Source organism: Malania oleifera, chromosome 7 (genome assembly GCF_029873635.1).
Source record: "Malania oleifera isolate guangnan ecotype guangnan chromosome 7, ASM2987363v1, whole genome shotgun sequence".
NCBI lineage: Eukaryota > Viridiplantae > Streptophyta > Magnoliopsida > Santalales > Ximeniaceae > Malania > Malania oleifera.
Genome location: NC_080423.1, coordinates 2938356 through 3010444, shown reverse-complemented (window position 1 = coordinate 3010444; position 72089 = coordinate 2938356). Strand labels below are relative to the sequence as shown.

The 72089-nt window shown below is 36.3% G+C and overlaps 2 protein-coding genes across 2 annotated transcripts; both read left to right on the top strand.

The window, feature by feature from the left end:
• Positions 1-29140: 29140 nt before the first annotated feature.
• Positions 29141-58696, top strand: LOC131160211 (protein EARLY FLOWERING 5). The gene is made up of 9 exons (XM_058115629.1): positions 29141-29557; positions 30009-30102; positions 46382-46467; positions 55376-55425; positions 55973-56042; positions 56134-56215; positions 56305-56723; positions 57076-57603; positions 58170-58696. Exons 1-9 carry the CDS (start codon positions 29477-29479, stop codon positions 58383-58385), a joined length of 1626 nt encoding a protein of 541 aa, XP_057971612.1. The 5' UTR covers positions 29141-29476; the 3' UTR covers positions 58386-58696.
• Positions 58697-65106: 6410 nt separating this feature from the next.
• On the top strand, positions 65107-67386 carry LOC131160210 (dynamin-related protein 4C-like). Its single transcript, XM_058115628.1, has one exon. The coding sequence runs from the start codon at positions 65226-65228 to the stop codon at positions 67227-67229; it is 2004 nt and encodes a 667-aa protein (XP_057971611.1). The 5' UTR covers positions 65107-65225; the 3' UTR covers positions 67230-67386.
• The last annotated feature ends 4703 nt before the right edge of the window (positions 67387-72089 follow it).

Sequence of the window (72089 nt, the reverse complement as noted above, 5' to 3'; positions counted from 1 at the left end):
GAAGAGGTTAAAAGAAATATAGATCAACAATCCCATATTTCCACAAAAGCAACACCAGAAGTGGTTCTAGTACCAAAAAATTATAAGATCTCATTAAAATTTAGAAATATGCAGAGAAGAAATGAAGTTGTTGTTGTTTACAATGTGTTTGCATATGCGATTGCTTTAGAAATTATTAATGATAATGAGCCTGAACCTCAAACTATAGAAGAATGTCGATATCGAAATAATTAGCCAAAATGGAAAGAAGCAATACAGGTTGAACTAGACTCATTAGCCAAACGTAAGGTATTTGGACCAGTAGTCCAAACACCTGAGAATGTCAAACCTGTTGGGTATAAATGAGTTTTTGTACGTAAAAGAAATGAAATGAATGAAATTGTGAGATACAAGGCGCGTCTTGTAGCACAAGGTTTCTCCCAAAGACTTGGTATAGATTATAATGAGACCTATTCTCCTGTTATGGATGCAGTTACTTTCAAATTTTTTATTAGTTTAATGGCTTCTGAAGGACTCAACATACGCCTCGTGGACATAGTAACAACTTACTTATATGGCTCATTGGATAATGACATATATATGAAAATCCCTGAAGGATTTAAAATGTTTGAAACATATAATCCAAAACAATGACAAATGTATTCTATTAAATTACAAACATCCTTGTATGGATTGAACCAATCTGGACGAATGTGGTACAATCGTCTAAGTGAATATTTGTTCAAAATTGGGTATGAAAATAATCTTATCTGTTCTTGTGTTTTCATTAAGAGGATAAATTTTGGATTTGTTAGAGTTGCAGTTTATGTTGATGACATAAACATAGTGGGAACTCCAGAAGATATCTTAACGACTGCTGACTACTTAATGAAAGAATTTGAAATGAAAGATCTTGGGAAGACAAAATTTTGTCTTGGTTTTCAAGTTGAACATTTAACAAGTGGAATTACTATTCATCAATCATCTCATATAGAAAAAATCTTGAAACAATTTTATATGGATAAATCTTATCCATTAAGCTCCCTGATGGTTGTTCATTCACTTGATGTGAAAAAGGATCTTTTTAGTCCTCGAGAAGATGATGAAGAAATCCTTGGTCCTGAAGTACCCTATCTTAGTGCAATAGGAGCACTCTTGTATCTTGCAAATTGCATTAGACTAGATATAACTTTTGCGGTAAATTTGCTAGCAATGTTAATTTAGTTCTACATCAACTCAAGAGATATTGGAATGGAGTAAAACATGTTCTTCGTTATCTTCGCGACACATCTGATATGAGTTTGTTTTACCCGAAGGGAGTAAAGTATGTGTTGAAAGGATATGCTCATGTAGGATATCTTTATGATCCTCATAAAGCTCAATCACAAACAAACTATATTTTTACATGTGGTGATACTGCTATCTCATGACCATTTGTAAAGAAAACGATCACTACCACCTCTTCAAACCATTCACAAAATTGGCAATTCACGAAGCAAGTCGTGAATGTGTATGATTAAGAACTATAATCCAACACATTAAAGGGACAAGTGGATTATCACTAGAGAATGACACGCCAACAATATTGTACGAGGACAATGCAACATGTATTGCACAAATCACAAGGTAGATACATAAAAGGAGCTAAAACAAAACATATTTCTGAAAGCATAATTTCAAAAACTACAAACAAACAATTGTTTACAAGCGGAAGAAAACAGTGATTTTGTAGTAACCGGGAAAAAAAATAAAATTAAAAAAAATAAAAATATAATAAAAGAATAATGATAATAATTTTTTTAAAAAAAATAATAATAATAAAATGAAATAAATTAATTAAATTAACAAGTAAAATGAATAGTATGATAAGGAAATATATATATATATATATATATATATATATAAGTAAGTTATTATGATATAATATTAATATATATATAAAGTTGTACAAGCTTCTCTAAGAAGTTTTGTTTTAATTAGTAAATTATTATAATATTAATATATATATATATATATATATAAAGTTGTACAAACTTCTCCAAGAAGTTTTGCTTCAATTAGTAAATTATTATAATATTAGTATATATAATTGTACAAGCCTCCCTAAGAAGCCTCATTGTTCTCTCTCTCTCTCTCCTACGACTCTCTCTCTTTTCTATTTCGGGCCAGTTTTACGCCGGATCGACAATCCGAAGTCACCACGACGCTCCTAGCGAGATTCTCTACAAGTCTGCCGGAACGGATCGTTAGGGAAACGAAGTTAGATTTCATCCCAAATCCAGGATAAGACTTTTTACTCAATATTTGGATTTATGACAATTGAGAAAAGTGTTATACGCTTAGAAATACTGAACTTTAATACTAGAAATTTCCATTTCCAGGGGTGTTGAATTTATAACGTTGGGAATCATCCATAAATTGAGGTAAGACTTTTTAAACCGAATTTGACTTAATGGTAGTTATAAGAAATGTTATGCACGTAGAAATATTGAAGTTTAATACTGGAGGTTTTTATTTTCAGGGTGTTGAGTTAGGAACCCTGCGGGTGCGGCGAAGATTTTCTTAGGAGCTTTGCAATAGTCAGGTAAGGGGACAAACTAAGCTAGTTCTTTTTGATAATATATATATATATATATATATATATATATATATATATATTTGATTCTTAGAAAATAAATATATTTATATATATATGATATATGATTTATATTTGGGAAATATTGTTGAATATGATCGTATGTTGAATATAGAAAACTTGTTCAGTGTGGCATGAGTATAAAATGTTGTGAAATACTGTTTTCTGGAATGAGATTCTGATATGGGTTTTACAATGGGTAAACCGGCGTACGGGCCGAGATTTTTACATATGTGGTGTGTCGGCGTACCAGCCGTGCTATATTGTGATTTGCCAGCGTACGGGCTGTGCTATGATATGATTTTTCGGCATACGGGCCGTGCTATGTTGTGATTTGCCAGCGTACGAGCTGTGCTATGATGTGATTGCCAGCGTACGGGCCGATGATTTTCATGATATATGTATATATATAAAATGATATGATTAATCTGTTAATTAACGATATAAGATATCCCTGTATCATAGTTTTAACATATGTTATATAGTTTCAGAACCTGGTTGGCTTGGTCTAGGCTAGCACTTGCACGGTACCGTTGCTATATGTCCATGGTCTTCGTGATCATGATATTTGTGTTAACGCCGTTGTACGGAGTGGTGTGAGATTGGATGGTCGATGTGGTTTATAAGAAGTGTGCTGATCGCCCCTGGTGTATGGACTAGGTCTGGCAGACCCATCGGACCTACAGACTACTGTTTGACTTGGCAGTGGTCGGCCAACCATTGTCAGGTCCCGCTTTCAGGCCACACAACCTAGTCATATGGGGGTAATACATGATAACAGCCAGCTAACCTACCAGGAATGTTTTATATTATTATTATTATTATTATGAGATGAAATATGATTATGAAAAATGCAGTATGTTCTGTCATGTTTTAATGGTATATGTATGTTTTCCCAAATTTGATAAACAGTACTGAATATGTTATGTATGATATATGTTGAACATAGAATACTCATGTTGCCCCATACTAGTATTAGTTTATTTCCCTTATTGAGAGGTGTCTCACCCATAAATCTTATAAACTTTTCAGGAGCCCCTGATAGGAGAGCGGGAAAAGCCCCGCTGATCTAGAGTGGTTTATCTGTCCTTTTTGAAGGGTAAGTTTTTGGTAAGGATAGTATGATTTTGTGGGAATTGTCCCTAGATTTCATTTTTTGGGATGTATATATGGAAGTACAGTGATTTTAGTAACTCTGATACATTGTGATGTATGATATGATGGAATGAATATAATTGTACATTTTCTGCTGCATAGGCTTCTGCTGTATGTTCTAATGTATCCCTGGTACCCACGGGTCCAGGAGGATTGTGACTTGCTGAGTTGGAATGTGAGATGTGTGGTATTGATTTTATGATGATATTATTAAAAAAAATGTGAAAAATGAGCAGGTCGTGACAGATTTGACCTCCAACTATAACTGCTTAAGTCTTCAAGAAAGGGATATGAAATAAGAAAGAGAACTATGAGAAATAGAGAAAGAGATTTGGGAATTCTCTTTACCCTCATTGTGTTTCAGAAGAGTAGAAAGAGTAGGGTTTTTGGCAAATTCTATATCACCATAAGCTAATGTGGGACTTAATGGTTAATCACAGACCTTATTTATAAACTAGTCAAGACCCCATCCACTGAGAGATTTCCCCTCACATTTCCTACCATCAATGGATTGTGAGTTTTCAAAATCTCTTATTTGAATTTCAAATCAGATTCAAAATCTTCCATTTGAAATTCAAACCAACAACTTAGTCTTAGGAGACTTAGTCTTAGTATATCAAGTAGTTACTATAAAATCTCATCTCCCATATTTGATTTTTGAATAAAATAATAATTATATAATTTAGATAATAGTATTTTCAAATAAAACAAGATGTGTTATGTGTGCCACTTTAAAAGGAAACCTGCGCACTAACATTCTCCCACTTGGCTCACATGATACATCTTCAAAGACTTTATGGGATGAGAAGTTCAAAATTGAATATGACTACAAAACTACTTTAACTTTTATAGAAAGATAATACAGGAATCATAACGGTTTTGTTTTGTTTTGTTTTTGTTTTTTATGCAGTAAACAATTCCTTCCATGTATCACAATGTACGACCTTACTTAATAAAACTTTATGTGGTAACTCTTTACGCATGACTTCTTATAAGTCATTACAGGTCTAATGTCCCAATGGACAATTTTAGGAACGGATACTATATATGCACAAATAAATTGATTTTATCGACAATTAAATAAGAGATTAGGAACAAAGTGTATTGACCAATCCCATGATTTCCACGTGTTTTTTAAACACTTTGATTGAGAGCCCTTTCGTCAAAGGGTCTGCCACCATTAAATCAGTACTTAAATGTTCAATGGTCACTACTTGTTTTTTAATTCTTTCTCTGATAGCAAGGTACTTTATGTCAATGTGTTTACTTCTGCTCCCACTCTTGTTGTTCTTTGAAAAGAACACTACTGCCGAGTTATCATAGTAAATCCTTAATGGCTTTGATATTGAATCCACAATTTGAAGTCATGTGATAAAATTCTTTAACCATTTGGCTTGTGAAGTTACTTCAACGCATGCTATAAACCCTACCTCCATAGTAGACGATGCAACTATTGTTTGTTTGGTGCTCTTCCAAGATATAGCACCACCTACTAGCATAAAGACATATCCTGAAGTGGATTTCTTTGAATCTTGACATCCGGCAAAATCCGAATCTGTATATCCAACCACTTCTAGATTGTCTACATGCTTATAAGTAAGCATGTAATCCTTGGTTCCTTGAAAATATCTCATAACCTTTTTGGTAGCTTTCCAATGATCCATTCTAGGATTACTTTGATATCTTCCAAGCATTCCTACTACAAATGCTATGTCTGGTCTTAAACAAACCTGTGCATACATTAAACTGCCAATTGCAAACGCATAAGGAATGTTTTCCATTTCTTCCTTTTCCAATATATTTTTCGGACACTGACTTAAGCTGAATTTGTCACCCTTCAAAATGGGTGCTGCTTCAACTTACATTCATTCATCCTAAATTTCTCAATAACTTTTTCAATGTAGGCCTTATGAGATAGTCCTAATGTCCTTTGAGACCTATCTCTATGAATTTCTATGCCAATGACATAAAAGGCTTCACCCAAATCCTTCATTTCAAAATTCTTAGAGAGAAATTGTTTCGTGTCATATAGCAATCTCAAATCATTGGTTGCAAGTAGGATGTCATCCACATATAGGAATAAGAAAATAATTTTTCTCTCACTGATCTTGAGGCATATGCAATTATCCACAATGTTCTTTGTAAACCCAAATGAAGTAATAACATCATGAAACCAAATATTGACTTGGTTTAGTCCATATATTGACTTTTTTAATTTGAAAACCAAATTATTGCCTTGATCAGAACAAAATCCTTCAGGTTCTTTCATGTATACATCTTCTTCAAGATCCCCATTTAAAAATGTTGTTTTCACATCCATCTGATATAGCTCTAAATCAAAATGAGCTATAAGAGCCATGATTATTCTAAATGAGTTTTTCTTAGAAACTGGAGAAAAAGTGTTATGGTAATCAATGCCTTCCACTTGAGTGAATCCCTTGGCTACCAGTCTAGCCTTATATCTCTCAATGTTACCATTTGAGTCTCTTTTAGTCTTGTAGACCCATTTACAACTTACAACTTTGACTCCCTTAGGTAACTCAACGATATTCGAGAATTGGTTTTTAGCCATAGAATCCATTTCTTCCTTCATGGCATCATACCAAACACTTGAATTTTCCCCACTCATGGCTTGTGAAAACGAGGTGGGGTCATCTTTAAGTCCAACATCAAAATCACACTCTATCAAGTATACATGATAGTCGCTAGGAATAGCAAATCTTCTTACCCTTGAAGACCTCCTTAAAACTTGAGTTTGAGTGTCACCCATATCAGGGGAGTGTTGTACTTCAGCCTCAATATTGACTTGTTTCTTTTGAGGTGGAGGTGGTATTTCTTGATTTGATTGTTCTTCCAAGACATCATGTTGATTTTCTTGAGAGATAATCATTTTACCTTTATTCACAGATTCATTTTCTTTATTTTGTGTTTCCTCCTACTTTATCTTTCGAGAAACAGTGCTCTCACTAATGTCAAGATCCTTAAGAAATTTTGCATTCCTAGCTTCAACAATTCTAGGTGCGTGTGAGTGACAGTAAAATTTATAACCCTTAGAATTTTCTGCATAACCAATGAAGTATCCACTGATTGTTCTTGTAACGACCTGCTCCTTTTTCACATATATATTTTTTTTTTATAAATAAATTATCATCACATCATACATTCCAGCTCAGCAGGTCACAATCCACCTAAGCCCGTGGGCATCAGGGATATAACAAAACATACAGCAGAAGCCTACGCAGCAGAAAGTATAAAATCATATACATCTCATCATAATGTGCATAACACATACCAGAGTCACTACAATTACTATCTCACAGTATATACATCTCAATAATGAAATCTAGGGACAATCCCCACAAAATCTAACTGTCCCTACCAAAAACTTACCCTTCCAAAGAGGACAAACAACTGATCGAGATCAGCGGGGCTTTTCCTGCTCTCCTATCAAGGGCTCCTGAAAAATGTATAAGATTTAGGGGTGAGACATCTCTCAGTAAGGGAAATAAACTAATACCAGTGTGTGGCAACATGAGTATTCTGTGTTCTACATATACCATACATAACATATTCAATACTGTTTATCAAATCTGGGAAAACATAAGCATATCAAAACATGGCAGAACATACTGCATTTTCATAAACATTTCTCATCTCATATCATAATAATAATAACATAAAAACAATTCTAGTAGGTTAGCTGGCTGTTGTCATGTATTACCCCCACATGACTGGGTTGTGTGGCGTGAAGGCGGGACCTGACAATGGTTGGCCGACCATTGTCAAGTCAAACAGTAGTCTGTAGGTCCGATGGGTCTATCCAGACTGGTCCGTACACCAGGGGCGATAACAGCACACTTCTTGAACATAACCACATCGACCATCCAATCTCACACCACTCCGTATAGCGGCGTTAACACAGATATCATGATCACGAGGACCATGGACACATAGCAACGGTACCGTGCAAGTGCTAGCCTAGACCAAGACAACCAGGTTCTGATATCATATACATATACTAAAATCGTGATACATGGATATCTCATATCAATAATTATCAAATCAATCATATCATTTTTCACATATACATATTTCATGAAAATCATCGGCTCGTACGCCGGAATTACACATTTTATCATAGTTCGGCCCATACGCCGGCAAATCACATAGCACAGCTCGTACGCTGGCAAATCTCATCCACATAGCACGGCCCGCACACCGGCAAATCACACACACACACACATATATATATATATATATATAAATATCTCGGCCCGTATGCCGGTTTTCCATAATAGAAATCCATATCGTCAACATTCCCAAAAAACAGTATTTCACAACATTTTTATACTCATGCCACACTAAACAAATTTTCTACATATTCAACATATCATCATTTAAACAGTATTTTCTAAATATAAATCATATATATAAATATATTTATTTTTTCATGAAACCATACGCTACATATATATACATGCATTTTCTCAAAACAAAACTAGCTTAGTTTATCCCCTTACCTGATTCCTGAAAAGCTCCTAAGAAAATCTTCCCCGTACCCACAAGGTTCTCAACTCAATACCCTGAAAATGAAAACTCGCAGAATTAAAGTTTAGTATTTTCGTACGTACAACATTTTCTATAACTACCACTAAGTCAAATTTGACTTAAAAGTCTTACCTCAACTTAGGGATGATTCCCAACGTTCCCAATCAACACCCCTGGAACTGAAAATTTTTAGCATTAAAGTTGAGTATTTTTACGCGTATATCACTTTCTTCAATTGTCAAAAATCCAAATATTGAATATAAAGTCTTACCTTGGATTTGGGATGAAATCCAACTTCGTTTCCCTGACGATCCGCTCCCGTAGACTTGTAGAGAACTTCACTAGGAGCGTCGTGGTGGCTTCGGTTTGTCGATCCGGCGTAAAACTAACCCGAAATCGAAGAGAGAGAGAGTCATAGGAGAGAGAGAGACGAGAGAGAGAGAGAGAGCACTTCCAAAAAATCTAAGTAAGCTTCTTGAAGAAGTTTGAGTTATATTTTATATATAGTAATCATTAATTAAAGTAAAACTTCTTGAAGAAGCTTTCACACTTTCTATATATATATATACCTTTAACCTTTATATTAAATGCATATCATAATAACTTATTTATATATATATATATATACACACACACACACACACACACAAATATATATATATATATATATATATATACATGCTTAAATATTTATATATATATATATATATATATATACATATATATATTTTCCTTATTAAACTATTCATTTTACTTGTTAATTTAATTAATTAATTTTATTTTATTATTTTATTTTTATTATTATTTTTTAAATTTTATTTTTTCCTGGTTACTACAGTTCTAGGGTCTAATTTCTATAATTATGGATCATAGATTTTGACCTCAACTGGACAACCCCATATGTGTAAGTGTCTTATGTAACGACCTGCTTAATTAACTTTTTTTTTTTTTTTTTTGGCAAATAACATACTCTGATACCATGATATTAACTTAAGCAGCAGGAAGCAAAATCATACAAACATAATCATTATATATAATACAAAACCAATACCAGAGTACTACTGTGTTTCCCAAAATATACACATATAACTGTTTTTCAAAAATTCCCTCAACTATATTGGGATATACAAAAATGCTCCAAAAAATGATACTCACTCTCTGACAGGGCACTACAGACGCCCCTCTATTTGCGAGCCTGATCTGCTCGCCTACCTAGATCACCTGAAAAATATTTCAACACTGGGATGAGCCAACGCTCAGTAAGAAGAAATATGCTATTACTAGTGCGTGGCAAATGAGCTACTATATATCATGAAATCTATTTCATATAAACATGAATAATTAAGTACAAAAGTATAGCACAAATAATAAAGTACACCACCCCTTTTCCCTATTGTTTGACATATCAGTATTATGGTTATAATTCAAAATACTTCTAGTGTATATAGTAGGATCTCTGTTTCTGTAAATCAATACGTAAGTAATAGTAACTGAAACTATTCCCTGTGGCTATCTGTGTCATGACATGCCCCTCATGACGAGGTTGTGCAGTCCGTAGGCTGGATTTACCCTGGCTGGCCAATCAGGAATAAATCACTGAACTCCGTCAGTCGACCTGCCCACCTCAACCCATATCTGGATGGGGAGCCTAACCTCTTCAAGGGCCTAGGTGGTCGACCATACCACGTATTATCTGATTAGGTAGTTGCACTCATAAAGTAATACAGTATCTGTAGCAACGGTACCGTGCTCTGTAGCTGCAAGTCCAACAGGGTCTGATATCGTATAATATATTTCTATATACATGTCTATCTGATTTACCATGATTCTAAAGTACTGAAATAACCATGATACTGCATAACGTACTGAAATCTAAATAATCATAACGTGGAACTGCATATTCGTAATACTGGAATTCGTATAATCATGGTACTGAGATTCGTATAATCATGGTACTAAAATCCGTAAAATCATGATACTGAAGTTCACATAATCATAGTACGTAAATCCGTAAAATCATGGTACTGAAATTCATAAAAATCATGAAACTAGCATTCGTAAAACATATCCCCGTACTACATACATATTCACAAGCCACACCATACTTTAATACATAATTTTCGTAATTAAATAAACTGTATAATATTTAGAAATATCCTAGCATAGCATATTTCCCTTACCTGACTACTGGAAAGCCCCTAGGGAATACAAGCCTAACACCCGCAGGGCCTCCTACAAAACACCCTGAAACCAACATTTGCCAGAACTAAATATCAGTATTTCTCTGCCTACATTATTTTCTACAACTGTCGTAAGGCCAAAAATAGGTTAAAAGACCTTACCCTGAATTTGGGATGATTTCCAACTCTATTTCCCTGACGATCCGCTCCGGTAGATGTGTGGAGAACTCCGCCAGGAGCGTCGTGGTAGCTTCGGATCATCGATCCGACCACTGGTGGGGCCGAAAATGAAGAGAGAAGGGAGAGAGAGTCTTAGGAGAGAGAGAGAGAGAGGAGAGAGAGAGCGACGAGAGAAATGTGATAAAATCTCGGGTTTCCACTATTTATAGGGCCAGGTTCGTCGACAAGTCCCTGTGTTCGTTGACGAGCCCCTCACAAAATTGGTTGACGAGACCCTGTGTTCGTCAACGAAATTCAGAGCAGCCCAAATCGTCTCTCGGTATTTTCTCGTCGACGAAATTATGAAGACCTTCGTCGATAAAACCCTGTGTTCATCGACGAAACCTGGAAAATTTCTGAAATTTTGATTATTTAATATTATCTCCAAAATGCAATGTCGTCGACAAAGTCTACGGCCTCCTTCTGTTTCTATATCTATTTTCTCTCCTTCTTTAATATTTAAAATGCTATTATTCTTCGGGTCACTACATCTTAAACTTGGTTTCCATCCCTTCCATAACTCAAATGGAGTTTTGGGAACTGCCTTAGATGGAACTCTGTTTAAGATATACACTACAGTTTTTAAGGCCTCACCCCACAAATATAAGGGAAAATCACTGTTGCTTAACATACTCCAAACCATATCCATAAGGGTACGATTCCGCCTTTCTGCAACACCATTTTGGTAAGGTGATCCCGGCATAGTATATTGTGCAACAATACCCTCATCCTTCAGAAATTCTGCAAATGAACCCGATTTTGTCCTGATTCTATGTATCTTCTATAATATTCACCACCCCTATCTGATCTTACGATCTTAATACTTTTGTCTAATTGTTTCTCTACTTCTTTCTTAAATTCCCTGAATGTATCTAGTGCTTCAGCTTTATTAAACAGAAGGTAGAGATACATATACCGAGTATGGTCATCAATAAATGAGATAAAGTATCTCTGACCATTTAGACAAGGGATACTAAATGGACCACAGATATCAGTGTGTATGATCCCAAGTATTTCATTATTCCTTTTGGCACCTTTACTTGTCTTATTGGCTTGCTTACCCTTTATGCAATCCACACAAGTGTTAAAATCAAAAAAATCTAGAGTTTTAAGGACTCCATCGTTAACTAATCTCTTCATTCTTTCAATGGAGATATGACCTAATCTCCAGTGCCATAATGTAGAGGAGGACTCATCAATAATGGCACGTTTAGTACCAACATTATCATGCATTGTTAGGAGACTTTGCTCATAGACGGGATCTAGATTTAATTTGAACAAACCATTTATTAAACTTCCAGTGCCTATGGCAACTAAATTTTTAGATAAATAAACTGTAGAGTTTACAAAATAAAATTGAAACTTTAAATGTGCTAGTCTAGAAATTGAAATTAAATTTCTGGAAAAAGAAGGTATATAAAAAGTGTTTTCAAGATCTAGTTGAAATTTATTTTCTAAAACAAGCCTAAAAGTCCTCACTACATCAACGTGCGAATGCATCCCATTTCCAGAATAGATGCTTTGTTCACTTCCCGTTGGTTTCCTTAGGCTGAGAAAGCCCTGCATGACATTAACAACGTGAATTGTAGTACTTGAATCAATCCACCATGTATTATGATAAGTATCCATGAAATTAGATTCATAACACACAAGAACATTGAGATTACCTTTTTTCACGAGCCATTGCTTGTATTTTAAGCAATCTTTCTTTTGGTGCCCCTTTTTCTTACAGAAGAAGCATGCATCCCTATGGTCATTTCATTTCAATGACCCTTTTTCCTTCTTCTTAAAAGGTTTACCATCAGCACCTTTACCTTTCTTTCCTTGTCCCTTTTTGTGAGTGACAAAATTGGTACTCTCCAGATTTTCATGTTTCAACCTTTCTTCTTCTTGCACACACATAGTTAGCAGCTCATTAATAGACCATTTTTCCTTATGTGTGTTGTATGATATTTTAAATGGTCCATTGCTGCAGGGAGAGAGTTGAGTATGAAATGGACAAGAAAGGATTTTGTAATCTCAATCTCCAAGGACTTGAGGTGGGCTACAATGTCCCTCATTTCCATGATGTGCTCATGCACAGTCTTAGATTTGTGATGTTTCATCACTGACAACTTGTTCATTAGGATGCAAGCAAGTGCTTTGTCAGAACTAACAATGTAACGACCTGCTTAATTTGACAGAAAATGAAACATTATAAACAAATAATCAACCTGAACCCATGGGTAACGGGGATAGTCTGGCATAAACAATGGAAACTTACGCAGTAGTAAAAATAAATTACATCTATCAAACCACTAATTACATAATTCCAGAGTTTACTACATCACCTAAAATATAGTATTTGAATACAACCTCCAAAATATCAAAATAACCCTAGGATCATACAACCAAAAATCTATTGATCCTTGTACAAGGCTTACCCTCCTAACGGGGTAACTCGATAAACTCAACGGCGGCCACGACCCGCCGGTCTCTCAAGGTCTCTTGAAAAATTAATTAGGTTCAGGGGTGAGACATTTCTCAGTAAAGGAAAATAAACAAAATACAGTTGTATGGCAACATGAACATTTAATGCAATTATACATATACAATACATTTCCTATATCTGTAAACACGCATCATATTATACTGAATCCTCATATACTTTCATATTTATTAATAAATCATAACATTCATAAAACATCTGTTATAATTGATAATACTGAAAACATGCCCAGGATGAATAGCTAGCTAATGTCATGTATTACCCCCCCATGACGGGTTATACAGCCCAAAGGCGGGACCTGACAATGGCTGGCTAACCACTGCCGAGTCAAAAATGTTTGTATGTATGATGGGCCTGCCGCACCCTGGTCCGGACTGCCAAGTGGACGTCTACAACTCTACACTGAAAGCCACACCGACTATCCATCTCCCACCTCCTCGTGGGGTGGTTAGCACAAGTTTGAACATAGATATCTGATCTATATAACTATGGTACCGAGCTCCTGAAATTGAACTAAACTAACATTTGAGTTCTGATAACATATAATACATGATATTATAGTAGCCTCGTGCCGATCATTTCATAAATACGGCCCTGTGCCGAACATTTCATAAATACGGCCTTGCGCCAAAAACGTTTCATATATATACCCGACCTCGTGCCAGAATCATTTCATATATATACACGGCCTCGCACCGGAATCATTTCAGGTATATACATTCTGAAAATAAATCAATTATCATGTATTTGTCAAAATCATCATAACATAACGTATCTTTTCATAATACCTGAAAACATGTTTTGCTTGTAAAATCTTCTATATCATAACACTTTTCATGAAAAATAACATTCGTGCCACACAAAGTTGGGTAAATCATACATTTCATTCAAAAACCATAATTCTCGTACAACAGCAGTATTTTCCTCAAACATGTATTTATTCCATAATATTCAAATATCGTACATAATTTCAGAAAATCAATTTTCTCATAAATAATAGTAATTCTGCGTGAAAATAACTGCTTTAGTTTATTCCCTTACCTGACTACTGAGAAAGCCCCTAAAATATCTTGGTCTACCACCCGTAGGGTTTCCTGATCAATACCCTGAAAATGAAAACTCCCAGTACTAAACTTCAGTATTTCCACATGTATATCATTTCCTATAACTACTGTAAGACCAAATTTGGCTTAAAAAGTCTTACCTCAACTTAGGGATGATTTTCAACTTGTTTTCACCGACGATCCGCTCCGACAGATTTGGAGAGAACTTCCCCAGGAGCATTGTGGTGGCTTTAGATTGTCGATCCGATAGAAATTCGGCTCAAAATCGAAGAGAGGAGAGAGAGAAAGCATAGAGAGAGAGAGAGAGAGAGAGAGAGAGAGAGAGAGAGGGTGAGAGATTTCTTAATGGTGAAGTAAAAATCCAGATTTTTAATATTTATAGGACTGGATTTGTCGAAGAAACCCACTCCTCGTCGACGAAATTCAGACTACTCAAAAAATCTCTTGGTATCTCCTTGTTGAGGAATCTTGCCTTCGTCAACAAGGTCCTCTTATACCCTCGTCGACGAACGACAAATCCCTTATGTTCGTCGACGAGGCCCTAGTAACTTCTCTTGGTTATTCCTTCCAAAGTGCAATGTCATCGACGAATGCTTTGCGTTCGTCGACGAAGTCGACCTCCTCCTTCAGTTACTGTTTCCATTTCCCTTCCTCTTTATTATTTAAATTCCATTTTTATTCGGGTTGTCACAAACAAATTGCTCTTCAATGACCTTTATATGGTCCTTGACATAGTCACACTCAGAAATTGACCCTTTAATGCTCTTGCTAACATGCGACTTGATGAATAGTAGACGTAGGCGGTTGGATTTCTCCCACCATTCATAGGCCAATTGATATGTAGCAGGACTTGATTCCGTAGGTACTATCGGTTTGTCAATACAGAGTCCTAGATCAATATCCATGCACCCTAATGTCAAAAGGATTTTGTCCTTCTAATTTGAAAAATTTTCACCGTTCAGAATTGGAATATGAGAATCATTACTTAGAATAGAAGTAACAGCAACTGCAATAACCATGAAATTTAATTAATACTTTGAAACAAAACTGTAGTTTGAACCAACCAATGTTAGATTCAAAAGCAAAAATCTAAACCTTTCTTGTGGGTATAGGTTGCATAATGCATTAGATGTGCTTATATTTTACAATAAGAGTAGTGGAATAAGGAAACCTATACATGTGGGTATTTAGTATTTCCTTTCTTAATCACTATCTTATTCCAATCATGTCAAAGAAAATAATTATTTCCCTCTAGGGTAAAGTAATCATCAACTATGACTTAACTGCAATGTGGATTTAAAACCAATTTATAAAAAAAAATATATGGGTGTCATAAAATTGTTGTGGTTAATTTTTAATACACAATGATATTCTTTTTTCTTGATATAGCTCAATCTATTATTTAGAAACTTTAATATTCTATGTCTATTTTACTGTAGATACGAGTAGCACTACCAAGTAAGTTCCCAGGAAAGATTTTTCTTTCCTAGACAGAACTTCAAGATTCCCTGGAAATAATAATCACAATTATAGGCCAAAAAAAAAATGCATATATGACATGCATTAAATATTTATGCATAGTTTTTTTTTTTTTTCGGTTTGACTGGTCAAAGGGTTGACCGATCTAGTCTAGTCAACGGTCAACTGGTTCGATCAACCGGTTCACTGAACTAGGGCAAGCTCTGTCCAGATGCACGGGTCGAGTACGGGTATGGGTCAAGTTGGCGAAGTCTCCCATGCACATTTTATCGGGTCAAGCCTTAGAGTGGGCCAACCTATTTGACCAATGGCTCAGGCTTTATAAACCTAAGTGGTTTTTTTCACTAAACTAGGCCAGGCTCAAATCCCACAACCCGTGAGCTAATAAAGCTCTTCTCCTCAATGGGCAGATGCAACCCATGGCCCAATACCGTAGGCCTAAATGACACAACCCACTCCGTTTCAACTAGGGCTGATCATAATTCGGGGAAAACCAAATTAACCGGTAGAAATTGGCCGGTTCGATTCGAGTAAAAAACCCGGTTCGGTCAATTCGGTTGGAATTTTACAAAATTTTGGTTAATCAGTTTTAGTTTGGTTAACAGTAAAAAATAATTCAGTTAACTGATTAATCGAATTATTAATTAATTTGATTTTAAATATAAATTATGAATATAAATTTTATTTGTTAGGGAATATCGAAATAAGGCTCGGGTCAGGCAGTCGGGCTTGGGCCTTGGGGGGTAAAAGGGCGGAGGGGTCTTACGACTCAGAGACTCACACTCTCGTCTCTCACCGCTCACTTTGTTCACAGAGTCAATGCAAAAAAGGGATTTGGGGCTTAGAGTTAAGGCTAGGGTTTCGTTTGTGTGAACTGTGAAGTTCCTCTGCGCTCTGTCAATCTGTGCCACAGGCCCGCAGCTCTCCATCGGACCACCTCTCGGAGTCGGCGAATCCCCTCTTTGAGTCTTCGGTAGCTCGGCTCTCCAGCCCCTCGGCCCTCTCCTTCGGACCTTCAGTCTCCTGGTTTTGCGAATCCCTCCTCGCCGTCCTTGGCTCTTCTTGTGAACACTGGTTATGCTTCTTGTAAACAACCCTATTTTGCTTATGCAAGTGCATTAAGGAGCCCATAAGCTGTTTTGTTGGCATTGAATTTTATTATGACTTCCCGGATCATTATTATTATTATTTTTTGTCGTCGTTTTTCTTGTTTTGGATTATTTGTTCTATGGTTTGTTTTTGTGTTCTCTGATTTTTTTGCATTGTATCTATGACTCTAGAGCCCTTTTCGGCATTGTTCGGCACAACCTTTCCCCTACTGCCTCTAGTTGAAGCTCTAGTGCCAATGACTGCCCCCAGTTAGGTTGCTAAAAAAGCTAGTGGGTGGTCCAAAGCCTTTTTCTCTATTGGCCTTTGTTGCGTGAGGGCAGACATTGAGTGTAGAACAATTAAAAAAGGATGTGTCAACACCCGCGGCCAAGAGGTAGCCATTGATGAGAAAATTGCCTGCTACCCATTGAAAAGAGTTCAATAGTAAAATATCATTTTTATTAATAATATTAATAGATAAGGTGTTTAATTAAGCTGGATTTTGTTAAAAAAATTTATAATTGTATTCTATTTCTAGCAATTAATTTCAAATAATTTTAGTTAAAATCGATTAACCGAATTACCCGAATTGGTAATTCGGTCGGGTTCGGTTTGGTGTCCTCCATCAGTTCGGTCAGTTTAGTTAATAGTACTATTTAACCGATTTTTTTGGTTAATTCGGTTAATTACTCGAATTTGGCCGAACCAACCATTTGCACACCCCTAGTTTCAACCCTTTTTGGTGCTCAGGAAACCCTAGTGCCGCCGGTCTTTCCTTACCTCCTGATTCGGCTCGACTTCACTTCCTCACGGTGACTTCACAGTTACGCGAAAAACTCAACACAAAAACTTTCTCATAAAATCGAGACCACTTAGTGAACAAACCAATCAAAAAGAAAATCTCTCTTTGGAAAGAAAAACATGTCGTGAGATTGGTAAAATAAGCACAATACATAAACCGAGTTTGCATATTTAAGAATAGTGCATGCCGAGTGAATTTCATCATAGAAATTAATACTGTAATATCAAAATCAATTTCTTGAAAAATAATTTCATGTGATTTTAGAATAATAGAAACTAAGAAATATGGCATGGAGTTGGCTTTGATACCACTAATGACAATATAATTTTAGAAACTACAAACAAACAATTGTTTACAAGCGGAAGAGAACAGTTATTTGATCTCCAGCCATAACTGCTCAAGTCTTCAAGAAAGGGATCTGAAATAAGAAAGAAAACTATTAGAAATAGAGAAAAAGATTTGGGAATTCTCTTTACTCTCACTATGTTTCAGAGGAGTAGGAGTAGGGTTTTTGCCTAGTTCTATATCACCGTAAGCCAAAGTGTGACTTAATGGTTAATCACATGCCCTATTTATAGACTGGTTAAGACCCCATCTACTGAGAGATTTTCTCTCACATTTCCTACCAATAAGGGATTGTGAGTTTTTAAAATCTCTGATTTGAATTTCAAATTAGATTCGAAATCTTTCATTTGAATTTCAAACCAACGATTTAAGTTTAGGAGACTTAGTCTTAGTATATCAAGTAGTTACTGTAAAATTTCATCTCCCATATTTGATTTTTTGAATAAAATAATAATTATAATAATTTAGATAATAGTATTTTCAAATAAAATAAGATGTGTTATGTGTGCCACTTAAAAAAAGAAACATGCGCGCTAACAATTTCACCAAAGTTTTTTTATACTCATGAACTTCTGAAGAAAGGAAATGTTGACATTTACAAAATTCGTTCAAGTGATAACTCAACAGATTTATTCACAAATGTAACGACCTGCTTATTAAATTGATTTTTCTTTTTTTTTTCACACTAATATACTCCATGATCTGATACCATGTTGGGGGTAAATCCAACCAAAACCTAAGCAGCAAGAAGCGGAAATCATGTAACATAACCATAAATCATTACATACAATACCAGAGTTCTGAAATGTTTTCCAATATATACATATATATATATATATATATATATATCTATCTGCTTTCCCAAAATACCCTCAACTAGTTAGGGTAATACAAAAATGCTCCCAAAAAATGATACTCACTCTCTGTCAGGGCACTACTGAAGCCCTTCTATTTGCGAGCCTGGTCTGCTCGCTTACCTGGATCACCTGAAAAATATATCAACACTGGGATGAGCGAACGCTCAGTAAAAAGAAATATGCTATTACTAGTGTGTGGCAAATGTGCTACTATATATATATATATATATATATCGTGAAATCTGTTTCATATAACCATGAATAACTGAGTACAAAAGTACAACACAAATAATAAAGTACACCACCCCTTTTTCCCTATGGCTCGACATATCAGTATTATGGTTATAATTCAAAATACTTCTAGTGTATGTAGTAGGATCCCCGTTTCTGTAAATCAATACGTAAGTAATAGTAACTGAAACTGTTCCCTGTGGCTATCTGTGTCATGACATGCCCCTCATGACGAGGTTGTGCGGCCCGTAGGCTGGATTTACCTTGGTGGCTGGCCAACTAGGAATAAATCACTGAACTCTGTTAGTCGACCTGCCCACCTCAACCCATATCTGGATGGGGAGCCTAACCTCTTCAAGGACCTAGGTGGTTGACTTTATCACATATATCTGAATAGGTGGTTGCACTTGTAAAGTAACATAGTATCTGTAGCAACAGTACCGTGCTTTGTAGTTGCATGTCCAACAGGGTCTGATATCATATAATATATTTCTATACATATCTAACTGATTTACCATGATTCTGAAGTACTGAAATAACCATGATGCTGCATAAACTGTAACTGTAGTTTATACGTAATACTGCTGAGAATTATATATATTCATAACACTGAAACTGTCACAACCTGCTCATTTTCACATATATATTTTTTTATATAACATCAAATCATGAAATCAATACTACATATCCCACAATCCAGCTCAGCAGGTCATCATCCACCTGGACCTGTGGGTACTAGGGATATAACAGAACATACAGTAGAAGCCTACGCAGCAGAAAGTATAAAATCATATACATCTCATTATAATGTACACAACACATACCAGAGTACTACATACACTAACTCTCACTATATATACATCCCAAAAATGGAATCTAGGGACAATTCCCACAAAAACTTAACTGTCCCTACCAAAAACTTACCTTTAGCAGAGGGTAGATAAACAATACTAATTCTGTGGGGCTTTTCCCGCTCTCCTATCCGAGGCTCCTGAAAAGTTAATAAAATTTAGGGGTGAGACACCTCTCAGTAAGGGAAATAAACTGATACTAGTGTGTGGCAACATGAGTATATCATGTTCTACATATACCATACATAACATATTCAATACTGTTTATTAAATCTAGGAAAACATATGTATATCCAAACATGGCAGAACATACTGCATTTTCATAAACATTTCTCATCTCATATCATGATAATAATAACATAAAAACAACTCTGGTAGGTTAGCTGGCTGTTGTCATGTATTACCCCCACATGACTAGGTTGTGTGGCCTGAAGGCGGGACTTGACAATGGTTGGCCGACCACTGCCAAGTCAATAGTCTAGTCTGTAGGTTCGATGGGTCTACCTAGACTGGTCTGTACACCAGGGGCGATAACAGCACTCTTCTTAAAATAACCATATCGACCATCCAATCTCACACCACTCCAAACAGCGGCGTTAACACAAATATCATGATCACGAGGACCATGGACACATAGCAACGGTACCGTGCAAGTGTTAGCCTAGACCAAGCCAACTAGGTTCTGATATTATTTACATATACTAAAATCGTGATACATAGATATCTCATATCATTCATTTTCACATCGATCATATCATTTGCATATATATACGTGTATCATGAAAATCATCGGCCCGTACGCCGACATTACACATTTTATCATAGTTCGGCCCGTACACCAGCTACACATAGCATAGCCCGTAGGTTGGCAAATCACATAGTACGACCCATACGCCGGCAAATCGCATAACACGGCCTGTATGCCTGCAAATCACGTAGCATGACCCATACGTCGGCAAATCACATAGCACGGCCCATACGCTGGAAAACATATCCACATATATATATACAAAAACATCTCGGCCCGTACGCCGGTTTTCCATCATAAAAATCCATATCATCCACGTTCCCAGAAAACAGCATTTCACAACATTTTTACTCATGCCACACAGTAGATTTTCCACATATTCAACATACGATCATTTTTCACAGTATTTTACAAATATAGAACATACATATATAAACATATACATTTTCCATAAATCAAATGATAACTATATATATATAAGCATTTTCCAAAACAGTACTAGCTTAGTTTATCCCATTACCTGATTCCTGGAAAGCCCCTAATAAAACTGCCCCGTACCCGCAGAGTTCCTAACTCAACACCCTAAAAATGAAAAATCCTAGAATTAAAGTTCAGTATTTCTAAGCGTACAACATTTTCTTCAACTATCAAAAACCCAAATATTTAGTAGAAAGTTTTCACCCAAAAGCATTCAAGTTTAACACCTGAGGGGTTCCCTGACCAATACTCCGAAACTAAAAACCCCCAGTATTAAATTTCAGTATTTTCATGAGCACAACATTTCTTATAACTAGCGCAAAACCAAATATGACTTAAAAATCCTTACCTCAACTCTGGGATGATTTCCAACTAGCTTTCTCCCACGATCTGCTCCAGCAGATTTAGAGAGAACTTCGTCAGGAGCGTCGTGGTGACTTCGAATTATCAATCCGATGTATATGTGGCCTGAAATCGACGAAAGAAAGGGAGAGGACCGAAGGGGAGAGAGAGAGTGTGCTTTAAAATCCGGATTTTCATATATATAAAACAGGGGATTTCGTTGACGAGCCCGTTCTTTGTCGACAAGTCCTTCACAAATTTCGTCGACGAGGCCCTGTATTCGTCGACGAAATTTAGGCTGCCTCAGAACCCCTCTCGGTATTTTCTCGTTGACGAAGCCCTGTGTTCGTCGACGAATTCTCTAAAGCCTTCTTCAACGAATCCCCTGTATTTGTCGACAAAGTCTTGTTGAACCCCTTTTCTAAGCCCTTCTAAAATTCAATGTCGTCGATGAAGTCGACTGCCTCCTTCTGTTTCCGGTTCTCGTATCCCTTTTCTTTTATTATTTAACTACCATTTTATTCAGGTCGTTACAAAAACTGCATATTCACAATACTGAGATTCGTATAATCATGGTACTAAAATTCATAAAATCAAAATATTGAAATCCACATAATCATGGTACTGAAATCCGTGAAATCATGAAACTAGTATTCGTAAAACATATACCCGTACCATATTCATATTCACAAGCCACACCATACATAAATACATAATTTTCATAATTAAATAAGCTGTATAATATTTTAAGAAATACCTAGCATAACATATTTCCCTTACCTTAACTCTGAAAAGCCCCTACTGTACTCTAGCCCGATACCCGCAGGGCCTCCTACAAAATACCCTGAAACCAATATTTGTCAGAACTAAACATCAGTATTTTCCTGCCTACATCATTTCCTATAACTGTCAGGAAGTTAAAAACTGGATAAAAGTCCTTACCCTAAATTTGGGATGAAATCCAACTTCGATTTCCTGACGATCCGCTCCGGCAGTCTTGCAAAGAACTCCGCCAGGAGCGTCGTAGTAGTTTCGAATCGTCGATCCGGCGACTGGTGGGGCCGGAAATGAAGAGAGAAGGGAGAGAGAGTCGTAGGAGAGAGAGAGGCGCGGTGAAAATGAGAAATATCCCGATTTTTAGCTATTTATAGGGCCAGATTCGTCGACGAGACACGTCACCTCGTAGACGAGCCCTTCACAAAATTCGTCGATGAGGCCCTGTGTTCGTCAACGAAATTCAGAGCAGACCGAATCGTCTCTCGGTATTTTCTCGTCGACGAGACCCTGTGTTCATCGACGAAGTCTACGGCCTCTTTCTGTTTCTGTATCTATTTTCTCTCCCTTTTATTATTACTAAAATACTATTATTCTTCAGGTCACTACAACAAAAGCTTTGCCACCTTCAATTTTCAAGAAGCATGTACATAACATTGAAATACAACAACTTAAGGACATTTCTTAATTGATTGTATTTTTTTAGGGGAAGTATGAATATTATACTTTTTTTGCTTCGTTAAGGTTTTGTCCCACAGGGTTTTCCTTAATGAAGGTTTTACCGAGGCATATTCATAGTGTATAGTCATCTAAGGGGAAGTATTGTAAAACATGTATATTTATGTAGATGTCTATCTACATAATAGGTTACAACCTTTGGTATGCCTACATAATGGCTCATTATGTGGTTAACCTTTGGGATGCCAATGTAATGCCTATATAAGGACATACTTTATAACAAAATGAAATATAAGATGATTAGCAACATCTAATTCCTAAATAACTTTCTATAACTTCAATTTTTTTTATTCCTCTTTTATTTCATTTACAACAGAAACAAACTTATTTTAAATTTTCATAGGATTAAATTTGAAAAATAATTACTTAAAAATAGAAGTTTGCCAAAAGAGAGATGCTTCTTGAGCATATGGATGTGTATTTCAAGTTCGTACATAATCGATGAGAAATTAATAATTTGGGAAAATTTAAATATTATTTTTTTGAAATTCCCAAAATTTAAGAATAAGATTAATTGTTTAGATATGACATGCTAAAAAAAAACCTAAACTATTAACCAATTTTTACTATTTGTGCCGACCCGAGATTACACATCCTCACATAAAACTAATCTAGTCGTAAAAAATTTCCCTTATTTTCATTTCTAAATTTTCAATGCACCATAAAAAATTAAAAAAAAAAAAGTCCCTTTGGCAGCTTGTTTTAAACTCAATAAATAATTTAGAATGATGTTTTCTAATTTTTTTAATAAAATTATATATATAAAAAAGGACATTCAAACTTCAGGCCCCGCCGAGTGGCAGTTGTCACAGTGAAGAGACAGTACAGACCTCCACAGCTTCTCCGCGAACGCTATTTTATCTTGAGGATTCTTTCGCAGCTCCGACGACTCGCATGAAGGTGGCCATGGCCTCCGCCGCTGAGGGTATGTTCTTCGGCATCCTGTTAAGTTCTGCAGCGTTCGTACGTGCTCATCTTGTCGTTAATCTTGTTCATGAGTATCGGCAGGTTCCTGGATATGCTCACGGCTTGAATCTGAACAAGCTTCTGCGCCAAAACGGGAATTCGCACGATGGGTTTGTCGAGTTTGGAGAGAAGGTGATGGGCGTCAAACAGTTTGGCTCCTTCTCGGCGGGCCTCCTCGTAGGCCTCATCGCCGATACAGTTCCTCACGCAGACGTAGCCGAGGCCAACGTTGACGTCGTCGGCGGTGACCTTCTCGAGGACGCCCTCGGGGGCCTTGTCCCGCTTTCGTCACCACGGAAATACCCTTATCGTCGCCGGCGATCTCGGCAGTGGATGATCTGCATTTGTTAAGTGCATATCTTTAATTACTAGTAGCAAGGGGATGACCATATATGGGTCGAGGGATACAATAATCAAGGGTAAATTGTAATTTTTAGAAAAAAAGAAAAAGAAAAAGAAAATAGAAGAAATAAATCGATTGATGCACGTATAGGGGTGCCCAAACGGGTTGAAACCAATGGGTGATCCGTAAGTCATTCATTTAAATCAGGTTTGAATTTAGCAGAAAGTGATAAGCGTAATTAGTTTATAAATGGATCAACCCGAGTCTGACCTTTTCTATAAATAGATTAGGTGTGTTTGGCCGGATAAGATATTCATCGGGTGACCCGCTTAATTTAATATATATATATATATATATACATATATTACATTAAAAAAATATTAATTCAAAAGATGTAGTATTTTCTGTCTTTTATGTTTTTCTGTTAAGATATTAATAAATAAAATAAAAGAATGTTGTTTTTTTTTTATATATAAAAATTATGTCACTATATGAAATGTTTTTAAAAAATTAAAAATAAATAAATTATACTTTTAGACATTTCTTAATAGGTACCCGTTTATTAAGCGGGTGAGTTTGAATTTATACGTTAGTCATCCATTAGTAAACGAGTCAACCCGAACCCATTTAATCCCTACCCCTTTAAGATTCATCTAAATCCGATTTACTAACCCGTTTTGCCACCCTTACGTGCATATATGCTTCATGCACATTTTTACAATATTTTTTTTTGTTAATTGGAGTCCCATAATTTAGTTTACATACTAAGTAATTAACTATACTCAATATCTCATTTCATATCCCTTTCTAGCTTTCATAAATTTAAAATGAATATCTTTCATATGAAAGTTTTGAATCTTAATCATTGCCATCGAGTAGATTCATGATTGCCATTGTTATCAGAAGACATGAACATTAATATTAGGAAGGAAGAGTAATTAGATAAAGTTCGGAAGAGGTCTTGGATTTAGATTTATGTAATATAAATTTATATTAAATTTTATCTAAATTTACTTGAATCTAAATTCAAAGTCCAAAATTTATGTTCCCGGATTAATTTATATATGCTCCCAACTTAAAATTTAAGATTGCTAATTTTATTTTTTAAATTTAAATTTATGTAAATATGGATGGAATTCGATGCATTCTGAGCATCTATATATTCTACCTTTATACGATTTAACTCAAATAAAAGAATTGAAATTTAAAAATTTCAACATGGATGAAAATAAATAAGCTGAATGAAGAAGAAGCAAGCTAAATAAAAATTAATTAAAAATTAAGGTGTGTTTGGCATATGTGTTATATTTATTAGCTTTCCCCTTGAGAGTCTAATCAGGAAAGAAAACTTCAAATAAATTAATATACCCTTTCATGATTTATTATTAGGAAAGCGAGAACATCATTAATATTTTATTTTTTTAATAAATTTTTTATCATATTCATTAGAATCAATTTGGAACCTTAAAAATATTCGGAAATGGAAGAGAAAATATTAATAAATCTACTTCTTTTATTTAGTTATTAAGGGAAGTGAGAAGAGAATAAAAAAAAAAAGAGCTAGTCAATGAACAAACTATTAATTTTACACATAATCAAAATTTAATTTTTCTTAATTTTTTTTAAATATATTAAAACAAAATTTCATTTTTAATAGTATTTGGTATTGAAAGAAATATAAATATATATATATATATATATATATATATATATTTCCTTCTTATTTTTATTATTTTTAAACAAATTTTTAAAGAAAAATAAAAACGCACATAAAATTGATAGCAAACTCAAATCAAATGACTGTCCATTTTTACGTTTCGAAATCACTTTTATTTTTATTTTTTTATATCACTTGATTCCATGATTTTTTCAAACCCTATATTGGTTACAAACCTACTAAAGTCGTTTGATTATTTCAACCGATGAAATCGACAGGCCAAAATATTGATATTACATTTAGAGATACACACACATGAACGCGTACATAGTTAAATGAGTAATTTTTGAAATATTTACTTTTAAATACCCATATTCCATTATTTAAATATTTACTTTTTTTTTATAGAAATGATAGAACAAAATATATGTAGTTCTTGTAATTAACAGTATGTGTCTGAGTATAAACTATTAGTATATAGCATTTTGTGTAGTACATAAAATATTATGAATATAGCAATCATACTGTAGTGACCCGAAGAATAATATTATTTTAATAATAAAGAGGGAAAAAAATAGAAACAGGAATAGAAGGAGACAATAAACTTCGTTGACGACATTGTATTTTGGGGATAATCATAATTTCAGGAAAATTGTCAAGCTTCATCGACGAACACAGGGTTTCGTCGAAAAGAAAATACCGAGAGACGGTTTGGGCTACTCTGAATTTCGTCGACGAATACAAGGTTTTGTCGATGAATTTACTAAAGGATTCGTCGACGAATCTGGCCCTATAACTAGTTAAAAACCGGATTTTTATCCATTTTCAATGCCGCTCTCTCTCTCCTCTCTCTCTCTCTATGTCCCTCTCTCATTTCTCTCAACGATTTCGACCCCTCCAGTCGCCGGATCGAAGATTTGAGGCTACCACGACGCTCATGGAGAAGTTCTCTACAAGTCTGCAGGAGCGGATCGTTGGGGAAACAAAGTTGGAAATCATCCCTAAGTTGAGGTAAAACTTTTTAAACCAAATTTGATCTTATGGCAGTTATAAGAAATGATGTAAATGTAGAAATACTGAAGTTTAGTATTGTGAGCTTTCAGTTTTAGGGTATTGATTAGAAAATCCTACGGGAGTTAGGCCAGAATATTTTAGGGGTTTTCCAGTAGTCAGGTAAGGGAAATATGTTATGTTAGAAAATTTTGAAATATTATACAGTTTATGTAAGAAAATTATATATTAAGTATAGTGTGGCTTGAGAATATGAATATAATATGGGGCGTATATTTTATGAATTTCAATACCATGATTATACGAATTTTACTACCATGATTTTATGAATTTCAGTATCATGATTTTACGAATTTTAGTACCATGATTATACGAATCTCAGTACCATGTTTATACGAATTTCAGTATTATGATTATACAGTTTTCAGTATTATGATTATACAGTTTTCAGTATTATAATTATGCAGTTCTCAGTATCCTGACGTATGAATTATAGTTACAGCTTATTCAGTATTATGGTTATTATGGTTACTTCAGAATCATGGTAAATCAGATAGTTGTATACAGAGATATAATATATAGTATCAGACCCTGTTGGACTATGCAGTTACAGAGCATGGTACCGTTGCTATAAATATTATGTTACGTTATGAGTGCAACCACTTATTTAGATAATACGTGGTAGTAAGTCGATTACCTAGACCCTTGACGAGGACAGACTCCCCATCAGATATGGGTTGAGGTTGACAGATCGACCGATGGAGTATAGTGATTTATTCTTGGTTGACCAACCAGGATAAATCCTGCCTACGGGCTGCACAACCCTGTCATGAGGGGGTAAGTCATGACACATAGATATCCACAGGGAATATTTTCAACTACTATTATGTACGTACAGATTTAAAGAATTAGGGATTATACTTATGTATAATAGAAGTATTTTGAATAGTAACCTACGATATTGTTATGTTAAGCAACATGGAAATAGGGAGAATTTTATTACTTATACTGTACTTACATATTCAGTTATGCATGTTTATATGAATACAAATTTTCTTTATATTGTAGCTCATTTGTCACACACTAGTAATAACATATTTCGTCTTACTAAGCGTTGGCTCATCCCAATATTGAATCATTTTTTCAGGTGATCCAAGTAGGCGAGCATACCAGACTCGCAGATAGAAGGGCTGCAGTACTACCCTGTCAGTAGAGAGTGAGTATATTTTGGGAGTGTTTTTGTATATCCCAGTATAGTTGAGGGAAATTCTAGGGAAACAGATATATGTGTATATTTTGGAAAACATGTAGTACTCTGGTATTGATTTTGAAATGTGTATATATTTTCATATGGTTATGTTTATGTGATTTATGTTTCTCGTTGCTTAGGTTTATGGTTGGGTTTATCCCAGTATGGTATCAGAGCATGTTAAATATCATGGTATATATAAAAAAAAAGTTAATGAAGCAGGTTGTTACACATACTATATATAGAGATTTGATATCTTGCAAAAAAGATGCATTATAAAACTTAAGTAAAATAATAAAATTTTTATGAATCTAAAATACAAACTATTTGAGGTTGGAGTATTTATATATTTTGTCATGAGAATGTTCATCGTCATCATCTTATTACGGATGATGTAGCACAATTAATTCTTTTTTACGAATGAATTTTCTAATTATAATTAATTGGTATACAATGTTTTATATTTATATTTTTGTTTTAATTTATTTTTACAGGATATCCAAAAAGTAAAAGTTGACAAGATGAGAATGTTTAGATGGATGAGTGACATAATACTGAAAGATAAATTAAGAAATGAACATATTCACGATAAGTTGGGTGTAACTCGTACAGAAGATAAGATAAAATAAGGGAGAGAAGATTCAAATGGTTATGAACACTTACAATATATGCCACATAATGCGTTAATAAGGAATAGTGAGTTAGTTATTGTGAAGAGCAGTAGAAGAGGTAAGGATAGACTTAAAATAAGTAAGGATTTAATATCTCTAATTTGTTAAAAGAAATGGTCAATCATCATATTAATTGAAGGAAAAAGATTTATATAATCGATCCTACCTAATAAGACCTAAGACTTGATTTTATTATTATTGTTGGGAGTGATATTATTGGGCTCAATGTCCGTATGGGCCAGGGCGTGAGTCCAGCAGCAGCTCGATATCGACGAAAGAAGCCCAGCCCAATCAAACCAAAACCACTCTCTTTTCAATCCCGAGAGAGAGAGAGAGAGAGAGAGAGAGAGAGGCGCTTTTCAATCCCTAGAGAGGGGGAGAGGGAGAGGGAGAGGGAGAGAGGTTCCAAGCTTGATTTCAATCCCAGAGAGAGAGAGAGAGAGAGAGGCGCTTTTCAATCCCTAGAGAGGGAGAGAGAGTGGTTCCAAGCTTGATTTCAATCCCAGAGAGAGAGAGAGAGAGAGAGAGAGAGTGCAGAGCTTGAAGAAGACGAAGAAGAGACTGTCAGAAAGCAGAAGATGAAGACGACGAAGGGTGGCAAAGTCATGAACCCTACGGATGCATATCGCAAGGAGCTCCGCAAGAAGGAATTGAAAAGGGTAAATTTGCACTCTCTGATACCTCTTCATTCTATGTTTGTGTTTCCCCATTTTGGCTTTAGCGGGGTGCTCTTGAATTGCAGGGAAATAAAAAGCAAAACCCATAGTTTGCGCGATCAGTGAGATCATATGCGTGAATAATTCTATTGAACTAATCCCGCTACGATTAGTTTCATCATTTGTTGCCCTAATTTGTGTTATTAGGATGTTTTATTGAGGTAGCAATTTGTGTCAGTAGCTAGGTTTCGTGCTGCTTTGTTCGTTAGATAACCAAAACGAAACCTAAATTAATAATGTTTTAATTTTCATTTAGCTTTAGTTTAATCTGGTTCCATGGATACATTCAACCATTTTTGTATTGCGTAACACCCGGTTTGAATTGTTCACGGCGTTAATGAACTATTGGAATCTATTTTGAACCGTTCTGAGTGGTTTTATGAATCTTTAACAGAACAAGAAAGAAAGAAAGAAGGTGAGGGAAGTGGGGATATTAAAGAAGGACCCTGAGACGCTCAGAGAACAGATTGAGAAGTTGGAAATGATGAGTAAGTTATCACCTATGTATTTTGTCCTCATATTTATTTATTTGTTTATAATATTTTTGAAATTGCTTGTTATCCACTTAATTGAAGAATTTATAATAGTATGATTAGGATGTGTTATTATTTTTTTAGTGAGCTTAATATTTGTAAAACTTCATTTTAACATGAATAGATTTTCTGAGTGTTTGGGTACAGTGATAGGTGGTAGGAAATAACTCTATTATCTGTCTTAAAGAATTTTGTTTCAAATGATCTAAAATTTGTGTCCTTTTTTTTTTTGTTTTACTTTTTTTGTTATATTTTTTAATAGTGCGTGTTTTCTTTTTTGTTTGTGAAACTAATTTATCTAAGTTTGTGGACAAAATGTTAATGGATTATTTGATGCGGGGATGCAAAACCCTAACTAGAATGTTCTTGTAAAAAGATAGTATAATGTGGTACAGAGATCAAATAATCAGGCAAGGGCAAGGGCTGATTTTCTGGAGTCTCAAGTACAAAGAAAAAGAATGAGCAGTATACCTTGGCAAAAGTCTTGTGGAGTTTGTTAGGAAAAGTAAGAAGAAAGAGTTCAATTTTTAAGCTGGATTTTGAAAAGGCCTGTGATAGGACGGATTGGTTATTTTCAGATAAGGTTTTTGATAGGAAAGGGTTTGGAGCTAAGTGGCGTTGTTGGATTAGAGCTTGTCACTCTCTCTCTCTCTCTCTCTCCCTCTTATTTTTTGTGATTATTAATGGGCAAACAAAGACTGGGCTTTTTGCGTCTAGGGATGTAAGGCAAAGGGATCCCTTGTCTCCCTTTCTTTTTATTTTGATAGCTGATGGGTTGAGTAGGATGATTGATATGAAATCTTTTGGTAATATTCTTACCATTTAATAGGTATTTGAGTTCGAGTTAGTTTTTGGCCTCAAGCATAATTTAGCGAAATGTGTCCTAGCTGCTATTAACTTGAGTCCTGTGGCGACTCCTAAGTTAGCTACTCTTGTAGATATTGGGATTTCACAATGGCCTGCGGCTTATTTTGGAGTTCCATGAGGTGGGATGCTAGAGGTTTTAGATCTAGGGAAGCAGTGACTGCTTAGGCTTCTAAACATCTTGATGGGTGGAAGGTTGCGCTTTTCTCCTTGGTGGGTTGCATTACTTTGATCTAGGTGCATCTCCTTGATTCCCCTTTATTTTTTGTCCTTATTTGAGATTCTAGTGTAAGTCTAATCACCAAGGGAAGATTGTGAGAGATTTCCTCTGGGGAGTTTGTAGGTAGTTTATAGGTCTAAGGAGGAGGGGGGCTTGGGTCTTGGTAGGTTGAGGTCTAAGAACATTGCTTTGGTGGGTAAATGGTTACATCCTTTTCATTTGGAAACATATTCTCTATGGTATAGGGTTATTAAAAGTAAATCTGGTCTGCAGCAGATGAGTGGGATGCCAATATTGTTGCTAGAGTTACTCATGTGAGCCCATATTCGTGCAAATCATATTGTAGGTAATTTTTTTCCCCATATATCAAGTATAAAGTCGGGGATGGTTGTAGGATTCAATTTTGGAAGGTTCTCCAATGAAGAGATTTATATTTTTCCTTTTCCTTCAATGTTTTTGTCTGACTTGTGTCATGATGCACTTATTTCTTCTTTTTCTCATTGTTTATAGCTTTGGGTTTTATTGGGATTTTAAATTTCATACAGATTCACATTGACGGTGAGATTGAGGAGCTTTCCTCTCATTTAGGTTTGTCGGATTCTTTTAAGAACTCTCTTGTTGGGGATATTCGAGTCTAGTGATTTTTCATGGTTTTAAATAGTGGCCGTGACCATCATGTAATGCCGTCACATAATGGTTTCTTGAGTTCCCGATACAGTTACACTGTGAATGGTGGAAGGGACAGGGAGTTCACAGCCATACTGGCCGTTATGGACTGCTAAAATGGCTGCTAAGCCGGTTATGTATCTGCAATGGCATAAGATATTGTTATTTTTAAAATTTTTTTCTTCTCATTTTTCTTTTTCTTTTTCACAAGTCATTCTCAATAGGCTATATGAAGAGAGGGGGAGAAGATTATAATGATGATCATAATAATAAAAGAATTATTCATTTATATTGATATTCACAAAAGATATATTAACTAAAAAATTGATATGAATGCTATTTTGTTCAGAAAATATATATTTATTATGACAATGTTAGTAATTTGATATTTCTTGTCTATATTTTCAACCTTGCCTTTCTTTTCTTTTTCACTAATGAAAAAGTAAAAGAATCTATATAATTTTTCTATTGGTAGTGGTTTATAACAAATGTAAAATATATTGGCTGTAGTAAACAATGTCAATAAGTTATCCAAAATGCACTAAAATTCTCTATAAGGAGGGTTAAGAGCTTAAAACATGCAAATAAACCCATATATATAATAGTATGCATGCTTGAAAAAAAAATTCATGGCCATTTCACTTGTTTCCTGTTATGTAACATCCACTGCCCCCACTTCCTGCTACACACGTTACTGTTACGCTATCCTACCTGCTTCTGCTATTTAAAACCATGGTTTTCTCTTGTAAATAATTTTACTCTCATCCAATATTTTAAAAGGCGAAGGTGTAAGGCGAGGTGCTCTAACCCTTAAGAGGCGAGGCGTAAGCCTTAAGGTGTTGGGGCGTTAGCGTTTTGAGATTTTATTTTTAGATAAAAATATGAATGAATTACATGTTTTAAAAATAAATAAAAAATTAAGAAAATAAAAAATATAATGTAAAAAAAATAAATATATTTTGCAAACTACTTGCTGACCATTTAGAAAAATTACTAACTTAAATTCATCACGTAATTCATGATAAGAGATAATTATAACATTACAAAGTTTAAATTATTTTTCAAGATTTAAGATACGACTCAATTGTTTTGGAAAGGTTGTGGTTCAAGAGTTTTAGAAATCAACTCATATTATGACATTCCTTTTATATAAACATGGAGTTAATATTTTCTAGCCAAATCTTACTTGAGAATCACATACCCAAAATGCGTAAGCTTCAAGTAAAAAGGTGCAAAAGGTGTGCTTTTTGTGCAAATGTGTAAGCCTCAGCGTATAATGCATTAGCCATTTTGGGATTTGGTATTTGAGATTGAGCCTCAAGGCATGCCTTGCCTTGAGGCGAGCCTCGATTAAGCCTTTTAAAACGTTGCTTTCATCTAATACAATCTTGCCATTCTTTTTCCTGTTTCCAATTGAGAGCTAAAATTCCTTCAAAGCCAAAGGCTTTTGTGTGGATTGCTTTTCCAAATAGAGTTAGCACCACCAATCTATTGCAGCTTTGGAGACCATAAGTGGCTTCCTTGATGTATGTGTTATGTGTTATAATTGGCACAGAGGATCATGCTTATTTATTTTTTCATTGTTTTGTAGTTTGGTGATTATAGAGTAAGTTTTTTTTGTTGTTGGGAGAGTATTGGATTTGTCCACAGTTATTGGAGGATATCTTATTGATTGATATTGTTTGCTTTGGAGGCAAAAGAAGGTGAAGATATTGTGGTGGTGTGCAGTCTTTGAAATTATATGGGGAATTTGTTGGGAGAGGAATGCTTGGATTTTTCGGGACCATGATTCTCTTTTTTTTTTAATGGAAAAAGAAATATCATGATAGAGAAAAGAGAGAATTACAACCAAGGAGAGGACAAGAGATCCTCAAAGTAGAAAAACCAAAATAAATCAAGTGAAAAAATAAGAAAAAAAGAAGAAACTGTAAGAAATATTAAATTGCCAACACTAATTATGAAAAACGCTCTCTAAGACCTTACTTTTGTAATTAATAGAGCTATAATGTCTTGCTAGTTCCCGCTGACCATTTTTCACTTTTTTTGTCCTCCTTCCAACTGAACTTCATTCCCTTCGTGATCCCCCAGCCAGAAACCCATTTCATCCAAAAGTTTTTTAGGACTGGCATCCTGCACACTAACTTCCTCCAAGGAGTACGTAATAACCAATCCTACATTGATTAGGCACAACCAAATCGCCCGAGGTCCCTTCCTTAGGACTAGGAAGATAACCTTCTAACGGAGAATGTGGCACACAGGATCCCAAGTCAGAAGAGTCAGAAACGGAACCCATTTTTATGTGAATCTCATCCAACACAACACCACAATCCCAAAGAAGCACTGATACCAACATAAGACACGGATATGACATGAGCGGTGACACGACAATTTCAAAAAATGAGGATGCAACACGGGAAGGATACATGATTAATTAATATGAAAAATATGTCTAGACATGTTTTCATTTAAGATGACAAATATTGCGGTAATTTTGATTGAAAATGCAATGTAAGCACCATTCATGCAAAATTATCAATTACAAACTATTGGGTGTTGTTTTTTGTTGGTGTGTGGATTGCCTTTCTAAATATAGTAAGTAGAGTTAGCACCACCAATCTATTGCAGCTTTGTAAACCATAAATGGCTCCTCGATGTATGTGTTATGTTTTACACTAATACTGGGGATCATGCTCATTTAGTTCTTCATTGCTTTGTGGTTTGGTTCTTATAGAGTAAGTCTTTCTTTTTTTTCGGTTGGGAAAATATTGGATTTGTCCACTGTTCACTGTTGTTGGAGGATATCTTGTTGATTGGTATTGTTTGCTTTGGAGGCAAAAGAAGGCGAAGATATTGTGGTGGTGTGCAGTCTTTGAAATTATATGGGTACTTTGTTTGGAGAGGAATGCTCGGACTTTTCGGGACTGTGCTTCCTTCTTTTTATTTTTTTTATAGAAAAAGAAACATATTAAGATAGAGAAAAAAAGATAATTACAACCTAGGAGAGGACAAGAGATCCTCAAAGTAGAAAAACCAAAAGGAGCCCCCACGGGCATGGTGCAATGGTACAGCAGGAGGGTTATACGGAGCATTGGAGGTTCAATTCTCAGCGGAGGCAAAGTCATGGTGCGCTTTGTCACTTCTTCGGGAGTCTCGCCTGCATGTAAAGGGGTTCACTGCGAGGGTGACCGCATCCTGAACGTCCGGTCCGAGTGTGTATAAGCTGTGACCGCATCTGTATTTACCTGGGTGGCGAGACTAGGGGGGGAGGACGCTGCCCCGGGTGCCGCACTGCTCGTCGGTGGCTGGAGTTCCCACATCATAAAAAAAAACAAAAAACCAATAGGAAACCAATGAAAAAATAAGAAAGAAAGAAGAAACTGAAAAAACTAAAAAAATTCCTGACCTTAATTAAGAAAACTGCTCTTTAAGCCCTTACTTTTGTAATTAGTAGAGCTATGAAATCTTGCTAGTTCCTGCTGACTTTTTTTCGCTTGTTTGTCCCCCATACAGTTGAACTTCAATCCCTTTGTGATCCCCCATTCACAAACCCATTTCATCCAAAAGTTTTTGAGCACTTGCATCCTGTGCACTATGCTTCTCCAAGGAGTAGGTAATAACCCATCCTGCATTGATTAGTCACAACAAAATCATTGAGCTCCCTTCCTAAGGAATAGTAGTATCTTTTAAACCTTCTCATGGAGAAGGGGGCGCACAATATCCCAAATCAGAAGAGGCAGAAATGTAACCCATTTTCTCGTGAATCTCATCCAACAAAACACCACAATCCTAGGAAGCACTGATACCAGCATAAGATACGAGTATGACATGAGCGGTGACACAGCAATTTCAAAAAAATGGGGATGCGACGTGGGAGGGGTGTATTGTTTAATTAATAAGGAAAAATACATGTGAAGCCATGTTTTGTTTAAGATGACAAAATATTGCGGTAGTTACCATTCATGCTAAATTATCAATACATACTTTACAAACTACACTTATATAATCATCTTCTACATTCATATCATAGAATATTGGTCCAACAACAAAAAACAACTCGTTGGCATGGTTGATGGGGGGTGTTGGGCATCGCTCATCAAAAAGTAAAGATTAGCAGAGAGTGCAAACTGTTGATGGCTTTAGGGAGAGGGGAGAATTATAGGATGTCCAAGGTGCTCTATAAGACTGGTTCAGTGGTGCTAGGGCTCCAAAGTCCAGCCACTCCAATTTCAAAAGAACTTCTTTACTGTTAGTCTGACAACCTCTTCCTAATTTTATTTTTTTGGATGTTTTTTTTAACATAATTAGAAGGGCAAAAAAACACAACATTTCGGAGCAAGAATTGGGCCGTAGGTGTCCTTGAGATGTCAGTAAAGTGTCAGAAAGTCTCTAACTGTGTCTAAAAATAAAAATAAAAAAATTAATTTCAGACATGTGTCAAATATGTGCCAGGGAGTATGTGTTTGAGACCGACACTTCAGGCTTCTAGAAGTATCGGTGGTTCCTAACCACAATCACAAGCGAAATCACTACCATATTGCTTTCCTCAACCGAGACGTTCCTACAATTTTTTTTCCCTGAAAATGATTTCCACCTTTATACATAGAACAATTGACATTCCTCAATACAAAAACTTTCCTGCCTCATCTGTTCATAAAAACTTATTTCCCAGCATGTTTGTATTCATACAATTATTGACAAGGAAACTTATTCTTACTTTTCCCTTTTTGCTCCTTGTTTGGTGCTTACTCACCTCTATATCCTCAGCCATTTTACACCCTTTTGCATCATTTCTTTTACCAGAAATACTCATCTCCGTGTATGCAAACCATCACCAAAACCTTCCGCAATCTGGCCTCCAACTGACTGCAATAGATTCTGGTCTCCTGCAATTGCAGGAGATTTTGATCTCCAACTGGTTACCGCTCCTGTTCCTCCAGAGACATAACTCCTTCACACCTTGATGAACAAGCCTGCTCCTAATAGCAATCAATAAAATTTTGGGCCTCTACTACTCGAAACCTCACAAAAGGAAATCCTTGATCCTTATTAGAAAATTTACCAACTCCATGGACCATTAGGTTTTTCTCCTGGGCCTTGTCAGCAATGTTTATACACTTGCCTGTTCTTGGCCCAATTGGGAAGAAAAGGTGCCCTCATTATTTTCCAAAGAATGCTTCATATTCTTCCCTTTTTTGTAATGAGAATGGACCTGTTGGAGTGGCTGGCCCAACTTAGAGAACAAAGAACCTCCCCCTTTTTCAAGAATCTGGCCTAGGTCCAATACAAACAGCTAACACCCGGGCTCTATCTTCATCTCTTCCTCCTTCCAAGAGAAACCCTAGCCGCCTGTACCAATCCCGCAGTCCCTTCTTCAGCCCTAGTAATCTCAACTGTTGTAACCTTCATCTTTGAACAAGAATTCAAAGTTTTCGGCAGAGACAGCTTCCTTTGATTGCAACTCACCAACATTCTGGGTACATAGCTGACGCTTCCCTGTTATCACACCCTTCACCCATGTCTGATTATCTCGATTACTCTTTGCCCTTGTCGATCTTCTTGGCCACCACCACTTGGCTCATGATTGATGGACTGACTCGCTTTTTTCATCTTTGCCACCACATTCAGGACGGAGCTCCCTCGCCACATTGCAAAACTCATCCACGAAGCTTTTACACCCATCACCCTTTAAGCCACCTGGGACAAACACCAAATATCTCTTCCATTCTGATCCAACCCTAACTAACTCCAAAAATTTCCCCTCCTTTGCTGGACAAATCAACATCTAGTTGTTTACAATACCTTTTTGAATGCTTCTAATTCACTTCCCAACCGACCAAAGTTCGATAAGCCATCACAGAAACAGAACTTGTCGGCAGCATCTTTGGGAAATCTTACCCACCTACTGCATGAATGATTGTATTTGATAACAAACAGATAGGGGATCTTCCATTCTTCCCTACTTTGTCCAATCTCTGATTGAAGCTCTTCCCCCAGATCTGGATCAAGCATTTACTTATCTCTCTTAACACAATCTAATGTATCCACGGTGCTGATCCTTGTATTTGAGAATGATTGACCTTCTATTGTCATTATATAGATTGTTTTTCATTCATAGATCTATTTGGGACAGGATTTTTTGGTCCCCTTGTGGGTGTTCACACTGGGTGCTTTGGAATTATGGGCTTCTCTAATATTCAGTGTGATTAGTTGGCCCTTTTAGTTCAGTTTCTTGGTTTGTTTTTTTTTAATTGCTAGATTTTGTTTTGATTTCCTTCTGTCTTTTTTTTTTTTGGAGGTTCTCATCCTCTTTGTAATTCCTTCTCAATGAGTATCTTCTGTTTTAATTAGAAAAAAGAAAAGAAAGAACACCTTTTTTAATTCAAGAAAACTGCACTCCCCATCACATCAATTACAACAGCTTATATAGAGCATAAAGCCCTAATGATAAGACAAATATTAGTTCCTAAAATATGTTTAATCCCATCCATCCCCGATAAATTATAGAAAAGAACTGAAAAATACACAAAAGCCCCTAACAATAAATCTGCTGCAGTAATGCAAACAGTTTTGTAAACAATGTGTGCTAGAGTCCTGCTAAAATGAGAAACTGTTTCTTAAAAAGAGAAGATAGACTCTTTTGCCTCTTTATCAATTCCTCCTTGGTGGAGAGAGAAATTTGTCTTCGAGTTTAGTGCAATCTTGTCATGGTCAATTGGACTTCCAAAAACAATCCTATCTATCCTCTTAAAAACTCCTTCCTCTATCATTTTCCTTGGAGCCACTGCCACGTGATTTGGGAGGAAAGGTTCCTTGCAAATTTGGACTTTCTTCTTGACTATATCTCTTAATAGGATCAGTATACATGGTTTATTATAGGTTAGAAGACCTTATAAGGCTTATGTCCGGATTTGTATGTATTTTTCCTTCATTGTTGGTTGGCAAACCATCTATTGAGTGCTGTTTTTTCTTGTTCTGATGAAGCTTGGGTGGTGCCTCGGGTCCTCGGTGACTTTTTTGCTAATGAAATATTGTGGTTTTGGAAAGAGCATTGTGGTGTTGTGTGGTTTTTGCTATTCTGTGGACCCTTTGGGTTGAGAAGAATACGAGAATATTCAAGGATTGTGCAACCTTTCTTCGCTCATTATGGGATAGAGTGCTGTTTTTGGCTTCTTTGTGAACCCGTTTTGGTTTTTTTTTTTTTTGGGGGAGGGGGGATGATGCTGTCTGTCCTTCAAAGGGATTGGAGGGCAGTCTTGTTCTAATTTTTATTTTTGTGTTTTTTTGGGAGGACATCCCTCCTCCTTTCATTGTACTCTTGTTCTCTCTCTCTCTCTCTCTCTCTCTCTCTCTCTCTCGTTTGTTTTTTCTGTTTTAATATGTTTTTGTACTTATCCAAGAAAAATCCTCTCTATCCGATTTCTTGTTGTTCCTTTGAATAATTCAAGACTCTACATGTTGGCTTTAATTTGCTCATGATGAATCTTGCACTCCAAATAAGGGATTCTGCAACAAAATGAACAAGTTGATAAATAAGAATCAATATTGATCTCCCTTGATGTCATGACACCTCCCATCAATAAACTTACTATCATCACTGTAATTTTAGAAAGTTGACTGATCAATTATTATTTTAGCAAGTTTTCCCAAATTTTGTTGAACTCCCTTCATTGTGACATGAACAAAGTTGTCCTTGATTGAATAGTCCTCTAATGAAATGGACAACCAATAACTTATCTTATTTAAAAAAACTACCATAAACCTTGATCTATGGCGATGTCCATCAAACACTCATGAGTCTTTGTAGCTTCCCTCTTTATATGATCCTGCAATGACTTCTTTATCTTTGTCTTTTGGGTATACATATGTTGAGAATCCTAAAGGTAAACATCATAGATTAGCAGGGAATTCCAATCTATAGAATTATTTCTTCAAATAGTTCATCTCTAAGACTATCTTGTGGCATGTTTAAAGGATTTCAGTTGCCTTCTGGTATCTCCATTTGGGCTTCTGGATGATATCTATGTAAGTTTTGCGTCTCTTGCATGAGTTGTTTCATCTCCCTTTGCATCTCTAACATCCCTTGTGCTTGGTTCAACAGGAACCCTTGCTCTTCTTGCTGCCATGGTGATATTATGATTGTTCTTTTGCTTTGATACTAAATTGATGTAGGGAAAATTAAGGAGAGACAGTAACAGAGATCAAAATATGCAGCCAAGGGCTGGTCTTCTGGAGTTAAGTCGAGGGAAAAGAAAGTGCACATCTTGTTGATTTTTAATGCACGAAAACTGCACTAAATTATTACATCAATTAGAGCAGCTTATATACCATAAAACCAAAATAGAAAAGCAATTCCTTAACCCCAGAATAGGTTTAATTTAAAAACTTTAAGAGGGACAAAATCCATTAAAATAACTTTGCCAGTTTAATTTGAATAGTGGCCTTAACAGTTTTGCACTGTAGTGCGTTGCTATAGAGTCGAACTGTAACTTGGGAAATTTGGACACTTGCCCCTGCATCAATATCTTTCTTGATTTGATGATATTGGGGTTTTGGGAAAAAATACCAATTTTACTTTCATCACTTAAGAAGGGTTGGTCTATTAAGATTTGCTGATTTTTGACCTTTCAATTCAGTGTGTACAACATCATTGCAGAAGTTCTTGTGGATTGCTTTAGTCTTGGAGGTTACTGTTTCTCAGGCCCAAAGTGCCTTCATGTTTGGATAAGACAGATTGTGGGTGCCATTCTCATAGCAAATGAGGAAGTGGAGAATTTTCAACATTGAAAAGAGAAGGGGTCATTCTTAAAATGGATTTTGAAAAGGCTTATGATCAGGTTTGTTGAAATATCTTGTGTAAGATCTTTGCTAGAAAGCGTTTTGGGGGTTAGGGGCATGCTTGGATAAAGAGGCATTTATCAAATGCTTTCTTTTCATTCATTATCAATAGTAAATCTAAGGATTGGTTTAGGGATTTGGGAGGAGTTAGCAAGTCGTTCTGATATCTTCTTTTTTAGCTTGTTCTGGTTATAAATGTCTTTTGGATGGATTGATGGATAGGGTGGTAGATAGAGGTTTTGCAAGAGGGATTGGTGTTAGTTTTTTTTTTTGGGGGGGGGGGGGGTGGTTGTGTCTCATCTTCTGATTGCTCATGATACTATTCTTTTCTAGGTGATCAAAGAGAGCCTTTCTTGAATGTTCTATCCTTCTTTTTGAGACGATTGCAGGTTTAAAAATACATTTGGGAAGAGTGGGATTGCTACTATAAACCTCAGTTCTAATTAATCCATGGAGCTCGCTTCCTTAGCTGGGTGTGGTTTTTTAGAGTATTTGGATAGCCAAAGTCCCCTCTAAGATAGCTTTTATTTGGCTGGTTATTCTTAATAATCTGTTGTGTATTAGGAGGCCTTTCAAGGCATTCTCTGGTTGTATGTACCTTATGTTTGGTAGCCCTTTCATCTCATCTTTTTCTGCACTGCTATTTCTCTTGGAGGACATGAAGTAAGTTGTTTGGTATAATTTTTTTTTTTTTTGGGGGGGGGGAGGGTGGTTCCCTGGAGAAGGTGGAGATTTATCGACTCTGAAAAGGACGGTGGCAGGTCCACCTTGTGGAGGTGTTGTTCTTTTTGCAATTTTGTGCGGCATTTGGGAATGTGCATATTTCTATGGAATAAATTCCGGTTGTTTGTTATGGGGAATGATTCACTACCCATCTCGGTGTTGGTCCTTTGTAGCTGGATGTTTTACGGGGGTGCCTTTTTTGGATTTACAAAGATATCAGAAAGCAGTGTGGCTTTATTTGTAGTTCCTTATTTTTTGTTCTCTTTTTCTCATAGGATGATGTCTCATTCTCCTTTTTTGTTTTCTTCTTTAATTGCAAGGGGATGCTCTTCATTCCCCATGCAGTTTTTGGGTGCATTTGGAAAGAGAGGAATAGGCAAGTGCTTAAAAATTCAACCTAAGCAATTCAAAACAGCAAAGAACACTGGTTTACTGCGGTCAATAGCTGGCATAGTGGGACTGTTGTTAATGACTATAATGTAATTTTTGATTTGTGTGACACCCTTCAGGGTGCTTGACTTTCTGGACCATTGGCTGGCATCCCCTTGATGCCTTTTCAATAAAGTTCACTTTACTTATCAAAAACAAGAAATTGTAAATGGTAAAAAAGAAGTAAAACCTTTGAAGAATGGTGTGCGAGCTAAGTTGGTTTAAGGGTAGAAAAAGGGAAGATGTTACCAATGGATTTTAAAATGTGTGGAGAGAGAGAGGGAGAGAGAGAGGGAGAGAGAGAGAGAGAGATGTTTCTAGAGGATACAAACGTTTAAGTCAAAAGTATGGAATTGTGATTCTAGAGGGAGGAATCCAAAATTTGGTTCAAGTGTTGAAAAAAGGAAGATATTGCCAGCAGATTTTGAAATGTGTGTGTGTGGAGGAGATTCGAAGGTTTGAACTGCGTGCCTTTGTGTGTGTTAGAATAACACTTTACCTAAAGAACTTAAGCTGTTAGGCTGTGGGTCAATAATGTATATTAAGCCTTAACACTGCACTTGGTCTGCGCAGCCCAATTGCATGTGGAGAGAGAAGCAAACAATGAATAACACCCTATTGGGAACACTGTAATTTTTTTTTAACAAACTTATATTAAACACAGGCAAGAAGACTACAACCCCAAACCTCCTAGTACCATGGGTTTGATAGTGTTAGAATACCACTTCACCTAAAAGTTTTAGCTGTTAGGTTGTGGGCTAACAATGCATGTCAAACCTCTACAGTGTTCGTGTACACGCGCTTCTAGTAAGTAAGAGAGGAAAACAGAAGATTCTGGTAGTCTCATTATACATCCTTCTGCAGGCAAGTTGCTTTGAGAAAATTGGAATTTGGAGCATGTCTTGTTTGGCATAGTTTTAAACGTGGATGTGTAATAGTTGCATTGGCTATTATGTAACCATTATGGGCTGCTAGAGACCATTACAGGAATGCCTAAAGAGGTTTTGGTTTCACTTTTTGCATTTTTCTCTTTTTCTTATATTGAAACATAGACAAATTTAAGTTGGTCTTATTTTAATTGGTAATTGTAAATAAATTTTTCATTGTTAGGTTTATTCAATTTGACATTTAGTATGCACTTCAATATCTACAAATCAAATAAATCTGACTTTCTCTGTCATTAAAACAATGCACATATTTGAACATTGTATGTTCCTTCCCTTTTTTTTTGTTGGGGGGTGGGGTTGGGTATTTTTGTTACCTAATTTGGAGATAGAAACACTTCAAATTGCTATACATTTATGTTCTTGTATGATAAATGAACATTCTATATTTTATATTTTGTTATACTTATGATTTCTTGGTTTAAATTTCACTTATAATCAATAAAGTGGTGAAAAGCAACAAATTCATGCTTCCACACTATAGCAACTAAAGAAACCAAGATAACATCTAATTCTTGTAGTTTATGTTACATTTAGATTTGTTAAAATTTACTAAAAACCATTTAAAGCATTCGTGTTGGGATTTTGGGATCCAGACATATGAATCTATATTCATAACGAGTTTGCTAATGCAAAAAATTAATTCATGGATGGTGTATCTATCACCCATTACATATGTCCTCAGTGGCAGCAAACACTAAACTGTGGTTGTTAAGAGTTATGCTGGTCACCACTGTTTTTTAAAACCATGCGTGGCAAAAAATTCAATATGCCTTCTGCACACGGTCTCTTGAGATATGCATGCATCATGTTGGGCACACAAAAACGCACCCATGCTCACAAAAGCACAAAAGGAAAGAGTCTTTAAAATTGTGACACAGGCCACTACTGAAACAGCAAGGCGAAAAATCAGCCGCACTGCCCATTTGGTATTACTGTAAAAAATTATAAAAACGAAAACCAGAAATGAAAATTAAAAACAAAAAACTAGCAACTTGTTTGGTTAACATTTATAAAATTAATACAAATTAAAAACTTAATTAAAAAATGCTCATTTTCATCTTTAAATCAAATAATATTATAAAAAAATATGGTTAAAATAAAATTACAAATAATATACATTAAAAAAACTATAATAAAAATAAAAATTGTTGTAATTATTTTACTTAATTTTTATACTTTCAAATTTTACTTTTTGCAAAAAAGATTTATTGGACATGACAATTGAAAAATAGTAAAAATATTTTGTAATTGACTTTATTATTATTTTTTTGAAATTTATGTATATTTTTATTTTAATTATGTTTAAATTCATATGATCATTTATTTTAATTTTAATTTAAAAGTGTATAAAATGAATGATTTAATCCAAAAAATCCTATTTCTGAATACTAAACTTTTTAGCAAGAGGTTGCGAAAACAGCTAAAAACCATAAAATCTAGTTTTAATTTTCTGCAAACAACTAAAAGCCGGCAACAAAAACAGAAAACTGGAAAATAACAACGATACCAAACAGGCTCTAAGAAATTCATAAGTTTGAGATGGGGAAAAATGAAAGAGGGGGGGGGGGGGACTTGTTCAAATTGAAGTAGTTATATACACACACACACACACACACACACACACACACATATATATATATATATATATATATATATCTTTACATATTTTGCTTTGTGAAAGATTTCTTTGACTACACTGTATTTAATGACATTTTCTTTTCTTGTTACACTGAGGAAGTTTTTATTAGAAGTCTATTTGCATGGTGGCTTCTTTATAGAAGAATGTCTTATTTCTTGCTTTGTTCCTTTTGTGGCCAAAACTATCAAAATTAAGATTTCAAAAAGATTATTGTCTCATTCCTAATGCAGGTCTTTTCCTCCCAAGGTTTGATGGACTGCACTCCTTACTTGCTTTAGTTTACTTATGTGAGTGATGATATCAAAAGTTTGTGATGAAGAAAGATATTTTCAGAATTTAACAATTTCAAGTAATCCAATTTGCATTTTTTTCCCCAATAATCCAAATCAAATATCATCATATTTTTTGTCTCTATCATGGTTATTAGGATTGCGATTTGGATCATAGAATCATACGATTCTACGATCTAGATTCATTCAAACGGTCCAAGTCAAAAAAGAAAAAAAGAAAAAAAAAAGGAATCAAGTAGATTCGTGGTAGAATCATAGAATTGAAATCGTAGAATCCTGTGGATACTACTTTGTTACCTGGATTGGTTTTTTTTTTTTTTCCTTTCGTTTTTGGGGCTTCCATAATATGGCTCAATACAAGTTTTTCTTGGCCCAAAGGCCCAAAAGTTTATGTTCGGTCCAAAGGTCTTCAAGACCTGGGCCAAAATAGCTCTCAGCCTCCCATCGATGAACAGATTCAGTAGAATCTGCACCTGACTTCCCTGGAGTTCGACACCTCAGTCCTATACTCCTCATTGAAGTTTAGCAACCCAGTATCTTAATTTCTCTCTTGTTTGACAACCAGAGAGCCCTTCATCTGGTGACTGGTGTTTGATCAGCAGCAGCCAGCAGTATTTCTGTTTGATCAGCGGTTGGTGTTCGACGACCAGAGTTCTTGGTGTTCGACAAGAACTCAGTCCTTTGTCCTCTTCCTTTTTTGGTGTTTGACTTGAACACCTCAGCCCTCTTCAACACAGAGTTTCTTGTTGTTTGATCAGCAGCAGCCAAGAAAAGAGCCAAGCCAGCAGATCCAGGAGAGCTGCAGAGGGGTATGCTTCGAAACAGATCTACTTCTTGAAAAGACTCAACAGTGGCCACTATTTTTCTAATACTTCTTTTCCCTCTTTTCCTTCTTTTCTTGCTATTCTTCTGTTTCTTCTTTTTATTGTTTGAACATTTTATTTTATTTTTAACTTCTTATACTAAGTCACTAATCAAGTTTTTAATCTTTAGACTTGTCATAAAGTTCCACATATATTATTTTTTATTTTACATTGAAAGTAGAATCTTACAATTCTTGATCCAATTCTATGATTTGATTGTGCAGGCCCTTCCAACGATCAAATTTAGAATCCTGATTCTAGCAACCTTGCTCTCTAGTACATAAACTAGTAGAAAATCAGATATCCAGCGGTCCCATATGCTGAAATAACAATAGAATTACTGTTTGTGCTGGTCATACGTGTACCTTTATCTGATCTTTTATCCACAAAGAGAAAATTTGGAAATGTGACTGCACAGTTTATATAATTGTTTATAGATGCCAAGTTTTTGATTATATTCTTCAAAAAGAAGGAAACTGAATGATTTTGATTCTTGTGAAATAGAAAGCTAGCAATTTGTATGATGCATTCTGTAGGCTTATTTGAGATCTAGTATATGCACTTCGGTTTTATTTTTATTTTGTGTGTGTGCGTGTGTGGGGGGGGGGGGGGGGGTGTTGGAATAAGTATACTTGCTCGTGTGGTCTCCTAAGTAAATATGTCTGGGGTTTTTATTTGTGCTATATTTTCATTCAATATGTAGCTTGTGGTAGCTTTTGCCTATTGATTTTACCTATGTGCGTGGTTAAATTTTGTAGAGGCGGATGGTGCTCTGGACAAAGCAAGAAAGCACAAGAAGAGACAACTTGAGGACACACTCAATCTTGTTTTAAAGAAGAGAAAGGTTATATCCATGCTACGAAACTCATGCCCTAATTTAATTATAGTGTTACATTTGCATCATTTATCCTTGCTTTTGCATTTCATGTGAAGCATATTTAATCTCATTACTTGATTTAATTTTGTTAGCCAAATGGAAAAAATGCAACGCCAAATTTATGAAATTAGTTCCTTCTAAAAATATTTCATTTATTTTAGGGATATGAGGGGTTTATCCTTCGTGTAGTCATATGTCTAGTTTATCCGAGTCTCACTGCTCTCCTATTGTCTATAATTCCACTCTATTTTTGTACTACATATAGTTCATATACATGTAAAAAGAAGTTCCATGAGAAGAGCAAGGAGCTTATTTTTATATTGCTCAAGCCTGAATGAGGAGAATCATTTCCAAAAAGCCATGTAATCGCACATGCCTTTTCAGTCTAGAATTTTTATGACTTCTAGATGAAATTGCCTGGTCCACTTTCATTGAAATATCTGATTGTTTTAAAAAAAGAAAAGCCAAGGGGCCTAATGTTAATAGATTATTTTCCCTTTGATTCAAAGGTGTAGTGTTTTACTTTTAGGGTTCTAACTCCATTGCAAGATCAATTTTCTTTGTTTCAATTCTATATAGAAGTTGGGCGAAATACATAGACCTCCCTTGAGGTTTGGCAAAAAGACAATGGCCTCCCTTGAGGTTTCAAAAATTCCAAAGTCTTCCGCTGATGTTTCAAAAATTCTAAAAATTTTGGGATTTCCTTTGAGATTCGCAAAAAAGAGACAAATGTCTCCTTGTATTTTGCAAAAGACTAGTTTTTTAAAGGGTGGTTTCTATCTTTTTGGAAAACCTCGAGAGAGCATGTGACATTTTTGAAACCTCAAGGGTGGTTTCCGTCTTTTTTCCAAACCTAAGGGGAGGTGAGTCTCTTGTGCCCATAAAAGTTCCTTAAAAAGAATATCATCCAATGTTGGAGTGCCTTTGTCTTTTTCAGTAGGAATATAAAACAATACTAATGGATTTGAATGAGAGATTGACCTTCAAATTTGGAAGAGAGGGATTGGAAATATTGCCAAAAGTAGAGGTTTAACATTACACAAAATTTTTGCTTGCATGTTTCCTATTGCCATGAACACACTTGCTTTGCTTTCATCATAAATGAAATACTCATGTGGAGTTCTTTTGCGCATTGATAGGTACTCCCCAACTTCAAACCCTAATGGGAGAGCCCTTTGGGAAAAACAAAGATAAAACTTAATATGGCATGATTTATTAGAAAATTTTATAGCACTCGACATATTCAAGCATGGTGCCTGTCATGTTACCAGATTGAGTAGGCCTGTGAAGAAATAATAAATAGGATATCGAGATTGATATTTGACCTTCCCTGTGCTATTTTGGCTAAAAGGATGTGCTGGAAGGTGTGACCACAGCGACAACTGATTGGTAATTAGGGATATGTTTTGTGGACTGTAAATTTGATGGCCTGATTGAGCCAAGTCACATGGGAAATTAAGAGGGATTAGATGTCTTAATACAGTGGAGGTCTTGTAGATAAATAATGTGAGCTTTGGTGTATTCCCAAGAGGGGGGTGAATTGGAATTTTAAACTTTTTCCTAGGTTTAACTAGACATTTGTAGTATTACACAACCTGGGGTTTGTCTACCCAAATGCGCAGATAAGTATAATATGCGGAATTTAAATCATGCACATCATTCAGACTATAACATACATGTGCAGTAAATATAAAGTGCAGAAATATATACAAACACACGATATGCTATCGGGGTTCGGCCAATACTGCCTACGTCCCCGTCTTGGTTACACCAGTATAAGGATTCCACTACTGCTCACTTAACGGGTGGAGTAGCACCGGTTACAATCAGGTCAATTAATGGGGCTGACCTCAACCAACACGCCTTACCAGGATGACGCACCTAGCTTTCTTAACCGGATCTAAGCTAGTCCGGGACTATTTAACAGGCTAGTCTCCCTCTTCAGGCCCACGCTTGGAATACAATCAATATAAAATTTTTGTACAAATAAATGTTTCTTATACAAGCAGATATGTACCACTACGCACAATATAATCAATGCACCTCAATGATGTAAGAACTATAAGTTCGGTGCTTTACGTGTGCAATCAACACTCAAGGATGTATTATCTCAAATATGCGCAGAGTGTTCTAACAAGCTAATCTTTGAAAGTAAAGTATATTAAATCTCAATATCAGATTAGTGTTTTAAAGATACTAGCAATGATATTCAAACGAACTCAAAAAATATTTTCTCAAATGTATCTAGCACAAGAGTTGTGTGAAATCTAGTTTTGTAAAATATTTTGCACACAAAAATAAAGCTATAGGAATCTTGCATGACGATGCAAAGATCCTTAAGCTTATGAGTTTATTCCAACACAAGATTTTATCAATAAAAATCTGTGGGATAAACTATACTAAACTCCCCAAAATCAATATCAAATATTCAAGCAAGACAATGGGAGTATTAGTAATACCTAATAAGCACTAGCACAATTTGTAAACTCTCACAATGCTAAGATGTATCGAGGGAATGAATATATGAGAGTATTTGGAGTGCAATAGACAAAAATAGGCTTTTTGAGATTGAGAGGATTTTCCACCAATTATATTGCTAATCTCTCCTTAATTTTGCAAATGAGCCCCTATATATAGAGAAAGGTAAAAATATAACCGTTGGGGGACACACAAGGCATTCTTAAATTTGTTAAAAAAAGTTTAGCAAAATCAACCTTGTTTAACTCTTTAACCTCAGTAAAAATATTAATCAACCCGAGAGGATTCAGGTGGCTGAACTTTAGTTCGGTCGCCCGAACAGACTCATTAGAGAAATTTATAAAAAATGGTTCGGGTGCCCGAGTTTGGAATCGGGTGGCTGAACTAAAGTTAGTACCATATGGTGCAAGATTTGGGTGCCCAGCTCAAAGGTCGGTAGCCTGAACTGGTCAGTTCGGTAGCCCGAGGCCATAATGAACGTGAATGTTCGGCAGCCCGAGTAGTTGAGAAGTCCCTTTCAGAGGGTTCAGGCGCCTAAGGGAGATAGGAATATTTTGTGTTCGGTCGTTCGAGAGCTGGTCAAATTGTTGACTTCTCAACAGTTCGGGCGGCCGGGGTGATTTGTTCACCTGGGGTTCGGTCGCCCGACTCCTCTCAATTTTTGCAATTAAGCCCAATTTCACTTAAATTAATTTCCCTGATAATATATGTGTTGTTGGGGACTTTCTTACGTGCAAGTGTTGGGACTTAGGGTCTTTTTAAGTTCTTTTTAAGTACGCCAAAAAACCTGGCGTCGGTCGACCATCCCTAAGGTCAGACTACGGTCTTGAGCTTTAGTTCCCACATGCATGCCATGCATTAATTATTACAGACCGTTCCTATATTACTATTACAGACCCAAATTATACAAAATATAAATTACAATGAGTCTTCAGGGTCTTTAGTCTTCAAGTGTTCTCATGTACCAGTATATGATATGATAATATAAACCTGCATACAAACTTGACAGACATTAGATACCAAGATATTTGTCATGATCAAAACGGGATGTGACCAATAGGGTCAACAAATAACATTGGAACTCTAATTTGTCACGAGTCATAAGTGGAGGGATTGACATTGTTGATGGTGCTTTAGGTCTTGATTTTCAAAGTAATCTCCTAAATGATTATGTTCAGAGTTCAATAATAGATGCTCCCAGCATACCCCCAGATATTTGATCATTGATCTTAATTTTTTTTAAATAGAAAAAGAAAATATACTTACTGTAGAGGAAAGAATGTAGAAAGAGGGGAATAAGATCCTTATAAAAATAAGAAACCAAAATAGACCAGAAAGCAATCAAAGTAAAACGGCTTTCCAATCTCTGAGAATCTGAGAAATGCACCCCTTTAAAACAGCCGGATGCAAAAGACCAGAGAGAAGCCAAGTACTGAACCCTATACTAGACTTTGTCTTCCCTGAGAAGAGAAGAGCATTCCTTTCCATCCAAGTCCCCTTTAAAACTGCAAAATGCCACAAGTCCACATGACTAAACCATAATCACATTTATCAAAATTTGTACAAGAGAGATGTAATAATAACTCTACCAAATCTGGGCAAACCCAATTCTCTCTAAAAACAGCAAATAATTTGTTTCATATCCCGCAAGAGAGTGAGCAATGCTGAAGTATATGCAAAGCAGATTCTGAGCTACCAGAGCACAAGAAACAAACATCTGGAGATGACGCCTTCAAAGGCCTCCTACTCTATGAGATTGTTGTTGTTAAAATTTTATTAAGGACAACCAACCAAGTTAATGCCTTTATCTTAGAGATGGGACTTTAGCTTTCCATATAAAATGATGAAAGGGAAGGGATTTAAAGATCTGCTCAAAGAAAAATTTTCTGCAGAATAGAAACGAGAGGAATCCAAAACCCAACTCCCACTATCCCTCTCATATGACGCCACTCCAGAAAAACCAACAATGAAGAGAATTTCTCTACATCCGTATCATTTAGAGGCCTGTGAAAGTGGGAACCCAAGAAGTAGACCCATTTTGAAATAAGGAAGTAATGGCATTATTATGCGCTAAAAAGAGATGATATAAGCGAGGAAATGAAAAGCATACAATTCCCCACCCCAAGCATCTTCCTAGAAGAGGATCCAAGAAACATTTCCCACACCTTATTTTATGTAAGAAATAATCAGAGGATAAACCTGAGCAGTACTTTACTAAGAACTCTCCTTAAAACATCTTAAACCTACACCTTTTTTTTATGTAAGAAATAATCAGACGATAAACCTGAGCCATACTTTACTGAGGACTCTCCTTAGAACATCTTAAACCCCCAATGTTCCACCCATTAGAATGTAGGTCAAGTCTATGTTTTATAGCTTTATGCAAAGGAAGTTCTCCTCAAAAGGAAAACACCACCACCATTTACCCAACAAGGGGCAGTGTTTTTTAGGCACCAAATTTCCAAGACCAAAACCACACTCCAACTTAGATCTACACACAATCCCCTGAATAACTGAATGATCCCTCTTCACCTGTACCTTGACCAAAAGGGAATCTCTCATACTTCTCAATTTTTTGGCTAGAGGAAATATCTCAGTACTTTCTCAATTTTCCTAGCTATCCGAATTTTGGAATTTCAAAATGGACGAATAATGTAGAGGGGATATAGAGACAAGCTTGGATAAGGGTGATATGACCACTTAGAGAAAATAAAACACCTCTTCACCATCCAAACACTTAAGACACCCTCTCCATTACTCAATCCCAAAATCCAACCAACCTAGGATTGCCCCTGAAATAATTTCTTAATAAGATAATGCCCACTCAAGAATGCCACGCCCAGCCAAGGAAACTGATTCCAAAGACCCAACACTACTAAGAATAATAGTAGTAAACCTAATCTTACCAAATTTATTTATAAACCAAAAAAAACTTATAAAAAATATGTAGAATTGTGAGACCATTCAAAAGAGAGAGACTATGTCTGAGAAAAAAAAATGAGACACAACCACCCCTCACTACGACGCTATCCATCCCAATCCCTTTCACATAACCTCTATCCACAGCCCTACCTATTAACCTACTCGAAGTAACGACAGCTAGAACAAATTTAAAAAGAGAGATAGGCTCCCCCTGCCTAACCACTCTTGAAGCTCTGAACCATCCCTAGGCTCCCCATTCATGATGGTTGAATAGAAGGCATTCGACAAACAGCTCCCTCATTCAAGCCACCACCTGTGCCCAGCACAATTTTTTATAAAGGTCTTATCCAAGAAATTTCCAGCTATCCCTATCATAAGCCTTTCAATTTAATTATAACTTCTTTTTAATTCCTCCTATGACCTTCCTCGACTACTTCGTTAGCCACCAAAATGGCATACACTAGCTGTCTTCATCCAATGAAAGCACCTTGGGGCTTGGGCCTAAGAAATAATGTCTACTATCAGTTAACTATCTACAATTACCTCTGCAACATTTTTCTACACACTTGTAACTGGATTATTAGGTTGAAAATCAGCAACTTTTGAGGCCTGATATTTTTAGGCACAAAAGTAATAAAATTAGCATTATTGCTTTTGCTTAAAACTGCATTAAAACAGAATTTATTGAAGGCCTTCAACATCAGCCTTAACCACATCCCAACAATCCTGAAAGAAGGCCATAGCAAAACCATCTGGACCCAGAGTCTTATCTCTATACATCCCCAACACTAACTTCCATCTCCTCAAAATGCCTCTCCAATCACCTGAGACATATGGCTCCACTTCAACCCCTTAATTGTTGGTCTACTCTCAACCTCCTCGGTAAACATATTGTAAAAGAATTTCATGATCTCATTTGCAATCAATCTCTTCCAATGATCCTCTAAACTCCAATTCTGTCACTAAAATTTTCCTCATCTTTACATAAGCTGGTCAATGAAAAAGTCACCTCCTTGTGCTCGTTTTTTGACAAAACCGGCTTTAGCTCCTCCTACTTTGTTAAAACACTTCATCTTCTTTTCTATCCTACGAATCAATCCCAGCTAGGTGTTATCTTCCCTAACCCTATTATCTCCAAAATTTTGACAGTCCACGCTTTGAATTTTGTCATGATTTAAAAACCCTTCCAGCCTTTTACAGACACCTCAGCCCAAGAACCTGTAGTCAAAGAATGAAAGGACTTATGATTTATGATCTAACGGCATATTTTCAGACCTCAAGGGGATAGGGGCCCACTTTACCTTGTTAGACTCTAATGAAATAGGGAAGTGGTCCGATACAATAATGTATCTAGACAATTACCTACTGGTCTAAGACACTTAAAATTCCTCATATAATCTTTTTGAAGTTCAGATTGGAATTTAGAAAACATGATTCAAACTTAAGCCTTTCAAAATGTCCTTGTTTAAACTCAATAACTTGTGAATGTATTTAGAAGCAAGATGCTTTCTTGCCACCACAATTTTAAGATTTGCTGAGCATTCATGGAAATTTGGTAAATTTAGGATTTTGGTTGCCCTCCGAAATTCAAGTTACCACAATAATCAAGTTGAGTGCATCTCTCTATTAATTTATAATTAGCAAATGCTAGTTCTTTTTTCTTTGTTTATTTTCCTTTTCCTTTTCCTTTTCCTTTTCCTTATTTATTTATTTATTTTATTTTTTGCGCTACTTATCTCTTTTTTGAGGTTTTCTTTTCCTTAATATAATTCTTTATTTGGTGACTAAATGTTAACAAATAAAATTATAGTTAACAAATAAATTGTTATCAAGAATATATTTCTGGGGACATTTAATTATTTGACGGATGACCAATAATTCTATTGAGGTGCATTTGTTTCACTTCTCAGTCGACCGAATAGAACAGAGTAGAACAGAAGAGGAGCGTTATAAGGGGCAGGACTATGATGCATATTGTTTGGTGAAAAGCATGAGGTAGGATTAGCTAGATAGTTCTAATAATGAATTATATATTTGGAAATTAAAAAAATTATTGTCCAAAAATTTCATTTTTATTTTTCTCAAAATTAAAAATTTTAAAACTAAAATTCCTAATTTGAAACAGAAGTTAGTTTTAAATTATTTTTTCTGAGTTTCTAACAATTAAAAACTGAAAAGTGGAATTCAGAATTAAACAGAATTTCTTTTTGTTTGAAATTTCGCAATTTTAAAAACTGAACTTAAATTTGAACTTAAATTAGAAATTGAAATGCTGCGAGCTGAAATTCAGAAATTAAAGCAGAAATTTCTATGTTGTCTGTTTCCACTTCCCATTTCAGTAAGTGTGAGATGGCTATTTTATCTTAAAGCAAAGTTTTGTTGAATGGGGAATATGGGGAAGTGATCTTTGCTGTTTTGTTCATTTATTGCACTGTTGGTATTACACGGTCCAGGTTGATTGGCATGAAAGGGGAACAATTTTTGGCCTTGGGATTAGCAGTTGGATAGCACTAAAAGAACACTAATGTGGATTTGAATGTCGGATGATTTTTTTTGCCCTCGTTGATGGGCCTTAACGTATCCTTCTATCTTTTTTATGGAAAAGGAAGTTTGTTAAAGAAAAATATGCAAAGAGAATGGATGATTATTTTATCATACCCTTTTCTTATTCCAATCTTGTGAAAAAATTTTAAACTGTACTGAAGCAAATTTGCCTTTTGGATCATGGGGGAGGGGGACATATTCTCATGTATTTATTATAGCTTTTATTGCCTTGTTTGTCTTAAAAATAAGGAAAATTGAATAAAATGAGTGTTGGGAATTTGATTTCTGATGTGAGGTTGAGCAGCTTGAAGACCATTCCATCGAAGATAATTAAGGCAATGGTTGAATGGATCTTCCTGGAAGCAAATCTAGGCCAAAGATACAGAATGACTAAGATTCAGTGAGGCGTGCCTCTTGCTACCATTGAGAAGGGCTTTGTATTTGTGCCAAAATAGAGGTGGTACCAGCATTATTAGAATGACTAAACTGTGATTTTCAAGTGAGTTGCACATCTGGCCATTAGAAGCCTAGTTTCCTTGAATTTGATTCTGAATGAATTTTTAGATCCACTTGGGACTTGAACAAATTTGCATGACATCTGTCCAAGATTGTAATCTAAGTCATTGGACCTAAAGCAATGTTTTTTCATTTTACATATTTTGATAGGGTGGGGGGGGGGGGTGGATATCAATATTTTTCTTGGCACTGGTTCTGTTAGCAAATTTAGTTCTTGATGCATTCTGAATGAGAACTCTCCAGGGAACTTTCGTTTATTTATTATTATATTCTAAAAATCTGTTACAGTTTCTTGTGCTGTATTTAATTGTAGAACCTTTTCAATACAACTCATTTTAATTTTTATAGCTTAATATTTTGTGCTTTATTGGTATTTTTACTTGTCTGTGACAGCAATCACCTTTGCCTTGAACAGGAATATGAAGAGAAAATGCGGGAAAAGGGTGAAACCCCTGTTATGTTCAGGTAAAAGAAGCTTCTTTCTAGGCCTTCCAGTCTTCCCTTGCCCCTAGGGCTGTAATCAGTTTTATTCGGTTTGGTTATTAACAAAACCAAACACCGAACCGAAATTTTTGGTCTTAAAATTTCACAAACCGATACCGAACCGCCAAACTGCTGAACCGTAAACTGTCGGTTTATAGAAAAGCAAACTGCCAGTTTTTCCGGTTTGGTTCGGTTTTCAAAATTTTAAATTATAACAAACTCTCAGCCTTTAGCCTCCATGGGCCTGCAGGCTGCAGCCCACACCCAAGACATGGGCTCAGCTTGTAAAGCTGAAGGCTGAAGAGGAGGAAGGGGTCGACCAAAACCGAAACCAAAATTTTTTTATCTTTTAAAACCAAAACTGAAAGACCGAACCGAGATGTGTTTCGGTTCAGTTTCGGCCCGGTTTCCGGTTTTTTGGTAATTTTTGTACACCCCTACTTGCCCCTTTTCTTGTGTAGAAGTGGATTTCTTAAACTAGATCTGTGTATGCTTTCATTTTTGAGCTGTTATTTGTCTTCTGCTGCAGTCATCTGGGACCCCCTCGGAGACGGACAACTGCAGAAGAAGAGGAGAGAGTCAAGCACCCAAAACCTGAAGTAATTCTGATCACTCTTAAAAAACAGACTATCTTACCATTAAGCTTTTGTGTTCAAGTAGAGAGCTGCATTAACCTATTTAGTGCTGCAGGACTCTGTATATTATCACCCTACACTCAATCCTACTGGAGCCCCACCGCCTGGAAAGCCTCCAATGTTCAAATCATCAATAGGTTTGTTTAGTGTTTCATATTCTGTAATGTTAGATCTGGCTTGTGGCTTTTCTTGGTGTAACCTCTCTCTCCCTCTCTCTCAACTGCAGGGCCCAGAATTCCGTTGTCAGCAGCTTCATCGAGTGGTGCCGCATCATCATCAAAGTCCGAGCTGGAAGATGCTGCTTTAGCTGCCCCTCCTCCGCCTCCACCACCTCCTCCTCTGCCAAACACTGGTGATTTGGAACCTGAAGATGGCTCTGTTGTACCTGCATCTTTGCCTCTACCCCCACCACCTCCAATGCCTCCGAAGCCTGTTGCATCAGATTTGGGTACATCTTTGCCACCTCCACCTTTGCCACCACCCCCTCCTGGTCCTCCCCCTAAAGAAAAAGTTGGGATTCACCCTCCTCTTCCCCCACCTCCACCTGCCCAGCAGCCTGTGCAGCCACCACCTCCTGGCACCATTGGAGGCGAAAGGGCTAAAAATCAATCTCCAGATGACATGACCACAAAGGAACCTGCTCAGGTAAGCTTCACTTAGGAAAACCATGTAATGACATGAAAGTGGGAGATGCTTTGCTTTGTAACATGTCAAATTGCATGTAGAATCTTCTTTGGATGAGATGATTCAACAACTAGCATTTGTTGTGAAAAATAACATGGGATGAGTCATTTCTGTCCATTCAGTTTTATGTTTTTTTTAAAATTTTATTTAGAAATATTAATGAGTGGAGCAAGAGTATTTCTCCAGGTGAATAAAATTTGTATTTTCCCAAATCAAAGCATTGATTGATTAGTTTTTAATTTGTTGTTAATATCATGACTCTCTCTCTCTCTCTCTCTCTCTCTCTCTCTCTCTCTCTCTCTCTCACATATAGGTGCGTACTATGCTACCTCCACCACCTCCTCCCCCTGGATTGCCAGTGAAGTTGGCCAGTAATCAGTCTGAAGGTGGACCTTCTGAAGCTGAAGCCAATAATACTCCGGGAACCAACGATTTCCCTAGAATGGTTCCGCCACCACCTCCTCCAAGGCCACAGCCTTCAGTGCCGGGGGCTGCATTGGTCCCAACTTTACAGCCTGATATATTGCCTCCCGGAATTTCACGATTTCCCCCACCACCTCCACCAGATATGCGGCCGCCATTATCTGCTCCAGGACTTCCCGGCCGAGCTGCTACACCTGGAATGGTTCCAATTATTCCAGGTCCTCCTTTTGGACCTCCCCCTGGACCTCCTCCAATGATGAGACCGCCACTTCCACCTGGTTCTCTTCCAACCCCACAAGAAGGTGATTACACTACAGGTAGACCACCTGTGGCTCAAAAGCCATCATATGTGAAATCAGCTGCTGCTACTGTTGTTAAGAGGCCTTTGGCTCAGCACACTCCAGAGCTTACAGCTATGGTGAGTGTTTTTATGTCTGCACTCTACAAATGATCTAAAATGTGATGCTTGTTGCTGTGTCCGCCATACCAGTATATCTGTGCTGTTTAGTTTTGCCTAAAAGTATATAGCTGTTGCAAGTCATATTCGAATCATTCTGACAGCTAGGCAAGCCTTTGTAGTGACTTTGCTGGCGGCTGTTGGTCACTTTGCTAGTTGTACTATCATATTGACCAGAGCCAACCTATACACCGGATACTGGGGTTCAACCCTGACATGCCAAACCTGATTATGGAGAAATCATTATAAGACACAAAAGGGAAATCTAATGTGGGCAAAAAAAGTCTTAAGAAAGCTGAAATTGGCTTATTTTTTGGTCACAACTTGAAATATGGGTTTAGTTGAATTTAACCTGTTTTATATCAATTGCATTTAGATTCATCAATTAAGCAATAATCACCCAAAGCCTGGTTAACTGGGCACACCATATCTGCAGGAAATTGGAATTGAATCTCATTGTTGTACTCAAATTTCAAGTTGATATTAACTCTTCCCTAGCGTTAGCCTATTTGTTGGTCTGGGTTCAGGTTCCTGCATCTGTACGCGTGAGAAGGGAGACTCTGGTCCCTAAAGCGAAACCAAAATCATCACTCTCGGCCGTCCCAACAGCTACCAAGCCAGTAGCACCTATGCCCGTGAAGCCTGAATTGAACCCCTCATCAGCACCAAAGGGACACAACATTGATGACTCGTACATGGCCTTCTTGGAGGACATGAAAGCACTTGGCGCTCTTGACAGTTGACATTCTTGATGGCAAGGACTTGAAAGCACTTGGTGCTCTTGACAGTAGAAATTCTTTGATGGTGAGGTGCACCAGGAGAACACGATGGCAGGCATCTAATCAAAAGATGAAAGTGCAGGGGCCATCGAGATACAAATGCAAAAATGCTCGCTTTTGCCAAATTGACCTTTGCTTTTTCATCTTTGATCTGCCATCATGGAACCATTCTTGTATTTATGGTGTTTCATTTCACCATACAATTTTAATATGCGCAATGTGTACATTGGGGTCTTACTTCCCCACAGTGAATGGATGACAGCCAATTGGAAATAGAATGGCATTGTAGTTAATAGGTTCATAATTAACGTGGTTCCTTTTGTTTTCTTTACTTTGTGTTCAATAAGAGGTACTCTCCAAGCTGCAGCTTATGTAATGGCAAAGAATAGGACTAGGTGGTCTGAAGAGTGAACCAAAATAATGATAGGATTTACAATACCAGGATTAGGGTCAAATTATAAGTTTGTTTTACATTTCAAATTTGCTAAGCCGGATGGGAGGTGATATGTTTTTTTATTCTAAGAAGAATTTTTGCTCATGTAATGTGATTTGAGTGTTGGGACACCAATTTAAAGCGAATGTTAATGCGATGTAGACTTAATATGAGAAAATATTAGATATGTGGGGTGCATTAGTTAAGCTGTACAAATAAGTCAAATGATAGAATAAACAATTGTGGCAAAGGTGGGCCAGTTATGAGGTAGTTTAATACCCAAACCAAACAAAGAGAGCACTTTCAATTTGAGAATGGAGGATTAGGTTGTTATATGCACTTGGGAGATTATATAGATAATCTGTTTCTCAACATGTCTATGCGCTTATGTTTTGGATATGTGTTAGCCTTAGTGGCTACACCATTATTGTTTAATGTGTTTTGATGATATTAACCTATATGTTATTCTTAGTGTTTTCCTATCTTTGCATATCATGTTTATTAGAGGTACTCGTACATGAATTATTGGATTGAAGGCAAAGATCGGACCGAGTAGACGTTAAGAAGGAAAGATCAAATGGACACGTACTCGGAATGACCCAAGCACAACCAAGGGAAGCTTAATTGGAGAATTATTTGTAATAAGGGTTGTGTGAGGTAGTACGTTTTGTAATTCTTGTGAGTGTGTTTCTTGCATGATTTTTGAGTAAGAGTTGAGCAAAACACATGCATACTAAGACACACGAGTTTATAGGATCGCACTAAAGACATAAACACAAACTCACCTTTCATGACTTTCTAAGTTAAAACAAGAGTTTGTCAAATGAATCCTAAAACTCAAATATGTTTTCAAAGGGACAAGTTTTTAACATCCTACTTTTAAGAACGTTTTTATACTTAGTCTCAATTATGTTAAAACAAGTTTAATGTCCTAAAGGTTCAAAGAAAGTCAAGTATATTCAATAAAGGACATACTAAGCATATAAGATATCGAAACAAGTTTTCAAATATGTTTTCATAAAACAAGATATCTTATGTTTATGGGGAAACTCACTTGAACAAGTTTTAATCTTCATTAGACTCAATATATTTCATATACTTTTATCCAAGAATGTTTTAAGTCATTAAAATGCTTTTTGACAAGGAAAAACAAAACAATCGTCACTACCGTAATGCAATCTTGAGTCCTGAACACCTTACGGTATTTTGGGCATAACTTTTTCTAAAAAAGTCTAAATGGGACGATCTTGGTGTCAGACAAAATGCCACAACTTTCATTTTGGTGACTTTTTCTGATTCAGGGACCTCGTCGACGAAATCTGAATTTCGTCGACGAATTCTGAGCAGAAGCGCCCCAACGGGCGGAAAACGGCTAGTTGGCCAAATAAAATATTTTTTCTTCCCCCCAACGGCTAGTTAACGGCTCCTAAGGTTCTTGGGCTATAAATACAAGCTTTTAGACTTGTATTAATATGGTTTTGAGCATTGTTGATCATATTTGTGAAAAATATCATTTTATCTAAAACCTAAGCACTTCGCCCTTTGCATTTTAGTTATTCTTCACAAGTGTTCAATCCTTTCTTGCTCACTTATCTTGTAAGATTCATTCCTTGAGAGAATATAGTGAGGATTTGGTTATGTTTCATATTGGCTCATTTAAGGAGCATAAAATTGTATTTCCAATCTCTTGTAAGGTTCTTTGTGAACCATTGTTGTAAGGTTCTTTGTGAACTGAAGCGAAGGCTCTTGGTGAGCGCGGTAGGGGTTTGTTCCCAAGTGTAGGGATTTGTTCTCGAGTTGTAAGGTTTCTCCGCCGGTGAAGGAGTATCTTTAGTGGATTGTGGAATCCTTGGCTTAGTGCTAAGGCGTAGACGTAGGCTTGGTGCCGAACCACGTAAAAAAACCGGTGTTGTTCTTTCTCTCCCTTACACTCTTTATTTTATATCTTGTGCATGATTTATATTTATATTGCGATATAATTTCTTCTATCTTATCAAGAGTTTTTATTTGTAGAAAAATATGTATTCCACGAAAAGAGTCTATTCACCTCCCCTCTAGACTATATACTCCGAGTTGTGACTTCCAACAATATGAAATATAGAGTAATAATTTTCACATATATTAGCATTAAGGATATGTTTGGATCAAGGATTTTGGTTGGAAAAAAGAAAAGAAAGAAAAAAGAAGAAGAAGGAAACTCATTTTTTACGATATTTTCCCTTTTGTACCAAATACTACTAAAACCAAAAGTTTGTTTTAATATGGTTAAAAATTAAGAAAAATTAAATGTTAGTGGTGTGTAAAATCATATTTTGATTCATTGATTTAGCATATTTTTGTATTTTCTGTTTTACTTTCTTTAATAGCCAAACATTAAAAAGTAGATTCTTTCATATTTTTCTTTTCTTTCCCTAAGATTTTCCGAGTTTCAATCATGGTCTAAATATATAAGGAGTAGGACTTACAACATGTTTTACTTCCAAAACATAGACATTCGGTGCACCTAACAATATCTCTATACATCCAGTGCACCTAATAATTTCTTAGTTAATAACACCAATGAGCAATGCTTGAACATGCTTGCACATGAGTCTTTTCAAAGTTAATTTAAGGTTGCAACTTTGGCGCCAACTCCTTTAACTGCCATGCATTACTACGTATTTGTGCATAATACTGGTGATTTACGTCTTAATATTCTGCTACATAGTAGATAAAATTACCTTATGTAAAATGCTTTTACTTGCATTCCTTGCAACCCACTGCTACCAAATTTCTACCCCCAAAATTGGTGCCAATAGTTCACCATGGAAGAAAGTTTTCGATCAAAAAGAAAAATCTACTTCAACCAATATACCCTTAGACATGACCTGAAAAATGTAATTTGTAATCTTTTACTAGAAATGTAAGAAGAAGAAGAAGAAGAAGAAGGAGCAAAAGATAAAGATGGGTGTAGAAATGTGTGAATACATAGGGAATAATGCACAAAGCACCACTTTGGATGAGGCATAATGGCATCACCCATGTATTCTATGTACTAAGCTGAAAAGATCTTCTTTATAAGTAGTAACATGCAATGTCATTGTGTTCACAAGCAATTTTCCCATCCTCCTTTCTTCTTCCTTTAGTTCTCCTCTTTATGCTTTGAATATTAGCATGGGACCCAACAATACCTTCACTCATAAGCTACCTATGAAATATAAAGTCGACATATGTAAATTGACCCTTAATATGAATATGTCAATCAAGGTCATATCTCTCAATACAATAAATTTAATTTTTAGGGATAACCTTTTTAACTATAAATAAATTTTGTTAAAAAAAGATTGTTATCTCGATAAAAAATTTTGAATTGCACCCTAAATTAAAACTTTAACAATGAATATATTTTTTTTTCAGGATTGACGTGTTCCAGAAAGAAAAGATGTTTTTAATAAAATAAAAAATTCTATTTGGAGTAGCTTTTTTTGCATGGGATAACACTCGAAGATTATAGACTACGCCTGTCGCGACATTCCGTTTGCGAACTAGACAAGGTGGTTTTAAAAATATTTTCGTGAAAAAACATGGTGTAATGGAGTCGCCACTAACCTTTTGGAGTATGGTTAGAACACTTGATTACTACCCAATTAAGGGTATAATCGGTTTGCTTTATCAGAGTCGGGTTCAGGAATTCAGTTATACGAGAGAAAGATATTAGCACCCCATACATGTCTATTCTATGAATGGTACCTAATTAATTGAAAATTATCTCCCAAATTAACTTTAATAAGCCTTTGAAATTACTTTCTTTCTAAAATTAAGAAGAAATGCATAAAATAAATACTATATAAGTATTTCCTCAGAACCAGAACATACCGTACTCTGAAGAGCTCATTCCTCCATTTAAAATCATTGGGAAGGAAAATCAGGAAAGCAAGTTACAAAAATACGCTCCCAAGTTTTTAGAAATTTGTAAGATTTTTCTAAGTAAGGAAAAATATATTTTTCGTTATATTGGGAGGTTTTTGGACTCATTCGGGATGAAAATAATTTTTGGGATCTCAAAAATATTTTTTATGATTTTTATATGATTTTTTTAAGTGCGAAAATATTTTTGTGAATTTTTGTAATTTTTTTTTTATGATTTTTCAATATTTTTCCCGAATTTTGAAATAACAAAAAAGCAATTAAGCAAAATAATGAAGGTCAAATCAAAAATATTTTTTTTCTAAAATTTTCCTGACTTTATTTTGAATTTTTGCAATTTTTCACATCTTTTCAAATTTTAATTAATTAACATGGTGTAAAAACCCTTTTTTAAAAAAAAAAAAAAAAACAAGGAAAAGTGAGTAAAGGACATTTTTGGAATTTCATTAGTTTTTCTTATTTTTGGTAATTTTCTTTTTCTAATTTTCTTAGATTTTTTTCTGAATTTATTATGAATTATTGAAAGTTTAAATAATATTATAATAAAAAAAAATATTGAACTAGTTCAATTCCGGTTCAAAGGGCCGAACTGGTTTGGAGAAGAACCGATTCAAAAGGGGTCAACCTGTTTAGGGTCTGGTCATGACCTAGGACACGTGTCAGTGCTTCGTTGGGGGATGCCTGCGGGTCACGATCGGCTATGTGGAAACATCTTGACTGTTGCTGGGGGGAGCTGATCGAATGGTGAAGAGGTGGCCACGTCTTGTGTTGCTGCGTGTGGAGGAGGAAGCGCCAGATGTCACGCAGCCGGTGGGACAGCAAACAGGTTGGATCAGCGAACTTTAACAATGAAGTTCAAATTATTTAGAAATGGGTTTCTTATTGTTCCAAATAAGATTTGTATTAGGGATATATATATATATATATATATATATATACTGTTCCAATTAATTAAAATGTGTTATTTCCCATACATAATCTTTTGTATAGACGTTCGGGTTAGCACTTGCAACTCACATTCCACCCAAAATTCTAGAAATTCGTTAATAGCTAGAATAGGTTCATAGACCGGGTGACTGACTAATAAATTTAAACACTTTTTTTCTAATTTTATCCCTTTTAGAAAATGAAAATGACAAAAATACTCAATATTTAAGTGATTAAAAATAAAATAATAAATTTTAATTTTTTCATTATATTTTTTATAATTATTAATTAAATATATGATAAGAAAATATTTTTTGGTTAAATTAAAAATTTTAGGTTATGTAATTTCTTATTAATTTTATCAAATATCTATACTCTAAGCATTGAGAATGTTAAAATAGAAAAATAATACATATTCAGATATTACATATCAAAGAGTTAAATTAATTCAAATTTTATATTTAGTAATTGATTCAATTTCAATTAAAGGAAAATTAAAGGATCAAAAGCATGCATCGATATTTATATTTTGTACGAGCAACTTGTTAGTGCTTACATATAATTAAATCTCTTTAATTTCATGATATAAATCTTGTCATGAACTTTTATTTCTACTTCATCACCTTTACCAATGTCGCCTCCTCGTAGACATTCATCGTCATCCGAAAGAAAACTACTTTGGATGAGAAGTCTTCGAGAAATCTATAAGGTAACAGGAAATATGGATGATCTAACTATTTTTTGTTTATATTCATTTTTTTAATAAATACAATTAAGATGTTTAAAATTTACAACTTTGAAGATTAAAAATTTATAATTAAGATTTTAAATAAATAGGATTAAAAGTTTTGATATGCACAAGTTTCCTTATAATCAAGGTTTAATTAAACATTTAAAAATTTAAAATTTCTATATATTAAAATTAATTTTTATTAAAATAAGTATATTATCAAAATTGAGTGAAAAGGGTGAATTTGTTATTTTAACAAGGATAAAAATTAAATCTCAAGTGATTTTATGACAGTTTTTGAAAGTAAGAAGGTGTTAGATTTTATCCTTTGAGTTTTAGGATTAATTTGTTTGAATCAAATATTTTATTTAGGAAAAGTTTTAGGATTAATTTGTTTGAATAAAAGATTTTATTTAGGAAAAGAAAAGGAAAAAAAAAAAAAGGAAATTTATTTTTCATTATATTTTGATTTTATATTAAATACTGAATATTTATTTTTATATGATTAAAAATATGAAAAATAAAATATTAATGGTGACTAAAATTAAATTTTTATTCATATTTTTGGTATTGCTTTTCACTTTTCTTAATAATTAAGAAAACGCAAATTCTTCAACATTTTTCTTCCTTGTGTTTTCCGAATTCCAACTGAGCTTAAAAATGGAAGACGCCACTATTTATATATCATACACTCTCCCAGTCTCCCTGTCCTCTCCAGAGTCTCCCCTGTCCTCTCTACAACTCCACAGCTCTTATCCAGAGTCTCCCCTGTCCTCTCTACAGCTCCACAGCTCTTACGTCTACAAACATGGGAGGATCAGCCACCGTGGGAATGGAAGATCAACTCCACTCGCTTTCACTCCACCATCAACCTCCTCCACCTCTCACAACTGACGTCCCCATTATCTCATCCTACAACCACTGTATCCGTCCTCTCCTCGACGCTGTGGACAAGCTCCGCCACCTCTCCATCACCACCGAGGGTATCCAGCTCCCCACCATCGTGGTCGTGGGAGACCAGTCCTCCGGAAAGTCCAGCGTCCTCGAGTCCCTCGCCGCCATCCACCTCCCCCGCGGGCAAGGCATCTGCACCCGCGTCCCCCTCGTCATGAAACTCCAACACCACACTTCTCCACAACCTCTTCTCCTCCTCGAATTCAACAACAAAGTCGTCGAAACCGACGAAGCCAACGTCTCCGACGCCATCAGCCTCGCCACCGCCGAGATCGCCGGCGGCGGTAAGGGTATTTCCGACACCGCTCTCACCCTCATCGTCAAAAAACAAGGCGTTCCCGATCTGACTATGGTCGACCTTCCCGGAATCACTCGAGTGCCCGTTCAAGGCCAGCCGGAGAATATATATGACCAGATCAAGGACATCATCATGAAGTACATTACACCTGATGAGAGCATCATTCTGAACGTTCTCTCCGCCACCGTCGACTTTGCCACCTGCGAATCCATTAGGATGTCCCAGAGCGTGGACAAGTCCGGCAAGAGGACTCTCGCGGTGGTGACGAAGGCGGACAAGGCCCCCGAGGGCCTCCTCGAGAAGGTCACCGCCGACGACGTCAATATCGGCCTCGGCTACGTCTGCGTCAGGAACCGAATCGGCGAGGAGACCTACGAGGAGGCCCGCAGGGAAGAAGAGAAACTGTTCGACGCCCATTCCCTTCTCTGCAAACTCGACAAATCCATCGTGGGCATTCCCGTTTTGGCGCAGAAACTTGTTCACATTCAAGCCGCGAGCATATCCAGGAACCTGCCGACAATCGTGAAGAACATCAACGAAAAGTTGAGATCGAACATTGCAGAGCTGAATAGGATACCGAAGCATATAGCGTCGGCCGCGGAGGCCTTAACCACCTTCATGCGTATCGTTGGAGCTGCGAAAGAATCCTTAAATAAAATCTTGCTTAGAGGAGAGTTTGACGAGTTCCCGGATGACGTTGACATGCACTGCACCGCTAGATTGGTGGAAATGCAGGATCGCTACTCGAGCGAGCTACACCAGTGCGAGGAAAACAGTCAGGGGAGGCATTGTTTGAGGGAGGAGATCCAACTTTTGCAGGAAAGCAGAGGGATTAAGCTCCCAAATTTCCTCCCTCGTCCTGTGTTTCTCATGATTCTTCAGAAGAAGGTGGAGGGGATATCGAATGCGCCGGTGGGGTTTGTGGAAAAGGTGTGGAGTTACGTGGATGGAGTTGTGCTCTCTGTACTGATGCTTCACTGTGAGAACTACCCCCAGCTTCAGAAGTATACGGCGCTCGCCGGGCGGAAACTCCTCGGAAAGATGAAGGAGAGATCGGGTAAGTGGGTGGATGAGATGATGGAGATGGAGAAGCTGACTGATTACACGTGCAGTCCAGAGTACTTATCTGACTGGAACAAGCTGATGGGTCAGCTGGAGTCGTTTATGAAGAATGTGTCAATGAATAGAGGATGGAGCTCGAAAATGATGACGATAGAGGGGTTCGGGGAGATTGAGGTTGGGGAGCTTGGGGATTATTCAGAGGAGACGATCCGACAAGCGTTCGATCTGAAAATGAGGGTAAGGGCGTACTGGAAGATAGTGCTGAGGAGGATGGTGGACGCCATGGCTCTGCATTTGCAGCTGTGCTTGAGGAATATGGTGAACAGGGAATTGGAGGCGGAGATAGTAGAGGAGGTGATGGGGCGTGGCGGTACTGGTGGGATTGAGAGCATGCTGGAGGAATCGCCCAGTGCGGCTGCAAAGAGACTGAAGCTGAATAAGAGTATTGAGCTGCTGAAGAAGTCCAAGGAGGTATTGGCCACCGTCGTGCATATGTAACACCTTCACTCTTGATTCCTAGCTAGCACTTTGCTCCCTGCGTTAGGAAGAATAGTTTCATTTTGCTTAGTTTCCTTTTGGTTGCAGCTTACTTATATGCATGTAGATCTATTAAGCGTCTTATCTATCAAAATTTGTCTTATGGTTTTCTTCAAAATCACTAGTAACTAGCTATGTGCTTGTGTAGTTGTGTGATCAGATTTTCCCATCTTTTCTTTTCTTTTCTTTTTCTGACATGAAGAATAATTAATAATTTTCACTCTTTATGAACTTGCCTGTATAACAAAGGAAAATATTTTGGGTAGGACAAATAGCTTAGTGTGGGCTTGTTCCATTCACATGTTCAACCAATGATGGGAAGGAAATAGATGTGGGACCCAAACATCCACATGTCAGCATGTGAGGTGGAATAAGATCACCGCTAAGCATGGCTAGGTTGGTAGTCTAACTATCTAAATTTTTTTTCTATTATTTTGCATACTATGTGGCAAAAGCATAATATGCAAAATTATAGAGAAAATTCTGAATATATTAATCAAAAGAATCAAAATGACAAAAAAGTGATTCTCCATCATGTCTTGTGTTTTTGTATCACCATGAATATGAGAATCATCCATGTGAAACTTGGTTGAACTTGAAGGATAACACGAATTTTAATTTGCTTGTATGTATGATGCAAATAATGTGGCCTTGCATTCACATGTTATTTGAAAAGTTGAGAACTAACCTCAATTAAGAGATCTTAAACTTAAATTTGGGTCAAGAAATGATCTCCAATGTGGGGAGATCTATCTAATATAAGGATAACTACCTAAAAAAGAATATCTCAACTCCTTGAGTTTGATACATGAAAGAGAATTTAACTATGATCATGAGATCATCTCTATTCAGAAAAATCGGTCGACCAAGAATTACAAGGTTGTGCTTCAAACTCTTCCGTACATATTTGTGGGCAAGCCTGATCGTCTGCAGAAAATCATCTGTGTAATAACAGAGGCAGCGAAACAGAGCCTGAAGAAGTAAGGTATGCACTTCCCTCCGTGGCGGAAAGACTGACGCCCACGCCTACCTTTGTTGCCGAAGCAAATTCCCAAGAAACCAAAATCAACCCCGAATCAAACCAATCTTTGGTTCCTGCCGGCAAGTTCCAACTGAAGTTCGGAGAGAAGAGCTGCGTACATGAAACTGAGGCTGATCTCGGCGAATGTGTTTTCCCTCTGTCCGGAAGCTCCGGTGAAGAGGAGGAGAAGACGACGGTAACGAAAAAATGGAAGCCACCGGAGATCAAACCCAAGAATTCGCCGATTGGAGTCAAGATGGTCACTGGTTTAGGTTCAGTTTTTGGAGAAAAACCATAAATTTTGAAATCTCATATATATATATATATATATTCGTTTTTGGCATTAGAGAATGAAGTATGATATATGTTATATATCCTTCTGATCATTCCCATGTTGGGAATTAAAAACAAATTCTGAAAACATAAGAAACAAAATGGAGAAAGAATATACGCCAAAGAAAGATGAATTACACACACAAGACAATATTTACGTGATTCAGCAATTTTTTTTACGTTCACGGAGTTATAGGGATTTCACTATTATCGGGAAGAAATATTACAGAGAGTGCAATGGTACAATACTCTCACTTTTGCTCTCTCGCGAAGTTTGATCATAAACCCTAATCACCAAAAAACAATCCTTTTATATGTTTCGCATAGGCTTCCGTTCTGAATGGGTCCAAAAATTTTCCTAGGGGCATTGTCCCAGGACCCCCACGAGTATATCTTGTGCCGCTTAGTCCATGAACTAAACCTTAGGATAGAAATCTCTCAATAAATAAAGGTCGGATCATTATCCAAAATTTACACAACTAGACTTCACAAAACCCAACATCCCGCCTCCTTTTATTGTTAGGGTTCCATCTACTAATATAAATAAGATGCTGAAAAACATAGTTGTATAAGTATGTCAATATTTTTTAAATGCCCTTGGTGGTCTGTTGTGTATTTGGGCCCTCTCTCTCTCTCTCTCTCTCTCTCTCTCTCTCTCTCTCTCTCTCTCTCTCTCTCCGAGGATCAATATTAAGGGCTGTTAGGAGCTTACAAGCTAGCAAGTTCTGTGATTCTTCATAAAAATTCACAGTACTTCTAATGTCCCTCAAATTTATTGTTTGCAGAGAGGGTTCACATCATTCATCTGGGTTCAGCGGGCAAGAACAAGGTGACTGTGGGGGGAGATGTAAAGCTTGAAATACATATATTTCTTGATATGTATCTGATTTAAGGACAAAAACGAGAATCAAGCGTTTAATTTGTTTTTGTTTTAGAAATATTAAATAAATTATTAAAAAAAATTGGGAGTAGAATAATTTTTCTCTATTGAATTTTTGATTACAAAGGTATATATATACATGAGAGAAGTTAAAAATGGTAAGCGTAAATTTCTCTTAAAATGAAAGTCTATATATCTCTTATACTCCCCCTCAAGTTGGAGCATGGAGATCCGTAATGCCCAACTTGCGTTATAAGTCTTGGAATTGTTCACGATCCAAAGATTTGGTGAAGATATCGACAAGCTGACTGGGGGAAGAAATATGCTTAGTGAAGAACAGGCCAGTCTGTAACTTTTTATGAACAATATGACAATCGATTTCAATATGTTTACTACGTTCATGGAAAACAAGATTCTAAGCAATGTGAAGAGCCGCTTGGTTGTCACAATATAAGAGCATAGGCTGGGAATGTGGTACGTCAAGATCATTTAAAAGAGTTTTGAGTCATGTAAGTTCACAGGTAGTGGAAGCAAGTGTCCGGTACTCAGCTTCGGCGGAGGAGCGAGATATTGTAGTTTGTTTCTTAGTGCGCTAGGAAATTGGACTAGTGCCCAGCTGAATGAAAAAATCAGTGGTGGAGCGGCGGGTGAGGGGACAACTAGCTCAATCCGAATCTGAGTAGGTAGAGATTTGAAGAGTATTGGCAGTAGGAAAAAATAAACCTTGGCCTGGAGATGTCTTAATGTATCGGAGAACACGTATAGCAGCATCATAATGTGGTTGTCTAAGCTGGTGCATAAATTGACTGAGAACGTTGATTGGAAATACAATGTCGAGATGAGTGATGGTGAGGTAGAGCAAACGGCCAATGAGTCGCGAAACGAGCTTGGATCGGAGAGAAGAGCACCATCAGTATTATTGAGCTTGAGATTTTGTTCCATGGGAAAGTATGTAGGACGAGCGCCAAGATGACCGCTATCAGTAAGGATGTCAAGAGCATATTTCCGTTGATTAAGAAAGATGCTAGTGGGAGAACGAGTAACTTCGAGGTCAAGGAAATATTTTAGTTTGCCAAGATCCTTTAGCATGAATTTTTGAGCAAGCATGACCTTGAAAGCGTTAATATCAGAGATATCATTGCCTGCCATAAGAATGTCATCAACATAAACAAGTATGAGAGTAAAAGACTAACTTCGAGAGCGGGTGAAGAGAGAGTGATCGGCCTGAGATTGGGTGAAACCCTTAGCAAGTAAAACAGAAGATAATTTAAAGAACCAATTGCGAGATGCTTGTTTAAGGCCATAAAGTGATTTTTGAAGACAACAAACACGAGTGTCCCCCTGCTTGCAATAACCCGGTGGAGGGGTTATATAAACTTCCTCATCGAGGTCACCATAGAGAAAAGCATTGTTGACGTCCAATTGAAGGAGATGTCAATTCCGAGCTGCAGCCACTGTAAGAACACAGCTAACAGTAACGAGTTTAGCAACAGGAGCAAAAGTGTCATGATAATCCAAACCTTCTATCTAAGTGTAGCCCTTGGCCGCCAAGTGAGTTTTGTGTCGCTCTATGGATCCATTAGCCCGAATTTTTGTTTTAAACACTCATTTACAGCCAATTGGTTTTTTTTCTAGGTGGAAGGTGTTGAAAAACCCATGTATGATTTGTTTCTAAAGCTTGAAGTTCAGAAGCCATGGCATCACGCCAGTGTGGATGTAGCATAGCCTGAGAGTATAAGGTGGGGTCGGGATGTTGGGACATAATAGAAAGAAAGGTCAAATGTTGATGAGAAAAACGATGATAAGATACAAAATAGGAGAGACAATGAACCATACCTGAGGAAGGTCTTGAAACATGTGAAGCCATGGAGGACTTTGGTAAAATGGGACAAATATAATCATTCAAGTAAGAGGGATGTGTGATAGCATGTTTTGGTCGTGAAGAGATGGGTGGAGGGGGAGGGGGGGGGAGGTGAGGGTGTCGGTGAGGAGACCTAGGGAGAAGGAGGAAGAGGTGAGGGGCTAGGAGGAGGTGTGGATGATTGGGTAGGTAGAGAGTAGGAATAGTGTATATTAGGAATAGGAAGAGGAAGAACTGGAAAAGGTGTGGGGGTTGGAGATAGGAAATGATAGGGAAAAACATTTTCTTCAAAAGTGACATCACAGGAGATGAAATTTTTTTGGTTTTCAAGATCGTAAACACGATATGTAATGACCTGCTTAATTTCCATGTTTTTTTTTTTTTTTGACATTATACATGCTCTGATACCATATTGGGGAAAACTCAATCATTAACCAAAGCAGTGAGAAACATAAATCAAACAAACATATCCATATATAATTATATACAATACCAGAGTGCTAATAGGTTTCCCATAATTTACATATATCACTATTCCCACAATATCCTCAACTGGTGAGGGCTATACAGAAACATTCCTAAAAATATACTCACTTTCTACTGACAGGGCACTACTGAAACCCCTCTATCTGCGAGCCTGGTCTGCTCGCCTACCTAGATCACCTGAAAAATGATTCAACACTGGAATGATTCAATGCTCAATAAGACGAAATATGCTATCACTAG

What these genes read in the sequence shown, in the direction of transcription:
- LOC131160211 (XM_058115629.1), top strand. Translation starts at nt 29,477, where the DNA reads ATGAAGACGACGAAGGGTGGCAAAGTCATGAACCCTACGGATGCATAT. An exon ending in TGAGAAGTTGGAAATGATGA is followed by an intron (nt 30,103 to 46,381) that starts GTAAGTTATCAC and finishes TAAATTTTGTAG; the next exon opens with AGGCGGATGGTGCTCTGGAC. An exon ending in CTCCAGAGCTTACAGCTATG is followed by an intron (nt 57,604 to 58,169) that starts GTGAGTGTTTTT and finishes GTCTGGGTTCAG; the next exon opens with GTTCCTGCATCTGTACGCGT.
- LOC131160210 (XM_058115628.1), top strand. Translation starts at nt 65,226, where the DNA reads ATGGGAGGATCAGCCACCGTGGGAATGGAAGATCAACTCCACTCGCTT.